This window comes from Hypanus sabinus, chromosome 4, assembly GCF_030144855.1.
Source record: "Hypanus sabinus isolate sHypSab1 chromosome 4, sHypSab1.hap1, whole genome shotgun sequence".
NCBI classification, from domain to species: domain Eukaryota; kingdom Metazoa; phylum Chordata; class Chondrichthyes; order Myliobatiformes; family Dasyatidae; genus Hypanus; species Hypanus sabinus.
The window spans coordinates 142505023-142577111 of record NC_082709.1 but is presented as its reverse complement, the minus strand read 5'-3'; the positions used below and the strand labels follow the sequence as shown (position 1 = coordinate 142577111).

Sequence of the window (72089 nt, the reverse complement as noted above, 5' to 3'; positions counted from 1 at the left end):
ATGACTGATGAAGATCATCTCTTGTTCTTCTGCAATCCAGTAAGTATTGGGCCAACCTTCCTTTATATGCATATCAACCTCAAACCCATCTTACCTGTTCCTCCAAAACCCTCATCAAAAATGAAGAGTAGAACAATGTGCAATAATACTTTTATGCACCGTTCACTTTCAAAACGGCCATCATTCCTGTTGCTTCCCCAGTAATTCTGAATGCTAGGAACAAGAATCTCTGTACATTAACATTTTGCAATTTAATTCTATTTAAATAAGTTTGCTTTTTAATTGTTCCATGCAAAGTGGAAAAACATTTTCCCACATCATACTTGATCTCCAGCTTCTCTTATCAGCATCCCTTTATAGGCCCCTTGTGTCTTCCAAATAATTTGTTATCCTACTTGATCATATGGATAGTCAGAGGCTTTTCCCCAGGGCTGAAATGGCTGCCACAAGAGGGCACAGGTTTAAGGTGCTTGGGAGGAGGTACAGAGGAGATGTCAGGGGTAAGTTTTTTATGCAGAGAATGGTGAGTGTGTGGAATGGGCTGCCGTCAGTGGTGGTGGAGGCGGATACAATAGGGTCTTTTGGACAGGTACACGGAGCTTAGAAAAATAGAGGGCTATGGGTAACCCTAGTAATTTCTAAGGTAGCGACATGTTTGGCACAACTTTGTGGGCTGAAGGGTCTGTATTGTGCTGTAGATTTCTATTACCTTTGTACCATCACGAAACGTGGCTACAGAACATTCAGTTCCTCATTGAAGTTTTGTGTTATTTCGGAGGCTCCTAAATTGATCTGACTATCACTGCTTAGTTATTGAGTAATAATGCAAACAAAAATTCCATGTTTCTTTTCTATAAATTAGCTACTCTGTGCTAATGAATTTCTCAGTATCCCATGATCATCTTGCTCAATAATTTTTTATGCAGCACCTTATCAAATGTAGTCTGGAATCCAAAAATAAAAGTTATGATTCCATGTATAGCACATTTGTCAAACATGATTTCTCCTTTCATAAAACTATGTAGTTTTAGTTTAATGGTTGTATGATTTTTTCCTAAATATCCTGCCTACACTCCTGAATAAATTCCAACATTTTCCCAGTGATGGATTTTAAACTAATGGTCCTATCTTCCCCCATTCTTGTAAAGTGGCATTACACTTGTAGTTCTAGTCCTCTCGGGCCTCTCCAGAATTTGGGGAACTTCCGGTAGATTACAAGTAATCCATTTGCTATAACTGTGCCCTGTAGGAATCTCCATCTGGGGAGAATAAAATTGTATTAGTGTAGGACTAGTGTAAATGGGTGCTCTATGGTTAGTGCAAATTGGTGAGTTGAAGAGTCAGACTTCATGAATTTTGATGAAACATCATTCCTGAAATGTTAACTTTTCTCTTTGACTCTTACTAATCAGTTATGCAGCTCCACTTTTGCTGTTTCAGATTTCTAACATCTTATTGCACATTTTATTTCAAGGTTAACTACACAGTATGTTACAAGTTTATAATTTTATTTTTGTAGAGGATCATATTGGAGAGAAGTTAGTGAGTATAGTTGAGATAATATAAGATCTTTCAGTAAGTATATCCAAAACATTTAACTCTTTCATAGGGGAATACAGCTTTATTCCTTAACCTATCTACATAGTCTTCTAAATGTTGTGGATTATAAATGGTTTACATTGCTGAAATAACAGGGATTTATCTATTAAATTTGACTGTTGATAGGTAAATAATTGTTCTTATTCCAATCATGTAAACAGCTGAAGTCTGTTCCAGGAAAAAATTAACAGGAAGTGGTTAAATGTGTGACAGTACCTGTATAATATCAGAAAAACGGAAACTTGTTAAAACACCTCCAAAAATTAATTTCCTTAAATTAGTTCTATTTTTCCAGTAATTGTGGATAATTACTTCATGCAACTTTTGTTCATTGTTACTTCACAATATGACCAAAGTGAAATTAGAATAGTAAATATAGTTAGTTCATAATGGCTAATTTGATTTTCCTATGTTCCATTTTATTTATTCAACACCTATCCCAAGTACTCCTTCCATACCCAGGATATAGGTACAGTAAATAAACAGAAAATGCAGGGACTAGTGAGGTGGAATGGTGTTATATTTTGGAGCCTCCACTACACTCTTCTTGGCAGCCCACCATGTATGTGCTGACTGTGAACTACCTAATTATACTCATCCAGCCCTCAAACCATAGCCTTCTGTGCACTGGTATTTTAGATGCTAGTCTAAATACTTACTAAATATTGTAAGAGTACCTGCCCTCATCCCTTCAGGGAAGTTGTTCAAGATTACAAAAAAAATACATGAAACCTCTAAAATTTACAATCATTTACCTTGAACTCATTATCAGAAAATGGCAATCCTTTTTTGAATGTCTCTTGCCGAATGCCTGTAGAGCTAACTGCAAGTGAATGCTCCAAGCTCCCTCTTGCTGAGTCTTGTTTTATTTTACTGAAAACAGCATTTCAGGGCCCTGATTCAAGGCCTTCATTTTCAGTCTGTCCTTGATCTTCTCCATATTGACAACAAAACTTGAAGTGTATGCTCAGGCTCCCTTCATTTGCCTACTTGTCCAAAGGTTAGATCCCAGTACTGCCCCTTCCCTAGTAGGACCATTTCCAGACTGGTTTAAATAAATCTTTCCTACATGTTTCTGTCACCTGTAAGTTTTTTCCACTAAGGCAGTCCCAGTTAATATTGGGAAAATTAAAACACTTATTATCATATTATTTTTAAACTCATCAACTGAAATATTTATTATAAGTGAAGGGCAATCTATAAAATTGTGTGTATCAGCATCTGAGAGTGGATTGTGAACTCTTAAACACTTCAGGAAGAAAGTACAGGAGCCTCAGGACTCTCACCAGCAGGTTCAGGAACAGTCATTACTTCTCAACCACCATGTTCTTGAACCAAACAGAACAACTTCACTTAACCCATTGTTAAAATGTTCCCACAACCTATGGACTCACTTTCAAGGGCTCTTCATCTGTTGTTTTTTAAAAAATATTATTATTATTGTTTCTTTCTTTTTGTATTTGCACAGTTTGTTGTCTTTTGCACACTGGTTGAATGCTCAAGTTGGTGCAGTCATTCATTGATTCTATTATGGATTATTGAGTATGCCTGCAAGAAAACGAATTTCATGGTTGTACATAGTGACATTTAGGTATTTAGATAATTACTTTGAAATATAAAGTTGCAGTTTATCAGAGGACTAGTAGTGAACACTAATTATGTACCTGTTTGAAAATTGTCTTGTTTTAAGGGGGTTCATTAGAAAGTTCCAAGTACTTGCAGTATAATGGTTTTTAAGTGAAAAATAAAATAGTTTCTGTAAGTTACATTATGATATCTTACAAAGTAAGCTTTGCCTTTTGAAAACAACAATGATGTTTAATGGATCATCAAAAGATTACACATCTCCATACATTATGCAGGTGAGGAGGGATCACTTTAGCCAGAGAGTGCTGAACCAACGGAGTTCATTGTCACAGGTGTTGTGGTGGCTAAGTCGTTGGGTGTATTAAAAACAGGTTGATAGTTTCTTGATTAGTAAGGGTGTCAAAGGTTACAGGCAGAAGGCAGGAAGATGGGATTTAAAGAGATGATAAATGGTGGAGCAAACTTGATGGGACAAGTGACCTAAGTCTGCTCCTATGTCTTAACAAGGTAAGTGTTGCAGTTATTGAAAGAAATGCATGACTTCACTATTTGTGTAACACTTAGCGGATTGTAAGCATCTGCTAATGTGGACAGATTCTTCTCCAATGTAATCTACAGGTTTTAAGCTGTTACCACATAGTGAGCCATGTCTCAAGTAACAATGAATTGGAATACAAGAAGGACCATGAGATGGCATACAGAGAGGAGGTAGAGTGCTGGTATAGTGGAGCGAGCACAACAACTTGAGTCTCACTGTGGACAGGAGTAAAGGAATGATTGTAGATTTTAGGCAGCGACTGGATTTCTGGGAGTGCACAGATGGTGCACTGGGATGGTTTCACCTGGTCCCTCAACAACATCTCTTTAGACAGGAAAGCACAGAAGCTTGTCCACCTCCCTCCCCCCACCCACACATTCTAAGCAATTTTTACAGGAGCACCATTGAGAGTATCACAATGCATCTCCATCTGGTATGAGAATAAAACCATAGGACTACAAGGCATAGTAGTAGAGCTACTAGGACTTGATGTTTCAATCCCAGTGATAAAGTCGGCACTCTTGATGTTGGCAGTGGCTTGGAGTGGTGACGAGGAGGGTAGCTACGTCATCGGGGTCATCAGGTGGGCACCCTCCTTCATTGATAAGCCCACGACGTCTTCAGAGGGCTCAACAGTGCTACCTGGTGTCCCAGATACACCCCCATCATTTCCGTACTCTCCTGTCTTCATCTCGCAGCCCAGTTGTTGTCTTTCCTTTTAATCCAAATCCAATTGCTGCTTTCTTCTGCTGTATTTGACAAGGATTTGATTGCTTATTGGAGGGAGACACCCCTCACCCCCACCTTCTTCAATAGACTGGTTGTAGATGTAGCAACGAATCCCCTGCATCCCACTTCTACTGGGAAAATCTTGGTCTTCCAGCCGTTTTGAGCAGCTTCAGTTGATAGTTCAGAGTACTTGGTCTTTTTCCTCTCATAAGCTTCTTCAACACCATCTTCCCATGGTACTATTAATTCCACGACATATGCCAGCTTGGCTGTTGTGGACCACAGGACTATGTCTGGCTGGAGTGTTGTAGCTGCAATGTCTGGGGGAAACACAAGCTTTTTCTCCAAGTCCACGTCCATTTTCCAATCCTGAGCAACATGCAGAATGCTTATATCCTTTGATGTTACTTGGTGCTCTGGAGGTTGGCCTGCTGGTACAAATCGTGTAATGTGGATATTTCTTGCCGAAATTTGTAGGAGAGCATTTGCCTCTGTTCCAAGATTGATGCCAGCTGTCTGAGAACTTGGTTATGCCGCCAAGTATACCACTCCTGGCTGAGGCTCATGGTGCATCCTGTTAAAATGTGCCTTAGTGATCCAGTTGCTTGACAAAGAGAGTGAGTGGGGTCTTCTCCCCACCACGGGTTCAGGTTTTGAAGTGTTGGTAGGAGATCATAAGTGGCTCTGATGACAAAACTTAGCTGAGATCCCTCCATCTCCCAGATGTCACGCCAGCTGAGTTTCCTCTTTTCCAGGCTCTCCCAACTAGTCCATTGGCCCTGCTTGGCCATTGAAACGGCTCTGGCATGTTGCTTTTCCTCCTCCTGTCTCCTCACCTCCTCCACCACGAGCTGTCTCTTCTGCACTGATTTTGCCTTGTGCCATTGAGGAGTCTTTGGGACAAGCCTGAGACCAGCTCTCCCATGTTGGACTTGGCCAACCACATCCCTGAAGTGAAGAGCAGACCTAGCACTCTGAACGGCTTCAGATGGGGTCCACTTCCTCCCCGTTGCCACATGGGGGGCCGCTGTTCAAATAACAGTATCTTCAGATTCAGTGAGGGTAATGACCTACCTTGCTTTGGTGCATTTGTATTCTTCCACAAGACTTGTAATTGGTAATTCCAATTTGCCATTCCCATACAGTCCAACAGGAGTTAAGCATCGTGGAAGTCCAAGCCACTGTTTCACATGTGCGTGCTGATCATTCTTTTGAGCTTTTCCTCCTTGTTGATGGGGATTTCATACGCTGTTAAAGGTCACATGAGTCTTGGGAGTATGCTGAACTGGAAGCACCACAGCTTGAGTTTTCCTGGCAGCAAGGTCTTGTTGATGAGAGCTATGTATGTGATGGTATACTTTTTGAGTTGTTTAAACTGCTCGGTGACCTTGAGCTTAGCATCATACCATCGACCCAAGCTCTTCACTGGCAATGCTGAAACAGTTGGGACAGGTGTTCCATCAATATGAAATCTTTGATCCATGACTTTACCTTTGACAATGGAGATGCTTCTGCACTTGCTGGGCTTGATCTTCATCCTCGCCCATGTGATGTTTTGATGAAGCTTTTGCATAAATCTCTTGGTCCAGGGGACAGTTGTTGTCCGTATTGTTATATCGTCTATATAGGCTTGTATTGGTGGTAACCTTTGACCAAACTGTAGCCGTTTTCAACCACAACCCATTTTGAGGCTCTGATAATGAGCTCCATTGCCATAGTGAAGACCTACTTCCGGTGGTTACCAAGCTGTGGTGAAGTCTGATATTGTGAGCAGAATTAGACCATTTGGCCCATCAAGTCTGCTCCACAATTTCATCATGGCTGATGCTTTTTCCTTCTCAGCCCCAATCTCCTGCCTTCTCCCCATAACCCTTCATGCCCTGACCAATCAAGAATCTATCAACCTCTGCTTGAATATACATAAAGACTTGGCATCCACAGCTGCAAGTGGGAATGAATTCCATAGATTCACCACTCACTGGTTGAAGAAATTCCTCCTTATCCTAGTTCTAAAAGGATGCCCCTCTATTCTGAGGCTATGTCCTCTGGTCTTAGACTCTCCAGCCATGGGAAACATCCTCCCCACATCCATTCTATCAAGGCCTTTCACCATTTGATAAGTTTCAATGGGGTCACCTTAATTCCTCTGAATTCCAGTGAATACAGGCCCAGAGCCATCAAATACTCTTCATACGATAAGCCTTCAAGCAGGAATCATTTTCCTGATCCTCCTTTCAACCCTCTTTAGTTGCAGCATGTCCTTTCTAAGATAAAAGGCCCAAAACTGCTCTCAATACTCTAAGTAAGGCCTCACCAGTGGTTTATAAAGTCTCAATATTATATCCTTGCTTTTATATTCTAGTCCTCTCGAAATGAATGCTAACATTGTATTTACCTTCCTCACCACAGACTGAGCCCGCAAATTAACCTTATGGGAATTCTGCACAAGGACTCCTGAGACCCTTTGCAACTCAGTATTTTGTGTTTTCTCTCCATTTAGAAAATAGTCAACCCTTTCATTTCCACCAAATTGCATGACCACACACATAACAACATTGTACTCCATCTGTACTTCGCCCATTCTCCTAATCTATCTAAGCCTTTCTACTTCCTCAAAACTACCTGGCCCTCTGCCTATCTTCATATTGTCTTACAACTTTGCATCAAAACCATCAATTCTATTACCCAAATCATCAACATATAACGTAAAAAGGATCGGTCCCAACACAGACCCCTGTGAAACACCACTAACTACAGGCAGCCAACTAGAAAAGGCTCCCTTTATTCATATTCTTTGCCTCCTGCCAGTCAGCCACTGCTTTATCCATACTAGAATCTTCCCTGTAATACCATGGGCTCTTAACTTGTTAAGCAACCTCATGTGTGGCACCTTGTCAAAGGCCTTCTGAAAATCCAAGTACACAACATTAACCATTCTCCTTTGTCTACCCTGTTTATTATTTCTTCAAGGGATTCCAACAGAATTGTCAGGCAAGATTTTTCCTTGAAAAAACCCTGCTGACTATTTTATCATATGCCTCCCAGTACTCCAAAACTACATCCTTAACATTCGACTTCAACATCTTCCTAGCCACTGAGATCAGAGTAACTAATTTCTTTTCTTCTGCTCCTCTCTGTTCATGAAGAGTAAAATGTCATTTGTAATTTTCTGGTCTTCCAGAACCATTCCAGAATCTAGTGATTCTTGAAAGATTATTACTAATGCCCCCACAACCTCTTCAGCCACCTCTTTTAGCACACTGAGGTGTACGCAATCTGATTTAGATGATTTATCTACCTTTAGACCTTTCATTTTCCCAAGAAACCTCTCCCTGGTAATGGCAACTTAATACACTTCTGCCCGCTGACACTCTTGAACTTCCACCATACTGCTGGAGTCTTCCACAGTGAAGACTGATGCAAAATACTTATCAGTTAATCCATTTCCTTGTCCCCCATTACTACTGCTGCAACGTCGTTTTCCAGCAGTCTGATATTGACTCTTACCTCTCTTTTACACTTTATATATCTGAAGAAGCTTTTGGTATGCTCTTTAATATTAATGGCTAACTTACTTTAATACTCCATCTTTACCTTTATTTTAGTTGACCTGTTGGTTTTAAAAGCTTCCCAATCCTCCAACTTCCCACTAACTTTTGCTCTATTTTATGCCCTCTTTGAATTTTATATTGGTTTTGACTTCTCTTGTTGGCCATGGTTGTGCCACACTTCCTCTTTGCAATGAGGAAATTCAGCACCCTCTGAATTGCTTCCAAAATTCCATCCATTGCTGATGGGTTTAGGTGTAACCCCTTATTGTCTACCTGAACTGCACTTTCTCTGTTCTGCAATCTGTTATGGTTTTAACTTGGAGCTCAGTACATGTGGTAATAATGACCCAGTTTACCAATTTGTAAAACAAAGCTTAATGGGGGAGAGATACAGAGATCAGAAGGAAAGATATTTGCTGATAAAGCCAGAGAGAGATGAGATAGAGCAAGTGATAAGCGATTACTATCAAGATGGCACTCCCACAGATGACATCTTGTGGATTGACCACAGAACTATTTGTTGCACTTCTTTTATGTTTTTTATGTCTATTTTGCATCTTGAAGGTGATTCTGTAAGTGTTGGAGCCTATGATTTGCAGTTTGGAGATTGGGTGATCCAGCACTCTGCGGTTTCTGAGAGGAATCCAGGAGACAGAGGCAGCGAGCATGAAGCTGTGGGGAGGGGGGGTGGGGGGGCACAAGCCAATGTTCATCTCAGCTTTGCCGATTAAAGCAACAAGTAAGACTGAAACATTGAGGCAAATGCAGTGGATGAGCGCCAGGTGCTTGCCTTTTGTTTGCTGGTGGGATCACTCTGCTACTGGAGAGGGGACACTGTGTGGCCTGCCATTGTGCCCGAGGTTTCTTTTTTCTGTGTTTTGGATTTGGATATGAACATGGACTATGGAAATTGCACTTTCTCTCAGTCTCAATTTTTTAATATTCTCTGTTTTTCGACCAATCTTTCTCATTTATTTTGTGTGGGGAAGGGGGATTGGGGGTCAATGTGCCAGTTCCATTTTATTTGTTTTTTTGTGTGTGGGGGAGGTGGAATTTGGGTGCCAATGATCGTGTTGCTATTCTTTTTCCTTCTTGGTTTTTTGGCTATCTGGAGAAGAATTTCAGATTTATACTTTTATAACAAATGAACCTTTAAAGTGATAATGAGTGAGAGACAGGACTGAAAGATTGAAGCCAAGTCAAAAAATAAGAGAAAATTGTATCAAAGAAGGAAGGTAAGGATAGAGATGTAAGTAGAGAGTGTCTTGTTGAGTGTGAGACAGGCTGCAACATAAGGGAGTGTCAAGAAAAGATGAACAATCATACTGGTGTGGTTATGAAGGTGTCAGTACAGAGCTGTGTTGGCACGTGGCCAAGTGGTTAAGGCATTCGTCTGGTGATATGAAGGTCGCTAGTTTGAGCCTTGACTGAGGCTGTGTATGTGTCCTTGAACAAGCACTTAACCACACATTGCTCTGTGACGACACCAGTGCCAAGCTGTATGGGTCCTAATGCCCTTCCCTTGGACAACATCAGTGGTGTGGAGAGGGGAGTTTTGCAGCTTGGGCAACTGCCGGTCTTCAATAAAAAAAACACCTTGCCCGGGCTTGTACCCTGGAAACTTTCCAGGGCGCAAATCCATGGTCTATCGAGACAAACGGAAGCCTACACTACTACAGAGCTATACTGGCAATCATCAAGCAAAACTCTGTTGAGTAGGAACATAAGAAGAATAAATAAAAGAGCATGAGTTATCCATAAAACTTTTGGTCCTGCTCCTCTGTTCAATAGGGTCATAGCTGATGTGATTTTAAATTAGCTCAATCTTCTTGTTTGATTCCCCTGACTTCAACTTCTCTACACATCAGAAGTCTATCTCAGCCTTGAATATGTTCAAAGGCTCACCCTCCTCAGCTCTTGGGATAGCAATTTCCAAAGACTCACAAATATATCAGAGACGGTATTTCTCTTCACATTCAGTTTTGGGATAGCAGGAGCTATTACTTGCTGTGAGAAGCAGGAGATTTTTGAAAAACCTGTATCCATCAGGATTTTCTGCTTAGTTTCAGATTGATTGGGTAATTAGGCATCAATAAAAATAAGGCAGGGTTTCGGCCCGAAACGTCGTCACTACCTCCTCCCATAGATGCTGTCTGGCCTGCTGAGTTCTGCCAGCATTTTGTGTTTTTAATCAATAAAAATAAGTTTAAGTAAAGTGGCCATAATGTGACTGGCCCATTATGTGAATGGGGAAACTGAGGTTTTGGCTCAAGTGGTTTGACAAAAAGAGGCAGAGACTAGGTTGAGGTTTCTGTTGTGTTTCTCTTTCTTTATAATTGCATAGGTCTAACAGTGAGAATGTGCTCACCTTGTATGATGTGGGAAGTCTGGGAGATCCCTAGTGCCCCTGGTGAGAGGTAAATTGGCTGCAGCTCCTTGTAGACTGTGCTATGGAACTAGAACTGAATATACTTCGGTTCATTTGAGAGGCTGATAGTGACTCCTAAGTTGCAGGAGGCAGGTAGCTGGGTGACTAATAGGAGAAGTATAGACAAACAGCAGAATACCCTTGTGGCTGTTCACCTCAATAACGAGAATACTTTGGTGGTGGTGTGGGCGGGGGGTGGTCAACCTACTAGCGAAGAGCACAGTGAACAGGTTTCTGGCACTGTCTGGCTCTGTCCCTAACTCAGAAGGAAAGGGGAAGAAGGGGAGTGGTGGCGATAGGGGATTCAATAGTTAGAACAGGCAGGAGATTCTGTGGATGATATGATGCCACCCAAGTGCCATAGTCAGGAATGTCTCAGATAAACTCACAACTTTCTTAAATGGGAGGGTGAGCTGCCTGAAGCTGTGGCACATATTAGTGCCAATGATATAGCTGGGAAAGGGACTGAGGTCCTAAATAACAAATATAGGGAACTAGGAAGGAAGCTAAACAGTAGGACCTCAATGGTAGTAATCTCTGGATTCTTGCCTATGAGGGCAAGAATAGAATGATATAGCTGATGAATGTGTGGCTGAAGAATTGGGGCAGGGTTCAGATTTGTGAATCACTGGGACATCTTCTAGAGAAGGTATAACCTGCACAAAAGGGACATGTTATACCTGAACTTGAGAGCAACTAACGCCTTTGCAGAGAGGTTTTGTAGAGCTCGTGTAGTCAGTGTAAAGGTAGATGCAGTGTGCAGAGAGACTGTGGAGAAGGATAAGCAATAGATAGGACATAAATCCAGTCAGTTGTTTAGTTGAAATGTACTTACTTTAATGCAAGAAGCATTAGGAACAAGGGAGAACATAGTTTCACCTTGTGGAATAAAACTTGCATCATAGTTCCATGTACAGATCCATGAATACTTGCATGGGGTTTTGGATATTTTTATTCCACAAGATGGAACTAAGTTCTACCTTATTCCACAAGGAGGGAGGGAGAGAGGTGAAAGAGACAGTATTGTTAATCAAAGTTAGCATCACACATCCATAAGCTGCAGAAAGGGAGAATGTCTTGGAGGCATTGTCTTTTGAGTCAGGGGAAGTCAGAAACAGGAAGGGAGCAATCACTCTATTGGGAGTATTCTATAGGCCCATCAATAGCAACAGTCTGAGGAGGAGATTAGTAGGCAGATTTTGGAAAGTTGCAAAAATATCAGGGTTGTCACGGTTGACTTCAATTTTCCTGATACTGTATGTCACCTCTGTAGTGCAAGACGTTTAGACTGGGCAGAATTTGTTGGATGTGTCCAGGAAGGATTCCTGACCCAAAATGTGGACAGGCTGACCAGAGGAGAGGCCATATTGGATTTAGTACTAGGTAATGAACCTGATCTGGTGTCAGATCTCTTGGTGGGTGAGCATTTCAGAGGTGGTGATGACAGCCTCCTGATCTTTAGCATAGCTATGGACAAGGATAGGAGCAGATGGTATTTAATAGAGGTAGGACAGACTATTATGCTATTGAGATAGAATTTGGAAGCATAAGTTGAGAGCAGCTTTTCTCAGGAAAACGTACAACAGATATGTGAAGGTGGTTTAGGAAATAATTTTATCGAGTTCTGGATTTTTTGTCCCATTCAAGGCAGTTAAAGGATGATAAGGTGAAGGAACTATAGTTGGCAAGAGGGACTTGGAAGAACTAAAACGGGGCATAAGAATACCTTTGCAAGTAGAATTAAGGAAAACCCTAAGGAATTCTGTATGAGGAACAGGAGGATGTGAAGTGGGACCAATTAGAAATAAAAGAGGGAATGCTTGCCTGGAATTGGAGGAGATAGGAAAGCTCCTTAAAGAATACTTTGCTTCAGTGTTCATGAATATGAGGTCAATGTAAAACAGGCTAATGTGCTGGAACATGTTCAGATTAAGGAAGAAGATGTACTGAACTTCTGAAAAACATTACCATAAATGTACTTTGAATGTTTGATAGACAAGTGGCAGGGTATGGATGGTATATACCCTAGATTACAATGGCAAGCAAGAGAAGAGATGAATGCTTTTGGTGACGATCTTTGCGGCCTCACTGGTAAGAGGAGCAATACCTGAAGATTGGAGTTCAGGAAAGATTATAGGGATAATCCTGGGAATTATAATCAAGTGAGTGGGAAATCTTTTGGAGGGAATTCTTAGAAGACAGAATTTAGGACCATTTGGAGAGACATAATCTGCTAGACTTTGTGAGGGTCAGGTCATACTTCACATGCCTTATTTACATTTTTGAGGACAAAACAAATTGAAGAAGATACAGCAGTGGATGTGGTGTGTATGGATTCTAGTAAGGCTTTCGACAAGGATCCCCATGGCAGGCTCATTGAGAAAGGCAGGAGGCATGGGATCAATGGATGGTAGTAGATGGAGTGTATTCTGCCTGGAAATGGGGTGCTAATTACTAAATCACCAAGTTTTCACTATGATGTTATTTGCATTAATGCATTTCTCAATGGAACTTTCTTCCTTGATATTAATATTGAAAAGCTGGTCATTTTCCCTCAGCTACATGTATTAAATATGTTGAAATTACTGTCAATTTGACTCATGGTATAATGCAATGTGAAAAGATAACTTTGCTTGCAGGAAACTTGACAATCAATAGCCACTTTCACATCTTTCCATAGCAAATTAAATATTGGTTGACAGTAATTGTGTCATTTTATATTAAATTACTTTTAAAGGATAGAAAATGAAGTGAGCATTATTATAAATCAATTGTAAAATCTACAATCACTTTTCATTGTTCACAAAGTAGAACATTTTAGCTTCACTGTCAAACATGTTTTTAGCTGTGTGTTATTAAGAAAAAAAATTGAATGAGTGCAAACCCTATTCTTAAGTGGCAGCTGTGCAGATAAGAAGATAATCTTTCCAGAATCAGGTTTATTGTCCCTGACATTAGTTGTTAAATTTGTTGTTTTGTTGCAGCAGTACAATACAGGAGTAACAAATTACTGTAAGTTCCAACAACAAAAAAAATAACACAAAAGAAGATTAGGGAGGTAGTGTTCATGGATGTTCAAAATATGATTGCAGAGGCAGAAGCTGGGGGCCTTCAGGCTCCTGTACCTCCACCCTGATGGTAGTAATGAGCAGAGTGCACGCCCGGGACAGCGAGGGCCCTTAACGGTGAACATGGTAGTAATGAGCAGAGTGCACGCCCGGGACAGCGAGGGCCCTTAACGGTGAACACGGTAGTAACGAGCAGAGTGCACGCCCGGGACAGCGAGGGCCCTTAACGGTGAACACGGTAGTAACGAGCAGAGTGCACGCCCGGGACAGTGAGGGCCCTTAACGGTGAACACGGTAGTAACGAGCAGAGTGCACGCCCAGGACAGCGAGGGCCCTTAACGGTGAATACGGTAGTAACGAGCAGAGTGCACGCCCGGGACAGTGAGGGCCCTTAACGGTGAATACGGTAGTAACGAGCAGAGTGCACGCCCAGGACAGCGAGGGCCCTTAACGGTGAACATGGTAGTAACGAGCAGAGTGCACGCCCAGGACAGTGAGGGCCCTTAACGGTGAACACGGTAGTAATGAGCAGAGTGCACGCCCAGGACAGCGAGGGCCCTTAACGGTGAACATGGTAGTAACGAGCAGAGTGCACGCCCGGGACAGTGAGGGCCCTTAACGGTGAACACGGTAGTAACGAGCAGAGTGCACGCCCGGGACAGTGAGGGCCCTTAACGGTGAACACGGTAGTAACGAGCAGAGTGCACGCCCGGGACAGTGAGGGCCCTTAACGGTGAACACGGTAGTAACGAGCAGAGTGCACGCCCGGGACAGTGAGGGCCCTTAACGGTGAATACGGTAGTAACGAGCAGAGTGCACGCCCAGGACAGTGAGGGCCCTTAACGGTGAACATGGTAGTAACGAGCAGAGTGCACGCCCGGGACAGTGAGGGCCCTTAACGGTGAACACGGTAGTAACGAGCAGAGTGCACGCCCAGGACAGCGAGGGCCCTTAACGGTGAATACGGTAGTAACGAGCAGAGTGCACGCCCAGGACAGTGAGGGCCCTTAACGGTGAATACGGTAGTAACGAGCAGAGTGCACGCCCGGGACAGTGAGGGCCCTTAACGGTGAATACGGTAGTAACGAGCAGAGTGCACGCCCAGGACAGCGAGGGCCCTTAACGGTGAACACGGTAGTAACGAGCAGAGTGCACGCCCGGGACAGTGAGGGCCCTTAACGGTGAACACGGTAGTAACGAGCAGAGTGCACGCCCGGGACAGTGAGGGCCCTTAACGGTGAACACGGTAGTAACGAGCAGAGTGCACGCCCAGGACAGCGAGGGCCCTTAACGGTGAATACGGTAGTAACGAGCAGAGTGCACGCCCAGGACAGCGAGGGCCCTTAACGGTGAATACGGTAGTAACGAGCAGAGTGCACGCCCGGGACAGCGAGGGCCCTTAACGGTGAATACGGTGGTAACGAGCAGAGTGCACGCCCGGGACAGTGAGGGTCCTTAACGGTGAACACGGTGGTAACGAGCAGAGTGCACGCTCGGGACAGTGAGGGCCCTTAACGGTGAACACGGTAGTAACGAGCAGAGTGCACGCCCGGGACAGCGAGGGCCCTTAACGGTGAACACGGTAGTAACGAGCAGAGTGCACGCCCGGGACAGTGAGGGCCCTTAACGGTGAACACGGTAGTAACGAGCAGAGTGCACGCCCGGGACAGCGAGGGCCCTTAACGGTGAACACGGTAGTAACGAGCAGAGTGCACGCCCAGGACAGCGAGGGCCCTTAACGGTGAACACGGTAGTAACGAGCAGAGTGCACGCCCAGGACAGTGAGGGCCCTTAACGGTGAACACGGTAGTAACGAGCAGAGTGCACGCCCAGGACAGCGAGGGCCCTTAATGGTGAACACGGTGGTAATGAGCAGAGTGCACGCCCGGGACAGTGAGGGCCCTTAACGGTGAACACGGTAGTAACGAGCAGAGTGCACGCCCGGGACAGTGAGGGCCCTTAACGGTGAACACGGTAGTAACGAGCAGAGTGCACGCCCGGGACAGTGAGGGCCCTTAACGGTGAACACGGTAGTAACGAGCAGAGTGCACGCCCGGGACAGCGAGGGCCCTTAACGGTGAACACGGTAGTAACGAGCAGAGTGCACGCCCAGGACAGCGAGGGCCCTTAACGGTGAACAGGGTAGTAACGAGCAGAGTGCACGCCCAGGACAGCGAGGGCCCTTAACGGTGAACACGGTAGTAATGAGCAGAGTGCACGCCCAGGACAGCGAGGGCCCTTAACGGTGAACACGGTAGTAACGAGCAGAGTGCACGCCCGGGACAGGGAGGGCCCTTAACGGTGAACACGGTAGTAATGAGCAGAGTGCACGCCCAGGACAGCGAGGGCCCTTAACGGTGAACACGGTAGTAATGAGCAGAGTGCACGCCCAGGACAGTGAGGGCCCTTAACGGTGAACACGGTAGTAACGAGCAGAGTGCACGCCCAGGACAGCGAGGGCCCTTAACGGTGAACACGGTAGTAACGAGCAGAGTGCACGCCCAGGACAGTGAGGGCCCTTAATGGTGAACACGGTGGTAATGAGCAGAGTGCACGCCCAGGACAGTGAGGGCCCTTAACGGTGAACACGGTAGTAATGAGCAGAGTGCACGCCCGGGACAGCGAGGGCCCTTAACGGTGAACATGGTAGTAATGAGCAGAGTGCACGCCCGGGACAGCGAGGGCCCTTAACGGTGAACATGGTAGTAATGAGCAGAGTGCACGCCCGGGACAGCGAGGGCCCTTAACGGTGAATACGGTAGTAACGAGCAGAGTGCACGCCCGGGACAGTGAGGGCCCTTAACGGTGAACACGGTAGTAACGAGCAGAGTGCACGCCCGGGACAGTGAGGGCCCTTAACGGTGAACACGGTAGTAACGAGCAGAGTGCACGCCCGGGACAGTGAGGGCCCTTAACGGTGAACACGGTAGTAACGAGCAGAGTGCACGCCCGGGACAGTGAGGGCCCTTAACGGTGAACACGGTGGTAATGAGCAGAGTGCACGCCCAGGACAGCGAGGGCCCTTAACGGTGAACACGGTAGTAACGAGCAGAGTGCACGCCCAGGACAGCGAGGGCCCTTAACGGTGAACACGGTAGTAACGAGCAGAGTGCACGCCCAGGACAGTGAGGGCCCTTAACGGTGAACACGGTAGTAACGAGCAGAGTGCACGCCCGGGACAGCGAGGGCCCTTAACGGTGAACACGGTAGTAATGAGCAGAGTGCACGCCCAGGACAGCGAGGGCCCTTAACGGTGAACACGGTAGTAACGAGCAGAGTGCACGCCCAGGACAGTGAGGGCCCTTAACGGTGAACACGGTAGTAACGAGCAGAGTGCACGCCCAGGACAGCGAGGGCCCTTAACGGTGAACACGGTGGTAATGAGCAGAGTGCACGCCCGGGACAGTGAGGGCCCTTAACGGTGAACACGGTAGTAACGAGCAGAGTGCACGCCCGGGACAGTGAGGGCCCTTAACGGTGAACACGGTAGTAACGAGCAGAGTGCACGCCCGGGACAGTGAGGGCCCTTAACGGTGAACACGGTAGTAACGAGCAGAGTGCACGCCCGGGACAGCGAGGGCCCTTAACGGTGAACACGGTAGTAACGAGCAGAGTGCACGCCCAGGACAGCGAGGGCCCTTAACGGTGAACAGGGTAGTAACGAGCAGAGTGCACGCCCAGGACAGCGAGGGCCCTTAACGGTGAACACGGTAGTAATGAGCAGAGTGCACGCCCAGGACAGCGAGGGCCCTTAACGGTGAACACGGTAGTAACGAGCAGAGTGCACGCCCGGGACAGGGAGGGCCCTTAACGGTGAACACGGTAGTAATGAGCAGAGTGCACGCCCAGGACAGCGAGGGCCCTTAACAGTGAACACGGTAGTAATGAGCAGAGTGCACGCCCAGGACAGTGAGGGCCCTTAACGGTGAACACGGTAGTAACGAGCAGAGTGCACGCCCAGGACAGCGAGGGCCCTTAACGGTGAACACGGTAGTAACGAGCAGAGTGCACGCCCAGGACAGTGAGGGCCCTTAATGGTGAACACGGTGGTAATGAGCAGAGTGCACGCCCAGGACAGTGAGGGCCCTTAACGGTGAACACGGTAGTAATGAGCAGAGTGCACGCCCGGGACAGCGAGGGCCCTTAACGGTGAACATGGTAGTAATGAGCAGAGTGCACGCCCGGGACAGCGAGGGCCCTTAACGGTGAACATGGTAGTAATGAGCAGAGTGCACGCCCGGGACAGCGAGGGCCCTTAACGGTGAATACGGTAGTAACGAGCAGAGTGCACGCCCGGGACAGTGAGGGCCCTTAACGGTGAACACAGTAGTAACGAGCAGAGTGCACGCCCGGGACAGTGAGGGCCCTTAACGGTGAACACGGTGGTAATGAGCAGAGTGCACGCCCGGGACAGCGAGGGCCCTTAACGGTGAACACGGTAGTAACGAGCAGAGTGCACGCCCGGGACAGTGAGGGCCCTTAACGGTGAACACGGTAGTAACGAGCAGAGTGCACGCCCGGGACAGTGAGGGCCCTTAACGGTGAACACGGTAGTAACGAGCAGAGTGCACGCCCGGGACAGTGAGGGCCCTTAACGGTGAACACGGTAGTAACGAGCAGAGTGCACGCCCGGGACAGTGAGGGCCCTTAACGGTGAACACGGTAGTAACGAGCAGAGTGCACGCCCGGGACAGTGAGGGCCCTTAACGGTGAACACGGTAGTAACGAGCAGAGTGCACGCCCAGGACAGTGAGGGCCCTTAACGGTGAACACGGTAGTAACGAGCAGAGTGCACGCCCAGGACAGTGAGGGCCCTTAACGGTGAACACGGTAGTAACGAGCAGAGTGCACGCCCAGGACAGTGAGGGCCCTTAACGGTGAACACGGTGGTAATGAGCAGAGTGCACGCCCGGGACAGCGAGGGCCCTTAACGGTGAACACGGTAGTAATGAGCAGAGTGCACGCCCGGGACAGCGAGGGCCCTTAATGGTGAACACGGTAGTAACGAGCAGAGTGCACGCCCGGGACAGCGAGGGCCCTTAACGGTGAACACGGTAGTAACGAGCAGAGTGCACGCCCGGGACAGTGAGGGCCCTTAACGGTGAACACGGTAGTAACGAGCAGAGTGCACGCCCGGGACAGTGAGGGCCCTTAACGGTGAACACGGTGGTAATGAGCAGAGTGCACGCCCAGGACAGCGAGGGCCCTTAACGGTGAACACGGTAGTAACGAGCAGAGTGCACGCCCAGGACAGCGAGGGCCCTTAACGGTGAACACGGTAGTAACGAGCAGAGTGCACGCCCAGGACAGTGAGGGCCCTTAACGGTGAACACGGTAGTAACGAGCAGAGTGCACGCCCAGGACAGCGAGGGCCCTTAATGATGAATACCACCTTCTCGAGGCACCATGTTTTGAAGATGTACTCAGTGGTGGTGAGGCTCCTGCCTGTGATGGAGCGGGCCGACTCTGTAACCCTCAGAGGTCCCTTCTGATCCTGTGCGTAGGAGTCTACACACCAGATGGTGAAGGAACCATTCAAAATGTTCCCAACAGTATACCTGTAGAAATTTACTGGAGTCTTTGGTGACATACCAAATCTCCTCAAAATCCTAATGAAATAAGCACTGACATGCCTTCATCATGATTGCATCAATGCATCAGGCCTAGGATAGATCCTTGGGTGTGGAGAGAAGTGGGAGGAGCCAAAGGAGAAATTGTTGAGGGTGAGAACCAGTTTAGCCAGATGGAGGAGGAACTGGTTGGGTCTGTTGTCGAAAGAAGCAGCGAGCTTTAAAGCTCTAGATGGGGCTTAAAGTGTATAGGGACTGGACATCCATGGTGAAAATGAGGCAACCAGAGCTAGGGAATTAAAAGTTGTTTAAGAGGTCAAGAGCACGTGCAGTGTCGTTGATGTAAATATACGTGGAAGGGAGTGTTACACTTGGCCAAACACATCCTCCCTCACCTCCATTCAGGGCCCCAAACAATACTTCCAGGTGAGGCAACAGTACATCTGCAAGTCTGTCAGGGTCATCTACATGCTCCCCATGTGGTCTCCTCTACATTTGTGAGACTGATGTAGACTGAGGGACTGCTTTGTCAAGCATCTTCACTCCATCTGCATTTTAATTCCAATAGGCGTTCCCATTGCAACATGTCATTTATTTTTTTCAGCCCTTTACCTTTTCCACTTATCACCTCCCAGCTTCTTACTTCATTCTCCCTCTCCCGCCCACTTAGCTTCCCCCTCACCTGGTATCACCCATCACCTTATAGCTTATAGTCCTTTTCCTCCCTCACCTTCTGAATGAACGAATGAATGATCTTTATTGCCAATATACATAGATACAATGAAACTCTGTTTGGCTTCCTCTCAGGCAATTAAACAAAGCGGTAGATAAAAACAAGACAGTAATAGAAAAACAGTATTAAATAGATAAGTAGCAGAAAATAAGTTGCAGCAGCACCAGAAATCACTAAGGCCCAAAGTGCCGTTAGTGCGAGTATTTGAGTCCTTGTGTGTGCTCATGGTTTCAGTCATTGTTCTGTGGGAGTGGTGTGATGGAGGCCACAGCTCTGGGTAGAAGCTGTCCCTCCGTTTATTTGTTCTGGCTTTTAGTGTCCTGAACCTTTTGCTGGACGGTAGCGGGTCAGACAGGGAATGGCGGGGGTGTGTGGTGTCTCTGGTTATGCTGATTGCTCTCCCCCTGAGTCTGCTGGATTAGATGGTGTCTCTGGTTATGCTGATTGCTCTCCTCCTGAGTCTGCTGGATTAGATGGTGTCTCTGGTTATGCTGATTGCTCTCCTCCTGAGTCTGCTGGATTAGATGGTGTCTCTGGTTATGCTGATTGCTCTCCTCCTGAGTCTGCTGGATTAGATGGTGTCTCTGGTTATGCTGATTGCTCTCCTCCTGAGTCTGCTGGATTAGATGGTGTCTCTGGTTATGCTGATTGCTTTCCTCCTGAGTCTGCTGGATTAGATGGTGTCTCTGGTTATGCTGATTGCTTTCCTCCTGAGTCTGCTGGATTAGATGGTGTCTCTGGTTATGCTGATTGCTCTCCCCCTGAGTCTGCTGGATTAGATGGTGTCTCTGGTTATGCTGATTGCTCTCCTCCTGAGTCTGCTGGATTAGATGGTGTCTCTGGTTATGCTGATTGCTCTCCTCCTGAGTCTGCTGGATTAGATGGTGTCTCTGGTTATGCTGATTGCTCTCCCCCTGAGTCTGCTGGATTAGGTAGTGAATAGAATAGATGGAATAGATTCTTATTCTGGCTTCTTAGACCATAAGATATCGGAGCAGAATGAGGCCATTTGGCCCATCGAGTCTGCTTTGCCATTTCATCATGGCTGATCCAGTTTTCCCCTCAACCCAATTTCCCTGCCTTCCGCCAGTATCCCTTCATACCCCCACCAATCAAGAATCTAACAATATCTGCCTTAAAACGTACATAAAAAATTGGTCTCTACAGATGCCTGTGGCAACATATTCCACAAGTTCACCATTCTTTGGCTAAAGAAATTCCTCCTCATCTTTGTTCTAAAATGACACTCCTCTATTTTGAGGCTGTGTCCTCTGGTCTTAGACACTCCCACAATAGGATACATCCTCTCCAATCCACTCTATCAAGGCTTTTCACTGTTCAATAGGTTTCAATTAGGTCACCTCTCATTCTTATAAATTCCAGTGAATACAGGCCCACAGCCATCAAACACTCTTCACATGACAAGCTGTTTAATCCTGGAATCATTTTTGTGAACCTCCTTTGAACCCTCTCCAGTTTCAGCACCTCCTTTCTAAGATAAGGGGCCCAAAACTACTCTCAATACTCCAAATGAGGCCTCACCAGTGCTTTATGAAGTCTCAATATTACATCCTTGCCCTGATATTCTAGTCCTCTTGAAATGAATGCTAACATCGCATTTGCCTTCCTTACTATTGACTCAACCTACAAGTTAACCTTCAAGGAATCCTGCACAAGGATCTCAGTATTTTCCCTTTGCATCTCAGTATTTTGTATTTTCTCTCCATTTAGAAGAATCTCCCATTTTATTTTTTCTACCAAAGTGCACGAACATACAATTCTTGACACTGTATTCCATTGGCCACATCTTTGCCCATTCTCCTAATCTGTATGTCCTCTGTAGCCCCCCCATTTCCTCAAACTACCTGCCCCTCCACCTATCTTTGTATTGTTTGCAAACTTTGCAACAAAAGCCGTCAATTCCATCATCCAAATAATTGACATATAACATAAAAAGAATCGGTCCCAACACAGACCCCCGTGGAACACTACTAGTCACCAGCAGCCAACTAGAAAAGGCTTCCTTTATTCCCAGTCTTTGCCTCCTGCCTATCAGCCATTGCTTTATCCATGCTAAAATCCTTCCTGTAATACCATGGGCTCATAGGTTGATAAGCAGCCTCATGTGTGGCACCTTGTCAAAGGCCTTCTGAAAATCCAAGTACATAACATCAACCAATTCTCCTTCATCTATCCTGCTTGTTATTTCTTCAAGAATTCCAACAGATTTGTCAGGCAAGATTTTCCCTTGAGGAAACCATGTTGAATGTGGCCTATTTTATCATGTGACTCCAAGTACCCCCAAACCATATCCTTAACTATTGACTCCAACATCTTCCCAACCACTGAGGTCAAACTGACTGTCCTATAATTTTCCTTCTGCCTCTCTCCCTTCTTGAAGAGTGGAGTGACATTTGCAATGTTCCAGTCTTCTGGAACCATTCCAGACTCTAGTGATTCTCGAAGGATCATTACTAATGTCTCCATGATCTCTTCAGCCATCTCTATCAGAACCCTAGGGTGCATACCATCTGGTCCAAGAGACTCATCTAGTTTCAGACGCTTCCATTTTCCAAGAACCTTCTCTTTAGGAAAGGTCACTTCACACATTTCATGACCCCAACGCCTGGAACCTCCACTGTGAATACTGATAGAAAATACTTATTCAGTTCATCCACCATTTCCTTGTCCCCATTACTACCTCTCCAGCATCATTTTCCAACAGTCTGATATCTACTCGTGCCTCTCTTTTACAATACTGATGCATCTGACCTTAGCTTCTTCCTCTCAAATTTCAGGGTGAATTAAATCCTACTAAGATCACTTTCCCCTAAGGATTCTTTTCTCTTAAGCTCTTTGATCAATATCTGGTTCATTGCACAACACCAGAATAGCTGATCGTCTAGTCGACTTAACCACCAGGTGCTCTAAAATGCCATCTCACAGGCATTCTAGACATTTTCCCTTTGGATTCCTGTACCAACTTGATTTTTCCCAATCTACTTGCATATTGAAACTCCTCATGACTATTGTAATATTGCCCTTCTGGCATGCGTTTTCTATCTTCCATTGTAACTTGTAGACCACATCGTTACTACCGTTTGGGGGTTTGTATAGTACTCCCATCTTGGTCTTTTTATCCTTGCTGTTTCTTAACTCTATCCACAACAATACAACATCTTCCAGCCCTATGTCACATCTTTCTAATGATTTAATTTCATTTACCACTGATAGAACCACGCCACCCCTCTGCCTTCCTGCTTGTCCTTTCAATACATTGTGTATCATTGTACATTAAGCTCTCAGCTGTAATCTTTTTTCAGCAATGATTTGGTGATGCCTACAATGTTATACTTGCCAATCTCTACCTGAGCTACAGGTTCATCAACCTTATTCCGTAGACTTTGCAGTTTCAAATATAACACTTCAGTCCTGTATTTGCCTTTTTCGATATTGTCCACCTTTTGCATTGCAACTCATCCTGTTGACTGCTGTTTTGCCCTATCATCAGCCTCTGCTTGCTGGGAATCTCTCTACACATAGCCTGTTTGTAATCCAATTACCTCATCTTCAGCACTGTCACCCCACTTCCCATCCCCCTGCCAGATTAGTTTAAACCCACCCAAACAACACCAACTAATGACCCCCTTGGGTCCAGGTGCAACATGTCCTCTTTGGACAGGTCATTCCTTCCCCAGAAGAGATCCCAATGATCCATAAATCTGAACCCCTGTCCTGAACAGTTCCTCAGCCATTCATTCACCTGCCAAATCATCCTGTTCTTACCCTCACTCACACATGGCACAGGCAGCAACCCAGTGTATAGACCAAGAAAGTCATTTCATTAAAATCTCTGTAGAAACCTTTAGCATGAATCTTTGTTCCATTTGTTCTGTGATTCCAAGGGAGAGGGTTATGGAGCTGACAATGGGCGTAATACAAGCTCAGGATTCTCTGTTGATTCTGCAAATATTTAAAATAAAAAATGCTTTGAAAATCATACTTGAAATTCAGATTTGCAGACTGGTAATTAGACGGTAAGTGAGAGTCCTGTCAACTTCAATACATCAGAAGAGCATTAAAAACTTACCCTGAACATAATTATTTCAATTCGACTAATTAAGTGGAATTAACTCCAATGACCAATCTTGACATCACATTAATGCATTTCCATCACAGCAAATCTGTGTTAATTTTGATGAATCAGTTGAGATTATAGATTTAAATGCATATTGAATGATTTGTGTTAAGAAAATATCTCATAGTAGTTCCCTTGAGTATTTTTTCTGCTCTTTCCTTGAATCTGTTAACTTTGCCAGGGGACAATTCCAAGAATAGTAGAGGCCCTCGATTACCTTGGTCAAGTAACTTAAATTATAGACAAATTGCCTTTCAAAGTAAAGATTTCTGCCTGAATATTATCAGTTTGACATCAGTTGATCATCTTAGCTGATACCCATCTAAATAACCTTCATTTCTGTTCTGATCTTGTCAGCTTTCTCTTCTTGAAAGATAAGTTTGCTATGACATTGCTCCACAGTGCCGCTGTGCGATAGTGATATCAGGAGACTGCAGGGTTAATCAACTGAAATTAACGGGTGACTGACTAAAGCAAATTAACAAACATAGAGGTTCATTCGTGAAATGTAAGAGAGATTTTTTAGACCATTAAGTCGAGGAATCATCGAGGGAAGAGGTTAGCTTAGATTGGTATTGTGCATTGAGAAAGGGTTCATTAATAACCCTACTGCATGGTCCTTTAAGAAAGAGTAACTATAACATGATAGGAATCTTCATTAAGACAGAAAGTGAAGTAGTTCAGGCCAAAACTAGGACAAAGGAAATATAAACGTATGAAGGATAAATCGGGAAGCTTCATTGGGTTGCTTGACTGTGGATAGGCACCCTCTAATACTTAAAATAAACAAATGTAGGAAATGAATCAGAATCAGGTCCAATATCACTGGCATGTGTCATGAAGTTTGTTCTGTGGCAGCAGTACATTGCATTACACAATTTTAAAAACAATAAATTACATTAAGAAATACATATATAAAGTTAAATTAAGTTAGTACAGTAAGAGAGCAAAAGAGAAATGGTGAGGTAGTGTTCATGGGGTCATTGTTCATTCAAAAATCTTGATGGCAGAGGAGAAGCTGTTCATGATACGTTGAACGTGTTTCTTCAGGCTCCTGCGCCTCATCCTTGATGGATGCAATGAGAAAAGGGCATTTTCTGGATGATGATGGTCCTTAATGATAGAATACACCTTGAGGCATCACCTTTTGAAGATGTCCTGAATGCTGGGGAGGCTAGCGCCCATGATAGAGCAGGCCGAGCTTATAGCATCTTGGAACGGTTTCTTATTCTGTGCAATAGCACTTCTATACCAGATGGTGGCGCAACCAGTCAGAATGCATTCCATGGTACACCTGTAGAAATTTGCGAGAGTTCTTGGTGATACACCAAGTCTCCCCAAATTCCCGATTAAACGTAGCTACTGTCGTGCCTTCTTTGTAGCTGCATCAATATGTTGGACCCAGGATAGATCTCCAGAAATATTGACACCCAGGAACTTGAAACAGTTCACCCTTTCCAGTGCTGATCTCTCGGTGAGAACTGATAAGCGTTCCTCTGACTTCGCCTTCCTGAAGCCCACAATCAACTCCTTGGTCTTACTGACATTGTGCAAAGTTCAAAGTAAAATTTATTATCAGAGTACATACATGTCACCACATACAATTCAGATTATTTTTCCTGTGGGCATACTTAGCAAATCTATAGAACAGGATCAATGAACAACAAACTGGGCAAACACAAAAATAGGTAAATAGCAATAAATAACGAGAACATGAAATAGTAAGATAAAGAATCCTTAAAGTGAGATCATTGGTTGTGGGTACGCCTGAATGGAATATGTGTAGCTATCCCCTTTTATTCAAGAGCCTGATGGTTGAGGGACAGTAACTGTTCTTGATCCTGGTGGTGCGAGTCCTGAGACTCATATGTTCTACCTGATGGCAGCAGCGAGAAAAGAGCAAGGTCTGGGTGGTAAGGATCTTTGACAATGGCTGCTGCTTTTCTACAACAAAATTTCAAGTAGATGTACTCAATGGTTGGGATGGCTTTATCGAAGATGTACTAGGCTGAATCCATTACCTTTTATAGGATTTTCTGCTCAAAGGCACTAGTGTTCCTATACCAGGCTGTAAAGTAGCCAGTCGTTACACTTTCCACTACACATCTATAAAAGTTCGCCAATGTTTTTGATGACATGCAGAATCCTCGAAGGCTCCTAAGGAAGTTGAGATGCTGTTGTGCTTTCTTTGCAATTATATTTATATGACGAGTCCAGGACACTCCGAGATTGTGTCACCTAGGAATTTAAAGTTGCTGACCCTCTGATGAGGACTGGCCCATGGACCTCTCATTTCCTTCTCCTGAAGTCTACAATCAGTTTCTTGGTCTTGCTGATATTGAGTGAGAGGTTGTTGTTACGACACCACTCAGCCAAATTTTCAATCTCCCTCCTGTATGCTGATTCATCACCACCTTTGATATAGCCCATGACAGTGGTGTCATCAGCAAACTTGAATAAGGTGTTGGGGCTGTACTTAGCCACACAGTCATCAGTGTAAAGTGAGCAGAGCAGGGCTCTAAGCACCCATCTCTACTATGCACCTGTGCTGATGGAGATTATGGAGGAAATGTTTTTGCCAAACTGAAGTGATTGGGGTCTGCAAGTGAAGAAATCCAGGATCCAATTGCGCAAGGTGATGATGGCAAGTGCCACTGGGCAATAGTCACTGAGGCATGTTGCCATGCTCTTCTTGGTCACCTATATGATAGAAGCCTGCTTGAAGCAGACGGGTACCACACACCACCAGAGTAACTCTTTGAAGATATCTGTGAACACTCCAGCCAGTCGGTCAGCACAGGTCTTTAGTACTCAGCCAGGTACTCCATATGGTTCAGATGCTTTACTTAGACTCGCTCTCTGGAAGGCAGCCTGCATGTCATCTTCAGAAACTGGAGACATGGAGTTTCCTCCCCGTTCTGGTGGTCAAAATGGTATAGAAGGCATTGAGCTCATCTGGAAGCAAGACTCTGCTGGATTTAATTTTGTAAGAGTTTATGGCATTTAAACCGTGCCACAGTGTTGAGCAGCCCTCATCGGTTCCATTCTAATCCAGAATCCCCACTTCACCTGTGAGATGGTTTTCTGGAGATACCTGCACCTCTTGTAGCATTCTTGATCCCTAGACTTAAATGCCTCTGATCTGGTCTTCAGCAAATTCCAGGTTTCATGATTCATCCAGGACTTTGATTGACATACACCCTGAACAACTTTGTGGGGATGCGTTCATCTGCAGCTGTTTAATAAAGTCTGTTACAACCCTAGTGTAGTCATTCAGATCTTCAGATTAGTGCTTGAACAGGGCCCAGTCCTCTGACTCAAGACAATCCTGAAACTGCACGTCTGCCTCCCGATTAGTTGTCTTGATCTCTGGAGCCTTGAATTTTAGGCTCAGCCTGTATGCAGGAAGCAGAAGTACAGCCAAATGGTCCGATTTGACAAAATGTGGTCTTGGAAAAGAACATAGGCATTCTTCATTGTAGTGTAGGTTGTTTTTGTGACACCGTTCAACCAGGTGATCTATGTAGCTCCTTGTTACCATCTGAAATCCTGCCAACAATAATTATGTCGTCAGTAAATTTATAAATGGTGTTTGACCTGTGCCTAGTCACACAGTTATGGGTGTAGAGAGAGTAGATCAGTGCACACACCCCTGATGTGCACCAGTGCTGACTGACAGTAAGTCAGTGATCTGCATTGACTGTGGTCTCCCAGTGAGGAAGAAAGGAGCCTAGGTTTTGGAGCTTGATGATTGGAACTGAGGGTATGATTGTGTTGAACGCTGAGCTGTAATCAATAAACAGCAGCTTGAGGTAAGAATTGGTATGTCCAGGTGATCCAAGGCTGAGTGGAGAGTCAGCAAGTTTAACATTTCTTTATGGAGCAAACCCACAAAAGTAGTAACAACACAGTCATGGCTGCCTGGATGAACAAATTGTGTTATCATTGTGGCAGGGGCTCAATACACCAGATCAATGCAGGTTTAAAGATAAAACTTGCAGAAAATGCAACAAAGTAGGTCACATACAAAGAGTATGTTGGGACAAAAATAGACTGCATGGAGAAGAGAGAAAGCTGAAAGTCAAGTTGTAGTTTCAAAAAGAGCACTGATCTGCATGCTGTTGATAAAAAACCTGAGACTGATACAGGACTGTGCAGCGTTGAGATTTACAGTGTGAACATCAACAATAGACAACCAGTATGGCTTACGAGAAGTGAACAGCAAATTAATTAAAATGGAGTTAGACACTGTTTCAGTAATTCCACAAGGTGAATTTGAAAGGCATTTCAAAGATACTAAACTGAAGCTTGCAGATATTTAAGTAAGAACATACTGGAGAAAATATAACTCCTGTGAGAATGACATTCGTAATCGTGAAATACGATAACCAGCAAACCACGTTGAGCTCGTGTTTGGAAGAAAAGGGAGGACCAGCATTGTGGGGGTGTGACAACTACAACTAGATTGGAAGTTCATCCACAATTTGCATGTCACATCCCCTACAATGAGGCCAAATGAAAGTGAATTAAGGAATGCATAGAATAATGCTACAACTGTCTCCATGCCAAATACCATGAACCATTGCCCAAGAGGACAAACAGGTGGATTGTGGCAACCTTTGTGGCTGGAAAGCATATTGGACCAAGGAAGGACCATGTGTCATAAGGTGGGCATTGGGAACGGACCCAAATGCAAGACATAGACACTGAAATACTAGGGAGAGGACTAGGTGTATCAGGAAAGTAAGGGAAGTGGGGAAGAAATGACACTGGACAAAACACAGGTCCTAGATAAGACTATGAGACAGGGCATAGGCTAGGACTAGAGTAGGAAAGTGTGACCTGGACGAGGAACTAGGAACCTGGACAAGGACTCCGAGCCAGAGACTGGACAGGGACCCAGAACCTGGGTCTTGACTGGGGCTCAGACTCTGGATCCAGGTGAGGACTGGACATGGGGGCAGGACGTGGGACTCCAGGACTGGACAAGGACATGAAGCTCAGACTTGGTCTTGATTGAGGGAGAGCAGGAACGCAGAGCCTAGGTCAAGGGAAAGCAGAGAGTCATAGCTGGACATGGACACTAGCCCTGGATGAGACCAGGACTCAGGGCCTAGGCTGCAACTTGGACTTGGACATGGACTGGACCCCCCTTGGAGCCTTGGACATGGACTGGACCCTCCTCGGAGCCTTGGACACGGACTGGATCCTCCTCGGAGCCTTGGACATGGACTGGAACCTCATCAGAGCCTTGGACATGGACCGGACCCTCCTCGGTGCCTTGGACATGGACCGGACCCTCCTCGGAGCCTTGGACATGGACTGGACCCTCCTCGGAGCCTTGGACATGGACTGGACCCTCCTCGGAGCCTTGGACATGGACTGGATCCTCCTCGGAGCCTTGGACATGGACTGGACCCTCCTCGGAGCCTTGGACATGGACTGGACCCTCCTCGGAGCCTTGGACTGGACCCTCCTCGGAGCCTTGGACACGGACTGGACCCCCCTTGGAGCCTTGGACACGGACTGGATCCTCCTCGGAGCCTTGGACATGGACTGGACCCTCCTCGGTGCCTTGGACATGGACTGGACCCTCCTCTGAGCCTTGGACATGGACCGGACCCTCCTCGGAGCCTTGGACACGGACTGGACCCTCCTCGGAGCCTTGGACATGGACTGGACCCCCCTTGGAGCCTTGGACATGGACTGGACCCTCCTCGGAGCCTTGGACACGGACTGGACCCTCCTTGGAGCCTTGGACACGGACTGGATCCTCCTCGGAGCCTTGGACACGGACTGGATCCTCCTCGGAGCCTTGGACACGGACTGGACCCTCCTCGGAGCCTTGGACATGGACTGGATCCCCCTTGGAGCCTTGGACATGGACTGGACCCTCCTTGGAGCCTTGGACATGGACTGGACCCTCCTCGGAGCCTTGGACACAGACTGGACCCTCCTCAGAGCCTTGGACGGACTGGACCCTCCTTGGAGCCTTGGACACGGACTGGACCCTCCTCGGAGCCTTGGACACGGAATGGACCCTCCTCTGAGCCTTGGACATGGACTGGACCCCCCTTGGAGCCTTGGACATGGACTGGACCCTCCTCGGAGCCTTGGACATGGACTGGACCCTCCTCGGAGCCTTGGACATGGACTGGAACCCCTCGGAGCCTTGGACATGGACTGGACCCCCCTTGGAGCCTTGGACACGGACTGGACCCTCCTCGGAGCCTTGGACACGGACTGGACCCTCCTCGGAGCCTTGGACACGGAATGGACCCTCCTCAGAGCCTTGGACTTGAGCAGAGGAACACAGAACACAGAGCTGGGACCCCACTTTGGGAACAGGATGTAGGGCCAGGACTCATTCAAGGATACTAAATACAGGGACACAAAGAGACAGTTCCAAGCTCAACAATAGATAGTTCCTTCTGTAGGCATGGCAAGGCTCCAGTCCTACTCTGGCAGCTGAACTTGATGGCGATACAGGTGAGGACACAGACGTGTGTAGTCGTCAGGGCTTCAGAGGGAAGGAAGGGAACAGTCCAGCCTCAGGGCAACAGCAAAGACAGCCTGACTTACCCAACAGAGGCAAGGACAGATCCCACCATAGGGTAATGGCAAGAATGGCCTGACTTACCCCACAGAGGCAAGGACAGGATACCAACAAGACAAACCAGCAACCACACTTGAACCCAGGGCCACTTAGATTCCAGCCCCAATATGAGAATCAGGTGCCTGTGATTATGCCCAACTGAAACAACAGACTGCCAGAAAACCCGGAGTACAGAGTCCACGGACCGGACCATGAATCGGAACGCGATCTACATGGACCGGACCGTGACACCGTGATGCTGAGTGAAAGCCTAAAAGTGACAAAAGCAGTGGTCCAACTACAACAGTGTTTGAAGGCAACATATCTGAGAGAGCTTCTGATAAGTTAATTGGGCAGTTACTTGCGAAATGTGTCTTAAGCTGGAAGGGAGTTCAAGGAGTTTCAGGGAAGTTGCAAGCATTCGACTTTTGTGAGTATAAAGTACCAGAATCTGCTCTGTGAGTATTAAGGTTATTACATGAACTTCAAGATGGAGACAAACGCTTCTTCTAAAAGTAGATGCAAATACCAAAGCCCAGCTGGAGAAATAGAAGGCCAAAAAAAAAGTCAATGGAGATATAAAAACAGAGGATTTGTCAGATGATGATATAGATATGGATGTGAATGATGTGGAAAAGAAGAGGTCAAATCGTAAAGGGAGCAATAGAAGGATATATAAGAGAATATTCCAGTGAACTAAATGCACCTTCCCAAGATCAAGATGCACAAACTAAAAGGAGAGAAAGGAAAGAGAAGAAGGGTGTCCAGAGCTGTCAGAACCACTTCCTGCAGTCTCAAGGTCAACTCCCAGAATGTGGGATTGTTTTCACAACCACAGGTCTCACCTGCCAAGTAGAGTGATTCCCCCTTGTCAGGAAAGACAGAAGTAAGAAATCCCCAACAATGGTTAAATCTTTATGTCTGAATGCAAGAATTTAGAATTTACAGTGCTGTGGATGTTCATATATAGCAGTTATATTATAGAATATACCATGTATATACAAACATTTGTAGTTGAGATGCATTCTGCATTGAGTTAGAGTTCACAGCTAACCAGGGAGGAGTGTTGTGTATTTAACGTTTCAGGAATAATTTAATAATCTTGTATATAATTTAATAATCTCGCGCCTTGCTTAAAGTAAACACAAAGTCATACTCCCATTTTCGTTCTCCTGTGTCTTCCTTTAAATACGCAGAGTATTCATAAGGGAAAGAGAGGGGTGGGAAATTAAGGTAAGATTAATTCACTTTTCAAGAGCAGTAAATGGTAATGTCAGGGGAGTAGTCTGAGAAGAACATTCCATGTGCCTGGAAGGAATGACTACAATTACCGGCCGCTGTAGCACTGTAAGAAATCATAAGCAATTCACTTCCCTATTTTAGACTTGTTCATCAGTAACAATAATAATAGCATTTTGGAAAACTTTATTTCCATATTTCTTAAGTTCTATTCATTGAAACAACACGGTGACGACTCCTGCTAAATTAAACAAAATTGTTCTTTAATTCTCAAAGCTGAAATTTCATTACTGAAATTATTTAAACAATTATTATCAAATATGTAAAGATTAATATAATTTGTTCAATCAAGTTATATGACATTGTATCAGCCTATACATTGTGAAATATTAATTCAAAAAGGAAGTTTGAGCAAATAACACAGATTTTAGACAGTTATTTTGTCTGTTAAATCGAACTCTTGTACTTGAAATATCTGATCTTTTGTCAGATATGATATAAAGTGGAACTTCATGTACATTGCCACCACCTGAAATAATGTCCCTTTTGAAGTAAAGCTCAGGTTTGACTGAATATTAGATGAATATCAGGACTAGTTTATTATGGTACCTGCTTAAAGTGTGTGAACTCTGCCATGGACAGTCCCAAGTCCAGCTGCAAAGTGAGGAGGATTGAGCAGGGGGCATGGGGCTAGCAACTCCATTTTGCTAGAAAAAAACAGAGCTACAGAGGCTCCAAGGCCTTCATCCCTCGAAGATGGGCTACACCTGGGGACAATTTGAAAGACTGGCTCTGGACAGTGGACTCTTTATGAGCTGTTGTGGGCAGCCTCTGCCCCAGCATGGGTGATGGGCTTAAGTAAGTTGAAGTGTGTGAGGAGAGGCCAGAATGAATTGTCGAGATGAAACATATCTGCATAATCCTAGTGATCTGTGGGAGCTCTTCATCTTCCTTTCACCAACTTTCAAGGCCTCCCAATATCTATTTCCCATCAGGTATATGTGCACTTAAAATCTTCAGAAACATACTGTTTCCTTAGGCTTCGAAACCCCTGTGTATCCAATTAAATGTTAGTTTTTTAACCATTTTTATTATTGTACAGTCTGAAAATCTAATTTATTACTTTTGTGTTGTTTTGTGATACTCAGTATTGGAAGATTACCTTCTGCAAAGCAACATAAACAAAAGTAACCTATTTACTGGGACTCGGTGCTGGGCTTAGATAGATTTTGCTGCAGTCAGATGGTTTTCAAGTTACTGGTTCTTAACTGCAACAAGGTTGTTAGTCTGACTGAGGAAGAGCATATTTTTATTGTGAATTTCACCCTATGTTACCTAAAAGTCAAGGAAAAGACACGGTTACTGTGAAAGTGTCATCATATGGCTACTTGTTAGAAAGGTAGTTCTTGTATTTAGTACAGGGTTGGTGATAAGCTTCTACATTATTCTTCAAACTGAAGTGGCGATGAGGGGAAGTGAATGAAAACAAACAGGTACTCAGAGGGGTGTGTGCAACACGGGATAATGACAGAAGTTTCCAAATGCCTGGCAACTAGGTTGTGTTATTTGAGGATGATTGATACTGTATTGGTAATGGGCTTGTTAAACATGATATGATGGATTTATTATTCTGCCCTTGTGATTGATCTGCCGCACAAAATGACAAGAAGAGTCAGAAACAAGCACCCAGGAGAACCAAGAACATGTGATTCCTGTCCAGGTTGAGTTGATCTAAATATCCACAAGCTTCTACAGACATGGAAAGCCTGAGTAAATATACAGCAAACCGACAAAAAGTAATCATGTTGAATTCGATTATCTCACACAATAATGCACAGGACTGTGAATCCAGCTTTATGACACAGACATGATTAGACAAGTATCCTAAATTGTGTCTTTTTTACACGTAGTTTACATCAATACAATGCTAATTCTGGAACAATGATGCCAAAACCTTTGGGACAGGATACAACCCAAGCATAAAACAAACAAAGGATTAGTTATGAGCTATTGTAAGAAACTAATAAAAAAAACTTGTCAATATACAGCAGATGTGTGATCTTCGTGTCTTGCTGTTTGGTGAGGTTCACTGCTAAAAGCTAAAACCTACTGTGGATTCAGAAGTTAAGTTTTGGTGCCAGAACTTAAAAATTTTCCTTGTTGAAGATAAAATGTACTCCTCTTGGATCACCTGATGAATGAGCACTGCTCATCTTATTTAGAGTTTTGGCCAGAGATGCTGGCCCACAGAGGAAGACTCCCACATTGGTGCTGTAAAATAAAGATAACATTTTACTGATTTCCTTTCTAAAAAATCCTTTCTTTTCTAATTAGATCATTACCTCTGCATTTCATTCAATTCTAACAGTTTTTCTGGGATATTTTCTCAACACAGTATCAAAGTATTCAAGTACTCCTGCTGTTTATAGCTTTATAGAGGGTGTTGAAATACATATGAAATGAAAATTTTGGAGATATTCAGTAGAGTAGATAGATTCTGTGAGAGAAGAAAAGTGCTAACATCTCAGGTTGATGACCTATCAGGAGAAAAGTATCCTCTCGAGATGTAACAGGTATAAAGCAAATATAGGGACGGGGGAAGGAGAGTAGAGGGAAGAACTGTAGGAAAGGTCTGTAATAAGGTGGAAGGCAGAAGAGGGTAAAGGACAAGGGAAATAGTGATATAAGGTGAACAATAAATAAAGAATGGAGAACATTGAACAGTACAACAAGGTACATGCCTTCAGCCCACGATCTATCCCAAGCTCCCTCCCACATACCACTCCATTTGCATTTCACCCATGTGCCTATCAAAGAGTTTCTTAAATGTCCCTAATGTATCTGCCTCTACCACCGTCCTTGGTGGCACGTTCCACACACCAGCCACTCTCTGTGTGAAAATCCTGCCTCTGGAATCACCCCTATACTTTCCTACAGACTCCTTAATGTTTTGCCCTCTTTTATTAACCAATTATGCCCAGGGAACATGACTCTGGCTGTCCACTCTATCTATGCCTCTTCTGAGGCGCCATTCAAGTGGATTGTGTTGTCCCTTCCTCAAGCTTCTTGAAGATTGTTGCCAAATTTCCTTGTTTATAGCCAGTAAGTATTCTTTAATATGAGTGTTTAATTGGCCTATCTGATAACATCACTGCTGCAAGACAGTGAAGAACAGGTTAGGCTGGCGCCTGATAACTGATCAACACACACAAAATGCTGGAGGAACTTAGCAGGCCAGGCAGCATCTCTGGAAAAGAATATGGTCATTGTTTTGAGCCAAAATCCTTTGGCAGGACTGGAGAAAAAGTTATAAGGTGGTGGGGGGTGGGGGGGGGGAAGAGAAACACTAAGTGATAGGTGAAACTTGAAGGGGGAAGATGAAGTAAGGAGCTGGGAAGTTGATTGGTGAAAGAGACAGAAAGCCATGGAAGAAAGAAAAAGGAGGCGGCAGGGGGAGCACCAGAGGGAAGCAAGGAGATAGGGAAAGGGGGACGGGAAATGGTGAACAAGCTGGGTGGGGTGGGGTTATTACTGGAAGTTCCAGAAATCGATGATCATGCCATCAGGTTGGAGGCTCCCCATACAGAATAGAAGGTGGTTTTCCTCCAGTCTAAGTGTGGCCTCATCATGACAGTGATGGAGGCCATGGCTAGACATACTGGAATGGGACTGGGAAGTGGAATTAAAATGGGTGGCCACTGGGAGATCCCGCTTTTTCAGGCGGACAGAGCCTAGGTGCTTGGTGAAGCGGTCTCCCAATCTACGTTGGGTCTCACCGATATACAGGAGGGCACACTGGGAGCACCAGACACAGTATACGACACCAAAAGCCTCACAGGTGAAGGGCCTTATCACCTTGTGTTTCTCTCTCCCCTTCCCCCACCTTTTAAATCTACTCCTCAGCTTTTTTTTTCTCCAGTCCTGCCAAAGGGTTTCGGGCTGAAACGTCAACTGTACTCTTTTCCATCGACGCTGCCTGGCCTACTGAGTTCCTGCAGCATTTTGCGAGTGTTGCTCAGATTTCTAGCATTTGCAGATTTTCTCCTGTTTGTGAACTGACTTCTGATACTGTGCAAGGGAAGGAAACCCATTGCCTTTGAGATCGCACAGATGCTGACTTTAAAATCCAGGCCAATAAATTCAGCATTTTCTATATTAGTGACATCCAAACATCCTCAACACTGCCTGGAATCCAAAATAGTATTAAATATATGACAATTATTATTATTCTTTTATCAGTTAGATATCACCATGTTGTTAATTATCAGCTTTTATTTTCCCTTACAAGCGAATAAAGACTGTACACACTTTAAAGGAATTTTAAAACATTGTGGTTTTATCTAATGCAGTTTGCCATTTTCTAACATAAGCTTTCCCCAAGGTTCAAATGGAAGTCATGTCCATGGCCTCTCAGCTGCCTTTCATGCAGCTATATCCCAGAGCAGTGAGATTTCACATCCAGCTAGCGAAAAGGAGATCCAACCTGGTTAGTTAGAAGGAGAATCAGCAAGTTCTCACATTAATCAGCGCAGCAGTAAAAAAGATATTGTGTCACCAACCCATTTCACAGAGGATCTCTAATTTTGCATTGTCTCAAAATTTAAAGATATGTTTAAAATTGTGTAACATACTCAGCAACTCTGCCCACCACTCCTACCTTGGATGTTTGGTTGCAATGTTTTTGAATTCGATCTCCCAGTTTGGCCTTCCGTACAATGTCTTTTGTTTGAGTCCTGTGATGACATCGGTTTGGGCTTCATGGTGCATGGCAAAGTGAGTTGCCTAAGAGTAGTAGATTTGTCATCTGGATTAGTGAGTGCCACTGAATCAAGCAGGAGCAGAGTTATCCAACAATACACACTTGCTTAACATTAGTGTCGTAATGCACACCAATCAGTAAATTAACAGAGATACGAGCATGGATCTTTTGATCAGTGCTACAATTCAATAAGGCATGAAAAATATAATATTCTACTTTATTTGGTTAAAATAGCAAGGAATAGATTCATTCATGTACTGACATTAACATTAATTGTCACTATTTGAATCTCTACTGGACTAAAACTTGGCAACTAATCTAAAATTAAAGCTGATGAGCATCATACCTGATGTTCCAATCTATTTTATTTTTCACTTCCAGATCTGGATTAACTCTAGTGCATTTTTAACACATTTACAATTGTAACATAGTACTTGTCAGCACTCAGATCTGCCTCTTGATGGTTATGAAGGTTTGTAAAGGCAGAAACACTGGACCAGCCTTTTCATTCTAGACCACTCTGAGAATAATCTGCGAGGTTCCTAAAAGGTAATACATTCTAAAAGATCCACAAAGACACATCATGAGATCAATGAAAGATTCAGCAATTGACAGAAAGGTAACTTGTTTTCTTGTAACGTGAATGGGTGCAGTCTTCCATGTTGCGAGGAAAGGAACAGCAGGCATAATAATGGAAGCCAATATTGCAGCCAATGTCATACGTACGGAAAAAAAAACAGAGGTGCAGCAAGCCTCCAAGTAAGAAGCTGGATAAAGTATGAAGTACAGGACCCCAAAGCTGCTGATCTCTGGATTACTCAAACAGGAAGTTAGTGCAAGTGATTACATCAAAGGAGGAGTGGCACAGGAGGGATTGCTTTATATTCCCCGGGCGTTGGGATCATTTCAAAACCGGGAAAGACCTTCCAACCAGGTGGGATGCAACTGATCAGTTCCAAATTCAATGTCACTCTTGGGTAAAGCTGTGCTTTGAAGGAAACTTTTAGTTTGTCGGGAGAACGGTAGTCATAAATGCAGAAAGAAAGCTTTGTAGATTGAAGAAGCAAAGTGTAGAAAGTAGAGGAATTGAAGGAAAATAAAGAAAAGCACAGGTCTGTGCATCAATGTTGGAATTTAGGCACAAATTATAATATTAATTGCATTACTGGGCTTAAACCTAGGAAGGGGTGTAAAACACATTGCTGGCGACAATGTTTTCAAGTTTTGTTACAGGAAAGGAGTAAAGGTAGGGAGCAATGGGATAGTTCAATAATAAAATATTTCAGAAAGACAACATACTAAAGGGTTTATGTGCTGAATCATTCTGTTTGATATAAGAAATTGAAAATGATCTGGTTTAGCTAGTTCTGTAAAATACAGTAGAAATCTGAGAAGCATACAAAATGTGCAAAAGAGCAGCTGAAGGAGGCTGTAATGTGGGCAAGTGGACCGTAAGAGAACAGCTATAGCCGGTAACATAAAAAGGAAGCTAAAGATCCCTTTTCAAGTTAAAAGAAAAGTTCCAAATCCTGCCAACAACTTACTAATAATTAAAAGCCAAAATTGTGAAGCTAAAAAGGTATTACTATGCTAGCTTTTCTCAGTGCGATATATAATAGAAAGAAAAACATTGTTAAAGTAACTTCAGGGAGAAGTTAAAGGTCTGATTAGGATTAAAAGAAAAACCCTTGTGAGAGCAGAGGTGACCAATGACAATGGCAATCAAATTAATTCTCACTTTGGGATGTGTAGATTAATGAGGCTTTCTTCTCAAATCTTTTAAAGTAACATAACTGTAACAAATGGTATCTGATTAATCCAATTCCATTCTTTGATGAAGTATAAGAGATACTGTGGTAGACGTTAACATGGAATTTTGAAAGGCACTTGATTGTTATAAATAACAGAATTATTGGGAAAACAATTACACATGGTATTAACAATAATTGTCTGAGGGAGAGCAAAGGTGTAACATTTGGATAATTTTCTGGCTTAACAGAAGTTTGAAGTTCTCCAGGCACCAGTATAAAAAGCTATGTTTCTTTTTTTTAAAATGAAATGGATATGTGTAGGGAATTTAATTTTGAAGTGAACAGATGGGGTGGCATGGTAGCATAGTGGTTAGCACAATGCTTTACAGCACCAGTGACCCGGGTTCAATTCCTGCCACTTTCTGTAAGGAGTTTATACATTCTCCCTGTGACCATGTGTGTTTCCTCCAGGTGTTCCGGTTTCCTCCAACAGTCCAAAGATGTACCAGTTGGTAGTTTAATTGGTCATTGTAAATTGTCCTGTGGTTAGGCTGGGGTTAAATCAAGGGTTGCTGGGTGGTGCCGCTTGATGGGTCCGGAAGGGCCTATTTCAATAACAAATTATATAAAAATAAAACTTAGCAAAATGACAACTGGTGAAGCAAATAGGAACATATTTCAGTAAGAAGAAAACACTCTGAGAAACTGTCAATATGTGGCAGATGCAATTTAATGCATGGAGATTGGAAGGGATGTACATTTGGAGGAACAACATGGAGGGGCAGTGTGACTTTGTTTTAAAAACATAGAAGGTTAACAGTACCTGGAGGTGGACATCCACAATCTTTCAAATGTGGTGAGGCAATCTGACAATATGCTTAAGTAGAAGAATGGGATACTGACCATGTTGGAGGGTGTGGTGAAAACACAGTTTTTTTGTTTCCTGCGGGACTTGGGATGAAATCTGTATTATATTCTAAACCACACAAAAGGAAGGTCCTTAAAAATTTATTGGGGAATTTACCAAGAAAGGTTGACTTTGTTTAAGATGAGGCATGAGATGTAGGATTATTCACAACAGAACAAAAATTAAATAATTAAAGGAGTCATTTTAACTGAGAGAGTGAAAAAAGTACTTCCAGGAAACGGTTTGCTAACCAGGGTTCACTGATTTAAAATGAGTGGTGAAAGAATTGGATTAGAAATTTGATTTTTCTTTCAACAACATTGTTGTTGTTAAGATCAAAACCCTGGCACTGAAATCCAATCAAATCTAGTTTAATTTTCATTCAAACCATACATGGATACAGCTAAAGGAAACAACATTCCTCATGGTGAAAAAAAAACATGCACATTCAAAATAATGAGAAGGGAAAAAAAGAACACAGTCATGTAAGAAAACACATTTTTAGCCCAAGAACCTGAGCAACAAGTCCCGCAAATTGATGGTTCCCAGCTGTCTAGCCTGTAATTCCACCGATCCAACATTAGAATGCAGTACTGATGGGAGAGGCCATCCCCAACTGAACCTGGACGTCAGGCTACAGTGCAAGTCTGAGGCTTGAGGCCTAGTCCTCGCTACAACTGAGGCAACACTGCTGCCTCACTGCTGGGCTCACCACCAAACAAGGGAAGCAGTCTTGCAGCAATCAATCTCCAACAGAGCCTTGTGATCGCAAAAGAAGCACAAGAAAGAATGCTGGAAGCAGAATTTTCAGATGGTAATTGGGCATACACTCAGAGAGGTCTGATTTTCTGACTTTGGGGAGAAAAGTGTAAGTCGAGGGACCAAACCTGGCACAGATGATGGACTTAATGATTTTTTTCTCCAGGGCCATTGTGGCATCCAAGGAGATCTTTTGGCCACTGAATGCACCCACTTTCCCGGAGACAAATCTAGTCAAATGTTTTTCTTGCTGAACTCATATGGGTCTGTGAGTTTATTTCTGTTGTGGATCTCTCCAATTTTGATCTGAAATAATTCTATGGTTGTTCATAATGTGTCCTGCATATGTGATGCAATCAAAGCATTTCTCATCTATAACCAAGTTTTCTCAAATCTACGTGTGTGTTTTTATATGTGGTTTAACACTTAACAGATTTTGACATCTGATTGAATGACCAGAAAGTTTCAATTCTGTAAAATTTGGGGGAAGTTTAATATTGCAGATGTCTGATGAAGATCAGAACAAAATTTATTCAAATCTACAGATCAGATCTGAGTCAATTTTGACATTGTTCATTCAACTTCTGGGTTTTTAAAAATATAAATCTATGTGATTCCTCGCATGGAAAGAACATTGCAGCACAAACTTCATCCAACAATAAAAATGCTAAACAATTAAAATTTAAAGTTTATTATGATGAATTATACATAGGCTTAATATCATATTGGAAGAAAAAAATTATAATTTAGGTATTTGCCAGGTTAGTACATAGATCACAGCAGGAGTGCTGATGAAAGGTCTCCATCCAAAATATCAACTTGTGGCGACCCACTTCCCAGCGCACTCGAACCGGCTTACAAATCGGCGCGTGCCAGCATTGAGGCCAGTCCCAAAAAGGGTGCCAAGTCTGCTTCACCAGCAAGGGGAAAAGCCCGCACACGCGGGATGGGACTGTGAATACACGTCCCCTACAGCATTCCCACCCGGGGAGGGCGGGATTAGGAAGACTTTAAAGCGAGGCCACGAAGTTCGAATAAATCTCTTTTGCAACTGCAGCTCATCGACTACGTGTCGTTATTTCAGCGCTGTGTGTAGCGCACTGCTACAATTGGTGACCCCGATGGCCCAAACGATATTTGAGCCAGAGATGAACGACGCCGCATCTGTTCATGCAGTTTCGTTAAAACTGCCAAGCTTCTGTACGCTGCGACCTCACCTATGGTTCCAGCAAGCAGAAGCCCAATTCCACATTCGGCAGATAACCTCGGAGGACACACGTTACTACTACGTGGTCAGCTCCCTCAACCAGGACACAGCGGCCCAGGTTGAGGAGTTCATACAGTCTCCCCCAGTGGACGGCAAATACACAGAATTCAAAGCCTTGCTCATAAGGACTTTCGGAATCTCATGGCGCGAGCGAGCTGTCCGCTTACTGCACCTGGATGGTTTGGGAGAAAGACCGCCATCGACTTTGATGAACGAGATGCTGTCCCTGGCCGGAGGGCACAAGCCCTGCCTCATGTTTGAGCAGGCTGCCCAAGGACATACGCCTGCTGCTGTCCGACGCAGATTTCAGCAACCCCGGAAAGTGGTGGCCTGGGCGGACTTGCTGTGGAATGCCAAGAAGGAGAGTGGGGCGTCCGTCGCACAGATCACCACGCTACCAGCAGCAGACCAGACCAGGCCTGGGAGCAGAGCCCACTAACCCCAGAGGGAGGGGCGAGGAGACCAACGAACAATGGTGCTTCTACCACCAGTGGTGGGGCGCAGAAGCCCGCCGCTGTAGCCCGCCCTGCAAGTTCCCGGGAAACGCCAAGGCCAGCCGCCGTAGATGGCTATGGTGGCTGGCCATCGGGATAGCCTCCTCTATTTGTGGGACAAGTGGTCGGGACGCCGTTTTTTGGTCGACACCGGAGCTGAGATCAGCGTCTTACCTCCGACGAGTTACGAGCAACAAGGCACCGGGTCCCACCCTGAGGGCTGATAACGGCTGCACAGTAAGGACTTATGGCACCCATATGGTGCGGCTACAGTTCAGCTCCAGCCAGTTCACGTGGGACTTCACACTGGCCGCCGTATCCCAACCGCTCCTGGGCGCGGATTTTTTGCGGGCTCACAGCCTACTGGTCGACCTGCCAAGGAAGAGACTGGTCCACGCCGAGACCTTTCAAACGTTCTCCCTGGGTGAAGCCCAGTTGTCAACCCCATACCTGGACTCCATCACCTTGTCCGACAATGACTACACCAGAGTCCTGGCGGATTTCCCATCGGTTCTGGCACCGCTACAGCGGCCCTAGAGGGGCCATTTACGGTGATCAGAAACAACGGGTCCACATTCGTGCTGGACATTGGGGGGAGAGAGGAGGTTTTCACGGTGGACCGAGATTCACGGTCGAGATTCCGGCACCGCGGCGCAGAGGCAGACCTCCCAAACAGAGTCCGACCCAGACTGTGGGCATTGGGGGGTGTATCGCCAGTTCTGGGGGGGGGGGGTTATGTGGCAACCCACTTCCCAGCGCACTCGAATCGGCTCACAAATCGGCGCGTGCCAGCATTGAGGCCAGTCCCAAAAAGGGCGCCAAGTCTGCTTCACCAGCAAGGGGAAAAGCCCGCGCGCGGGATGGGACTGTGAATACACGCCCCCTACAGCATTCCCGCCCGGGGAGGGCGGGATCAGGAAGGCTTTAAAGCAAGGCCGCAAAGTTCGAATAAATCTCTTTTGCAAGTGCAGCTCATCGACTATGTGTCGTTATTTCAGCGCTGCGTGTAGCACACTGCTACAAACTGTTTATTTCCCTCCATAGATGTTGTGTGATCTGTGGAGTTCCTGCATCATTGTGTGTTGCTCAGGATTTCCAGTGTCTGCAAGCTCTCCTGTGCCTTAGCTGTTCTTTACTTAGGTCTGAAGTGTTCAGGGTGTGGAAGTGTTTCTAATGCTGTTCAGAATGATAAGGGTCTGTTCCTGTTACTTGGCCTTCGCCATGCAGTAAAGTAAATCTTTTAAGGCCACTCCAGGCCCGATTCATTAGAACATAGAACATAGTGAAATGGAGTATTGCACAGGCCATTTAACCCATGATGTACCAATCTTAATACCAGCTTATACTAAATATCTTCTTCCTGCATACCATCCATATCCTCCATTCCATTCATAAAAGCCTCTTAAGTACCACCAAGCTGCCTGCTTCTAATACTACCCCTGATAATTCATTCCAGGCACCCACGACTCTGTGTGTGAATATCTTGCCCCTCATTATCACCACATCCCCTCATGTTCTCTCCAGATTGATTGTTGCATTACCATAGGAAGAGATAAACTAGATACCAGATTTGAGTTTATTTTTATCTAGATTTCTAGGATAATGTCTGCTGAATGAACGTGGTAAAATTAATAAATGGTTACCTGGTTTTCATCCCATCCTGTGAGGTAAATGTTATAGCTCAAGAAATTGGAATTGCCTCTTTCAAGCATTTGAGACTCAAGGGATTGAAGGAGGTCAGCAAACCATTCGAAAGCACTGGTTTCTCGGCAGAGCCAGTAGAAATAGATCTAAAAAAATAACACTAAAATTACTTTGTGTCTGTGATGCAATTTGTCATCTGCTGCATTGCAATAATATTTATATTATAATTCAATAAATAGAATAAATTATTTGTATTTACTGCACACCTTTATATTTATTCCTACAGCATTAGCTATCAATTATTGGAGATGAAAGTGCAGATGGATACACCACAGAAACTTCCAATGAATCTGCTGTGCTCTACCAGCTTCAATTCTACTTCCACCAAAATACAATTGCTTTCTTCATCAGCGTTGCTTCCCCCCTCCTGTTTCCTGTTACTTGGCTGAGTTTAAGTGAACTAAAAACATCTTCTTATTACTTTGCACTTATTTTAATGGTGCTTTCATTTACTGTTGACTAAATAAATGTTATTAGTTAAAAAGGTAACGATATTTCTGGCAGGACCTCATTTCATCATTAACAAGAACAGTAATAATCCATTTGTGTGAAGTGTATTGCCCCAGGCATTGAGAAAGTAAACAAGGGTTTTCAGCACACTTGGAAGATAAATTGATTTAATTTCAGTTACGTGTTTATAGTTGGAAGGAAATATAATCAATATTTTTTTCTGAATCTGGTTCTAAAAGCTTTGAGAGGAACTGCAGAAAAAGCAGAATGTGACAGTACATTGATTTTACATTTTGTACTTCCAAATCTAGCTAGGAATATGGCTTATGAGATATTGTATCAGAACCTAATTAAAATTTGAATTGATGAGCTGGTAGAGGTATAGTAAAAAGGCAGCATGGGTAAAATGCTAAAATGACTGGAGACCCAGGGATTTGAGGCAGAAATATAAATTTAATAAGCTTCAAAATCCAAGAGATGAACATCTCCTTGGAGAGGCTTGGAGAAAGTCTGCCCATTTTGTAAATATCTTAAATGTTTTCCACCTATTTCCATTCACGGACTTCCCTGGTATAAAACAAAGCACACACCAGCATAATATTTAAGCATTGTACATTACCAAGGAGAAGAAAGCTATTTCTTTCCATTACTGGCTCGTCTGGATGGTAATATTATATTTCCCATTGAAAATAAAGCTGTTTGCTGTATGCTAATCAAATATTCCATTGTAATTAGTAAAGTTCCATTTTACCGCTTTTGCTTATCAAGTTATTGGCTATTTTAGTCTTTTAGTCAAGCAGTGGTTAACAGAAATTTTCCTTAAACTGAAAACCTTTTTTATCACGTTAATATAGGATATCAGTTGAACTTAATCAGAAATAAAATAGATGGTCAAATTTGTGCCCCCTCACGTGTTCAATTTGGGGTTGTGGTGTCAATGAGCCCCGAATGCCAGTGCTGCGACTGACTTGGTTAAAAAAATTCTGCAATTCAGCATCTAATATGTGACCACTTCAAGTAATGAAGTTCCTTTAGTGTGAAACTTAAGCAAGAAACAGGTCATCACTTCTCATTTAATGTGGGAACTAGTATGAATAGCTGGGCTTTTGGGCAGGGGAGTGGTGGAAGGGAGAATTCTTGAAGTAAATCATACTTGGGTCTGTAAAAGGCGATTGAGCAAGGCTGAGAAAGTGAAATCAGCCTGGACAGGCAAACTTTAGCTGATGTGAAAGTGATGAGCTGATTGCTTTCTTCTTGGCTATACACCCTTACGAGATTAAAATTCCAGGTCCCAGAGAATAGAATTTCTGATCATTTCAAGTTCACTGTGTTATTTTTTGTAACTCCAAAACATAAAACTAATTGAAAGAAAGAACACAGAGCTGGGAATTAACTCGTATATGTTCGCTTTTACATTTAGCGAGACATGCACATATGACATGGTGGCATAATGACGTAAGCCATTCACATACTTTTACATATAACCTGTAATGAATCATTTAAACAAGCAAAGAATGCTTAATGAAACAATAGGTGTACAATGTTACTTAAATATTAAATACATAGCACTCCTCCTTGCTTAGCTGTAAACTCCAACTTGATATAGAATGCATCTCAACTTATATACCTATATACAGTATATTACTGTATATAATAAAACTACTAAATAAACATCTACAGCATAGTACATTTTAAATTGCCCCATTCAGGCCTAAAGATTTAATCGCTGTGGAAGATTTCTTACTCTTGTTGGATAATGTTTTTCCTGACAAGGGGGATCACTCTGCTTGGCAGGTGTGACTTTTGAATATGAAATGATCACAGGTTTTGGGGCCTGTGAAACAATCTGTGGTGGTTGTAGAAGATGACTTTGGGACTGCAGGAAGTGGTTCTGTCAGCTCTGGACACATTTCTTCTCTAACAATTGACTCTGCTCTCCTCAACTGATTGATGTGTTGTCTCCAGATGACATCAGGTGCAATCTCCACTGTGCACAAGCGTGGTCCATTTCTTTCCTTAATCTTGCCAAGTATCCACTTTTGAGCACATCTGTAGTCGCTCACCAGGAGTGAAACATCGCACTTACTTCATTAAGAATTCTTCAGTTTGTCTCAGCTGTTTGTCCTGCATCCTCCTTCTGAGATTGGGATTGAGGGGATCCAAACATGAGCACAAGGGAAGACCCAGGAACAGCACGGCTGGTGAGTTATTGATTATGGAGTGTGCTGCATTGCGATACGCAAGGCGTTTCTGGTTCACTGTCAGTGTAGTGTGATTTACTGACATTGCTTGCAGTGTGTTCTTTAGACTCTGGACAAACCTTTACACCACATCATTTGCACCTGGGTAGTATGGTGCATTTCCAGGAATGACTGAAATTGATCACAACAAGCTGTCGTCCATGTCACTGCTGAAGTGTTCTGGAGCACCAGACCTTGTGAAGAGGCTTCTCAAATCAGCAGTGTGCAAGGCTGTAGTGGGGGCTACTGAGAACACATCTAGCCACTTGGTAGCTGCATCCAAGAAATTTGTGCCCATGAATGGTCCAACAAAATTAACATGACAGGGCAATGCAAACCATTCCTAGGGACGGAGAGGTGCTGCTCTTGGCATCTTCTGAACGTGTAGGCATCCCAAACAGTGCATAGAAAGCTGCTTGATCTGCCCAGGCCACCAAACAAATCTGCGAGCCAAACATTTCATTTTGACCACGCCTAAATGACCAGCATGTATGTCCTCCAACACTTCAACTCTCAGCTTTAATGACACAATAACTCACAATACTCACATAATGCAATCCCCCCACCCCCCCCGCCCCCGTCATGGGGGAATTCATCCCGGTGCTTCTATACGTGGGGGGACTGGAATTCCTGCTGCACATTCCAACTATTTTGGGTGGCCAGTTTGACCTGAGACAGTGTGGGGTCTTTTCTGGTTTCTCTTTGGGTCATCTCTGCCATAATAGGGAGACTTCTGATTTGCATTAGGGAAAATACATCAAGAGGAGTGTCCTCTTTTGTACATTTTTTAGGTATTTCTTATTCCAAGGGCAAACAGGACATGATTAGTCATCCTCTTGAATTTGATTTAGTAATTGTGTCCTCCAAGAAACAGAGCCCATCTCTGCATTTGTGCCGGGCTGTTAGTGGAACACCCGTCTGTGGATTGAAAATGGACACCAGCAGCTGATGATCAGTAATGAGGGTAAACTCTCTCCTATACATACTGGTCGAATCATTTTACACCCAAACCAGACTCAAGGCCTCTCTGTCAATCTGTCCATTTTTTTTCTCTGCAGCAGTAAGAGAATATGATGCAAAGGCTATTTTCATCACTCCCATCTCTCATAACCTGTGACATGACTACATCTATACAGTACCATAATGCAAGGCATCACAAACACGTTTCACTGGATGATCTGGATCACGATGTGTGAGTACAGTGCCTGACGTCACTAGTTCCTGCACCTTTTGGAAAGCCACCTCACACTGCTTTGTCCATTACCATTTCATTCCGATCTATAGTAATGAATGCAAGGGATGGATCACAGTAGCCAGATTTGGCAGATACCTGTTATAGTAATTGATAAATCTTGTAAAGGACCACAACTGTGCAACATTCTCGAATTTTCACCACTGCTTGAATTTTCTCAGCACACTTGTGTTATCTTGTGTGTCAATGGTGTGACTACAGTAAGTGATAGTTGATTTAAAGAATTCACACTTGTTGCACTGTGCTCAGAGCCCATAATCTTCCAATCTTTTTAACACTTTTTTGAGATTTTGGAGATGTTCCTTGCTCCTCCCCGCTTTTCTTTCTTCCATGGCATTCTGTCGTCTGCTGTCAGACTCCCCCTTCTCCAGCCCTGTATCCCTTTCATCAATCAACTTCCCAGCTCTTTACTTCATCTCTCCCACTTCTGTTTCACCTATCACCTTGTGTTTCTCTCTCCCCTCCCCCACCTTTTAAACCTACTCCTCATCTTTTCTTTCTCCAGTCCTGCTGAAGGGTTTTGGCCTGACTTAACCATCAACTGTACTTTTTTCCATAGATGCTGCCTGGCCTGCTGAGTTCCTCCAGCAGTTATGTGTTTACTTGGATTTCCAGCAACTGCAGATTTTCTTTTTTATATAACTTGTGTAAGTTCATTTTTACTTTTAGCAAGACATGCACACATGACATGCTGGCGTAATGATGTAAGCCATTCACATACTTTTACATACAACCTGTAATGAATTATTTAAACAACAAAGAAAGTTTAATCAAACAATAAATTTAGTGTTACTCAAATATACTGAAATATTAGAAACACAACACACAGTGGATAGAACAAGAACAGTTGGCCAGAATAACACTTTATTGCATTTTTTTACACCAGCCGTGCATCAAACTGTCAAATACTTGTTTTTTATTAATTTATAAATCACTGGATCAAATAAGCATTAGATAAATTCTGATAACCAGCTCTTGCAAACAAAGGAAATTTTCCCAAAGCAATGTGTGTAATGTGCATTACCTTTTTCAGTTTCAGATTTGGATCAGAGTGAGTGTACTTGTACCAGACAGATTTGAGAACAGATGCAAAGGGGGTTACTCCAATCCCTGCTCCAACTAGAACAGCAGTTTCATACAGAAAGACGTCTTCACTGGCAGTGCCAAAAGGGCCATCAACCGCAATACTGAAGCAAAAAAAAAAGGTAGATTATTGAACAGCTATAGGAGAAGGACCTAAGTCTCCCTATTAGCAACACCTACATGGTACAGCATGTGACTTTTAAAGACGAGACTAAAGTATCTGCAGAGTGAATGATCGACATCAGATTCTTGTTACAGATCCAACTCAGCATAATAAGAAACTGTAATGGATCTAACTAAGGCTCTAAAACCTGAAAAGATCTCTACTCCTAAAATTGATGTGCCTTTTCACAACCTCTTCCAGTAAATTATACTAATAAGGAATTATTTCACAATATCCATCAATAAAAAGCGAGACAAATTCAGTCCCATTAGTCTGCTATCAATCATCACCACAGTGATGGAATGTGGAACTTTAACACCAGTAACTTGCTTAGTCATGCTTTACTTTTAGATAGGACTACTCATCTGCTGACCTCATCACAGTCTTGATTCAAACATACTTAGAATTCTAGACGGATGTCCTACCCTCCAGAGCCCATGCACCGTATGCCTTCTTAACCACAAAGTCAACCTGCACAGCAGCTTTATGTGTCCTATTGACTCAAACCACAAGATCCCTCTGATCCTCCACACTGTCAAGAGTTTTACCATGAATACTATATTCTGCCATCATATTTGACCTACCAAAATTAACCACCTCACACTTATCTGGGTTGAATCCATGTTAACATTCATTTCAAGAGGTCTAGAATACAAGAGCAAGGATGTGATGCTGAGGCTTTATAAGGCACTGGTGAGGCCTCACCTTGATTATTGTGAACAGTTTTGGGCCCTTCATCTGAGAAAAGATGTTCTGACATTGGAGAGGGTCCAGAGGATGTTCACAAGGATGATTCCAGGAATGAAAGGGTTATCATAAGAGGAACGTTTGATGGCTCTGGGTCTGTACTTGCTGGAATTCAGAAGGATGAGGGGTGATCTCATCGAAACCTTTCGAATGTCGAAAGGCCTAGACAGAGTACATGTGGAAAGGATGTTTTCCATGGTGGGAGAGTCTAGGACAAGAGGGCATAGCCTCAGATTAGAGGGGTGCCCTTCCAAAGCTGAGATACGAAGAAATTTCTTTAGCCAAAGGGTAGTGAATTTGTGGACTTTATTACCACATGCAGCTGTGGAGGTCAGGTCGTTGGGTATATTTAAGGCAGAGATTGATAGGTTCTTGATTGGACATGGCATCAAAGGTTATGGGGAGAAGGCTGGGAACTGGGGTTGAGGAGAGAGAAAAAAAGGATCAGCCGTGATTAAATGCCAGAGCAGACTCAAAGGGCCGGATGGCCTAATTCTGCTCCTATGTCTTATGGTTTTATTGTCTTATAAGGCTACACAGATTGGGGGGCCAACTCATCATATTTCATCTGGGTAGCCTTGAACCTGACGGCAAGATCATCAATTTCTCTAAATTCTGGTAATTTCTCCCCCATTCCTTTCTTTCTTTTTCCAGTCGCCATTCTGGCTCCCCTCTTAACCTTTCTTTTCTCCTCATCTGCTTGTCACTTCCGTCTGGTGCCCCTCTTCCTTCACTCTCTCCCTCTCTTATCAGCTTCGTTCTTCTTCTTCTGCCCTTTACCTTTCCACCTATCGTCCTCCAACTTCTCACTTCATTCCTCCTCCCCCAGCCACCCACCTTCTCCTACACCTGGTTTCACCTATTTCCTGCCAGCTTGTACTTCTTCCCCTCCCGCCACCTTCTAATTCTGGCCTCTTCCCTCTTCTATTCCAATCCTGATGGACTTTGGCCCACAACATTGACAGTTTATCCACTCCTTAGACACTGTCTGACCTGCTGAGTTGTTCCAGCATTCTGCATGTGTTGGTCTGGATTTCCTGTAATTGCAGAATCTCTTGTGTTTATAACTCCACTTATACCATTTCATGACATAGGCTGTGTGATTTAAAATCACATTTGACTGTTAATTGGAGTTAAAGTTAATCTACACTAATTGCATTGGACCTCAAAGGACTGATTCTGTTAATCAAGTGGCTTAAGTAGTATATTTTTTGGAAAAGTCTGAATTTTAACAGTGATGTGTTTCCTGTTAGTATGTATGAGGGGTGATTGATAAGGTTTTGGCCTTGGGTAGAAGGAGTCAATTTTAGAAAATCTAGCACATTTATTTTTCAACATAGCCCCTCCTACATTTACACATTTAGTCCAGCGGTCGTGGAGCATATGGATCTTGGACCTCCAGAAAGTGTCCACAGCATGGGTGATTGATAAGTTTGTGGCCTAAGGTAGGCAATGAGTTATACAGCTCTCGTTACATGCACATGCAGTTCAACTCTTTGAGTGATTATGCAGAAAGTTTGAAGTTAATAACTCCTCAGTTAATAACTCATTAGGGGTGATCAACAAGTTCGTGGCCTAAGGTAGAAGGAGATGAGTTATTAACTTCAAACTTTCTGCATAATCACTCAGAGTTGAACTGCATGTGCTTGTAATGACAGCTGTATAACTCATCTCCTTCTACCTTAGATCATGAACTAATCAATCACCCCTGCTGTGGACACTTTTTGAGGTCCAAGATCCGTATGCTCCACGACCGCTGGACTAAGTGTGTAAATGCAGGAAGAGACGATGTTGAAAAATAAATGTGCTAGTCTTATTGTGATGGACAGTCTGAGAAAATACCATCTCAAACAATTGATGGAATTTTGTCATTAAGTTGATTTCCAAAATGTAATACAGCTGCCAGAGATAGCTTTAAGTACATATTGCACCCACCTTGGAAGTTTCCACGCCTCTTGAAATTCCTTTTGATTTCCACCACACACTTTGAACAGATTGTCAGTCCAGTCTCCCACTTGTCTCACGTGAATGCTGAAGTGATCTTCCTCCGGGGATGAGGTCAGTGTGAAGGGATGCCACTCCAGGCTTGAAATCTTGGAGCATTGGACAAAAATATACTGGCCAACCTCCATCTTAAAGCCTCGCTTTTTCATCTGTAGCTCCAGAACTTTGGAGGGATGAGTAACAACCTGTGGATAGATATACAGAGGCATTAGCAAACAATCCTGTGTTTAAGTACAAAAGCAGTCAATGCCTGATTACTTCCTTATATAAAGCCCTATTTAAGATAGCTATTGTAGTAAAGAATTTGTTTCAGTTTATAAATAATATTAGATAATAACTAATTGTATATACAATGAACTGTTTCAATGTCCAGTTTTGTTCCCTTTCCTTTTTGAAAAGGTACCTTTCATTCATTGTTCTCAAGTATTGTAGCTTCCCAGTTTGCAGTGGAGATTGTCCAACTGCTTTTAGATCCCTTCAAGTTCCACTCTAAAACTATCGAGGCGGAAGAGGCAATCCGCCAGAAATTCTGCCTGCTTTCCCCTGTGCTTTACGGGAAGAAGCACTGAAGTGGTTCACTCAGGACTTCGTTTATTAGTGCAGCCAGTGGGAGGAGGAGTCAAATTTAACGGCTAAACAACATAATGCATGGGGCAGTTCAGAGCACAACCTTCCTGGTAGAGGTTTTTACTTTAGAAATAATAACAAGAGCTCTACCTCAGGAACTCTCATATGCTTTTCACACGCACACTAAAAATAGTTTTCTATAACAAGGAGACGTACTGTTGTAAACTTCATATAAAGAAATATTTACCTTAGTAACGACAACCTTCTGCTGAGATCTCCAAAACCGTACAAATCTCTCGCAGACATACAGAGCCATTGGACCAACCACCCATTTCCACGTCTGTAAAAGCATCAATTAGGCTTTGTAGGAAAGTGTATAATAGATTGAAGTAATTAAATTATCTTAAAGAAATAGTATTATAATAAAAGTAAACAAATATTTACATACCATTGGTGGATTCCCTGAAAACTTAGGCCAAGGGCATTTTGGATCAGACCCCCACTGTGAGTACTTGTCCTTGCAGAAGGTGGCATTATGCTCCTTCAAACTTTCATTTGTTTGACCACGAACAATTTGCCTGGAAGGAAAAGTAGCTTGTCAGAAAGTTTCAAAGAAGCATCGGGTGTGACTTTTGATTAAGAGCAGGTGCATGACAAAGCATTACTTATTGTCTACTGTTTTAAAAAAGCTTTGTTATTGCCATTTGTCAATTTAAAATGAGAAAAGGGAGTCTTAGTTTTTGGAGGGTCACCAGAACCCTGAAAGGATTTTAACCATATTTAATGTAAAAAAAATATAAACATCATTTTCCCTACTTTCTTTTTAATTCTGTCAAATAGATTTCAAATTTTAGGGTCATGAATCAGATCTTTTTTCTATGTATTTCTTTATTTGTGGGGTTTGACCAGTACTCATTGCCCCGAGCAACTTGCCTCTGAGCTTAGTGGAATGGTTAAAGCACTTCAGAAAGAAGTAAGAATCGATTATAGGCCAGATAAGAACAGCAGATGCACATAAACCTGATGATTCGCACATTACATTTCCACCATTTTATTTCAGATTTAAAAAAAGTTCTTGAATTTTTATTTTCAAATTACTGTTCAACCCATTGAATTGATGCCATCTCATGCAGTCTCATATCTTCATTTATTTCCCCTAATCTATTCTCTCCCACGTGCCCATCAGCATTCTCCTGCCTCCTGACATTTGGGGTCATTTACAACATCCAATTAACCTACTATCACGTCTTTTGAATGTAGGAGGAAAAGGAAAAAGAAAACGTGGAAAGCCACCAGAAGAACTTGCAGATTCCACGCAGGCAGAATCAATGTCTACTGCTTCAACTATTGCACAGAGTCTTGCCATTTTCAGAAGTTTTCTGATGACTCTGCCATAGTTGAATGCATCAGCAAGGGAGATGAGGCGGAGTACAGGGCTACGGTGGGAAACTTTGTCACATAGTGCGAGCAGAATCATCTGCAGCTTAATGTGAAAAAAACTAAGGAGCTGGTGATGGACCTGAGGAGGGCTAAGGCACCGGTGACCCCTGTTTCCATCCAAAGGGTCAGTGTGGACATGGTGGAGGATTACAAATACCTGGGGATACGAATTGACAATAAACTGGACTGGTCAAAGAACACTGAGACTGTCTACAAGAAGGGTCAGAGCCATCTCTACTTCCTGAGGAGACTGAGGTCCTTTAACATCTGCCGGACGATGCTGAGGATGTTCTACGAGTCTGTGGTGGCTATTGCTATCATGTTTGCTGTTGTGTGCTGGGGCAGCAGGCTGAGGGTAGCAGACACCAACAGAATCAATAAACTCATTCGTAAGGCCAGTAATGTTGTGGGGGTGGAACTGGACTCTATGATGGTGGTGTCTGAAAAGAGGATGCCGTCCAAGTTACATGCCATCTTGGACAATGTCTCCCATTCACTCCATAATGTACTGGTTAGACACAGGAATACATTCAGCCAGAGACTCATTCCACCGAGATGCAACACTGAGCGTCATAGGAAGTCATTCCTGCCTGTGGCCATCAAACTTTACAACTCCTCCCTCGGAGTGTCAGACACCCTGAGCCAATAGGCTGGTCCTGGACTTATTTCCACTTGGCATAATTTACGTATTATTTAATTATTTATGGTTTTATATTGCTATATTTCTACACTATTCTTGGTTGGTGTGACTGTAACGAAACCCAATTTCCCTCAGGATCAATAAAGTATGTCTGTCTGTCTGCCTGCCTGCCAGGATTGAACCTGTGTTGCTGGTGCTGTTTAGCACATTAACAGCTGCACCTCTGTATCAGTGAGAGTCAGTCTCTTGCTTTCAGATCAATAACTTAGGCCTTTGGATTCAAGTTCTAACATGACTGTTGTTCTACTATGCTCTAGTGATTCACCTTAGAACAACTGTTCACAATCTAAAGGTTAAATGTGTATGGCCCATTTCAAGTTCCATGCACATAATGCAAACTGACACTGCAGTAATTTGCTGATGGAATGTAATACTGGCAAATTAAATAAGGCCTGCTCTCTTTCTGAAATCTCTCTTGAATAAATACATTAGACCTTTATTAAATAAAATCATTTTCAGCCTTGTATCATCTTTCATGCCAGGTTCCATATTCCTTGATTCCCTTGTTGACCAAAAACAAATCAGTCTCATATTTGAATTTGTTTAAGTATTCAGTACCTTCAGCCTTCCAACTTCACAGATTCATAATTCATAAAAAAAACCCCATCTCAGTATTGAGCAACATAACAAGCTTCTTTCCATATCTGTCTGCCATTTTCTGAGAATCTTGTGTTTCAGTGAGACCTTACAGTATTTTAAACTCAATGCACTAACTGACATTCCTTTGTCAAATGTCTTGAATAGCATGTTATTGAACCTACAAGAGAATATGCTATCTTGGATCTAGTCCTGAGCATGAGATAGGCAAAATATATTATGTATTATGCTTAAACAAGGGAGACTATTCACGACGAGAGAAGTGTTGGCCAGTGTCAACTGGGAATACAAGCTATATGGTGGGGCAGTTGAAAAGCAGAAGACTTACAAAGAGATTTTTCAGTGCTTAAAAGCAGTAAAATTCCAGTTTAAAGCAAGGGCAGGAAAAATGGGAAAGCCAGCCTTTGCTAACTAAGGAAATAAACAAAGGTATCAAACTACAAAGCTTGTGCATGCAAGGGTGGCAAGAGTAGTGGGAAACTGGAAGATTGGTAAAACTTAAAAAATAACACTAAGTAAACCATAGGAAAAAGGAAGATAAGTTATGAAAGTAAACTGGCCCAAAATATAAAAACAAGAGTAAATAATTGTAATTATATCAAGTGGAAAAAGTCTCAGGCAGCTCATAAAATGAATGTTGGTCCCTTGGAAGATGAGAAGGGGAATTAATATTATGTAATGTGGCAATAGCTGAAGCTTTGAATGATGATTTCATGCTGATCTTCATGCTGGAGGACACATCTAACATGCCAAACAGAGATATTATGGTTGTGATTGGAGGTGAATACCTCAATACCATTGTCAATACTAAAGAGGAAATGTTGAGCAAACTAGGTAGACAAGTTCCCTGGTCCATATAGATGGTGTTTCTGGGTACAGAAGGAAATGACGGAAGATATAGTAGAAGCATTTATGATAATTTACCAACACTTTCTGCACTCTGAGCAGGTCCCAGTGGATTGGAAATCAGTGAAAGTCACACCATTGTCTAAAAATAGAATGGGAGCAAAAGGCAGGTGACTCTAGTTAGTTTAACATCTGGGTTCAGGAAGATGCTTGAAGCATTCATTAAGGAAGAAATAGTGAGACATCTGGAGAGAAGTGGTTCCATCAGGCAGACACAACATGGATTCAGGAAGGGTAGTCCTCTTTGGAGTTCTTTGATGAGCTTAGTGGATTCAAGGGGACAGGTGGATGCTGTATACTTGGATTTGCAGAAGGCACTTGATAAGGTACCACATAAAAGACTTATCCATAAGACAAGGATGCCTGGAGATGAAGTATTGCATTAGCAAAGATAGAAGATAGCTCAACCAATAGAAGGCAGAGAGTTGGGATAAATATATGCTTCGCTAGTTGCAGACAGTGGTGAAAGGGGTGATGGGCTGCAACTATTCACAATACACATTTGTGATTTGAAGAGAGGACTGAGTGTAGCATTTCTAAGCTTGCTGAGGACACTAATTTGAGTGGAAAAGCAAATTTTACAGAGGTTGCAGAGAGTGCAGAGAAAAAATCGACAGGTTAGGTAAGTAAGAAGGGGTCTGTCAGATACACTGCACTATTGGTACATGTAATGCCATCCATTTGAAAGGGAAAATGGAAGGTCAGATTATTATTTAAATAGTGAAAGATTGCAGCTTGTTGTTGTGCTTGGGGGTGCTTATCATGAATCATGGAAGGTTGGTATGTAAGTGCAACAGGATATCAAGCTGGCAAATGGAATGTTGGCGCTTGTTGCTACAGGGATTGTTTTTAAGTGTAGGGAGTTTATGCTGCAGCTCTAAAGGGAATTGATGAGCCTGCTCTCGGAGTATTGTGTGCAATTCTAGTCTCCTTGGGAAAAGATAAACTGGCTTTGGAGGAGGTTCACCTGGTTGATTCTGAAGATGAAGGGGTTTAGCCTGTGAGGAGAGTCTGAGCTGCCTTGGACTATGATTGTTGCAATTCGGAAGATTGAGAGAGGACCTTATAGAAACATAGAATTCTGTGAAGGATAATAAGAGAGAGTTAGAAAAGTTGTTTCCATTTGCAGATGAGACAAGAAATAAGGGACATAGCTTCAAGATTTTGGATAGCAGATTAGAATGGAGATAAGGAGGAAATGCTATTCCCAGAGGGTAGTGTATCTATGGAATTCTCTGCCTAGGGCTACCTGAATAAATATACTTAAGACTAATTAGATAGATTTTTGCATAGTAGAGGAAGTAAAGGGTATGGGTAAAAGGCAGGCAGGTGGAGTTTAATCTACAGCCAGATCAGCCATGATCTTATTGAATGGTGTTGTAGGTGCGATGGGCCAGATGGCCTATTCCTGCTTCTATTTCTTATGTTCTTATTTTTCAGCAACAAAACAGATGCTTCAGCCTTCATTTTTGCTGTTTATGGTATCCAGTTATGAACAATTTGTTTCCTTTATTATCAATAGTGCTGTAAATTCCATGATTTTGACAATGTCTTCCCAGACAATGACATAATTATCTTTTAATTATAATTGTTAATGAAATCAGTATCTCTCATCTATCAGGATTTGTGTTTCTCAGTACAATAACCGCCATGACAGTGACCCTATTTGTAAATGATGCTGTGGTATAACTGGGGTAGAGAATTCCGTAACCTCTCTAAGGCTACTATTTTCTTTTCACACATGGCATGAGAATTCAGATTGTTAATGATAAAAATTGTTGGATCCTGATCTGCCAATTCTCCTCAGCAAAGAAATCTTTAGCACTTGTTAGTACAAATGTGCTTCAATAAATATGTTACTTTAAAGAGATTTACAGCAATATACGCGGCACATGAGTTGTTATAAAAGCTATTCATTCTCCACATATATATATGTATATGTGTATGCTACATACCCAATTCCATGGATCACGAGCCCAACAAAAAAGACCACGAACAGGTGGTGGGTGTACCAGAAGACCTCAAAGTATGATCGCCTGATAATCTCTGTGGAAGATGTTATCATAAGGATCAAAGCCAGAGTGATGGCTACTCCACTCAGGCCTGCCAGGGTTACGAACGCCACCTCAGTAGGATTCTGGAGAAGAAAGACTGTCATGTTGACCAGTCATTGGAATAAAAGATAGCAAAAGCAAAACAGAAGGGAAAACTCAGCATGTGAGGGCAGAAATAACAAAAAAAAAACAATGTTTCCTCTGGATTCAATCTAATTCATCCTGGCAAGGCAAAGCAGGATGAGGGTAGGAACTGGATGACATGCTACCAGTAGTACTGGGGGCCTTCCCAGTAGTGATTTTTTTTTTTTGTTTTGGCGTCCCTGTTAGCTATCTATAGGAGCCATTGGGCTTCTTATATATGTGAATGGTGGGCCTTAAAGGCCTAGTATTGCACAGCAAAATTCCTTGTTAAAATGTTTAAAACTTATCATAGAAGTTAGCTCACTCCTGCTCCCCAGAATGTATTTCTGGACAGGTACCAAGGAGCAAGCATTTTCATTCTGATCCCCTTCAATGTGACAAGCTGTCAATGAATATCAGTGATCTGGCCTTTTTTAGTGAGTATTAAGATGCACATTGCGGCCACATCTCTGCTTTCACAAGTGGAATCAAGTGCTGCACATTTGTTCCTACAGTTCTGTAAATCACCTCATCTGCCCAAGTAAAGCAAGGTGAATTCTGGCCAGTCTCACGATAGATGTGTGAAATTTGACATAAATCAGAACTGAAGCAGGATACTGAAATATACACTTATCTGGCCCTCTGAAAAGGTGCTTCCACCCAAATGTATGTGCAAAGTCTTGAGAAGAAAGTAATGGTATATTGCAGTCCAATAAACCCCTATTATTCTGTACATTTTCTGCTGAATTGACTTCAGGAGCTACTTCCTTTAGTTTATTTTCCTTTTGTCCAGCATATACACTGATTTTTTTCCCCCTGATTTTGTTAAGGTATCAAAAGACAATTGAAGACTACCGTATTGTTGGATCGAATTGGATTCAGGTAACCTTCGTTTCCTCCCATTTTTGACAAGATTGTGTTGAGTTGTCCATGTTCACCCAGCTGGCTATCCATAAACCGCTCGAAGTTGAATAAATGAGCGATGATATGAATGGCTGTGAAGGAAAAATGCATAATCTGATCTAAACCCTGTATAATATTGAATTATGTAAATGATCATCAAAAGTAATGTGTCTGTCTATTGGCAGTGTGAACTAAACAGATAATAATGGGCAATAAACAATCAATGAATTCAGCTCATATACAGTTCTGAACTTAATGTTCCTATCATTTATTTACCAAAGTCTCAAACACAGTCAATTATAACAGTACAATCCGACTCAAGTTAGTCCAGTGTATGTTCACTACAGCAACTAAAATTCGCCTGTGATGGAGTCTGACCAATCCTTACAGTTTCTTGGAGGACATGAAACTATTCGAACTTCTTTGAACAGAGCACCCTGCGTCATTATGGCAATGGACTGAGCTTCCATAATAAAGGTCTGAAAATCTATTGTAGCACCCAGATGTTGCATTACTTCTCTTTGTGTTGCTATGGAAGTTGAGATATCAAACATCAAATGTTGAATGAAGGTAGTTCTACGAGTCAATCGTCCTATCATATGCATTAATAAACACTTGCGGCCTTGTATGGAGGAGGAATCTCCCAAAACATCCCCATCCTCAAAGATGGAGGAGATCAGTTGTGAGTTCAAAAGACATGGCTAAGGTGATTAGAATCACCCTCAGCCAGAAAGTAAGTGATGTATCTTGGTCTTCTCCTGTGATCCTCACTCTCATATTATCCAGACATCGGTCAATTTAGTTTTCTGCAACTGATGTCAGTGAAAGACTGCATTCATGTGATCCTGACAGAAAGCAAGACAGAATTCTAATGCAGATACAATGCTGGAGGCTACCCAACTTGCTTTGTGTCCAAAAGCGAAGGAAGTACGGATTGGCTAATTATCTCCCCAGTTCTACGAGTGCAGTTGGGGGGTTGGGGGGGGTGCATTGACAACAGAGCTATCAAGTGGAACTGTTCTTTAAACTAGGTTTAACTACTAATATATTATCGTAATTATGTGGATGATAATTAACAGCAAATGACCCCCAGAAAGCATACAGAATTCTTACAATCTCCTTCCTTCCCACCCTCCAAGGAGCCGAACATTCCCTCCAGTGATTCAATCTGAAGGACTAATGGACAAAAGTATTGACGTCCAGAGCAACCTTGATAGAGAAACAGCAGATAACTGTGTCTGGTGTCAGGGAATTCTACTACAACTGAGGTCACAGCTTTCTTCGTCAGTGTTCAAAGGTTTAGATCTCAGACCTGAACACCTTATTATCTGAAGTGAGGGACCAGAATTACTCATCTTAATATTGTCAATCCTTCACCATAACATATAGAGCTATAGTTTCTGACTTCAAGATTCAAACACATGACAGACCCACCAAAACTGCATTCACGGTTTAGGATTCTTCCCCATTATAGGTATGGAATATTAATGTTGACAAAGATAATCACAATCCACAGCAATGTTCAGACAAGACTGATCTTTCCATTGACCTGAATTATTGCTCATGACGTGGCAGTTGCATTTCTTTTACATTTCTCACACTTCTTTTATTCTTAATGGAAAATATTTTTATTAATCCCTGCCAATGTTCTTTAATTGATTTAATCAAAAATGTTCTAATTAAGTACATTCTATTTAAAGTTTGACCAGAAAATATACATAACCTTTGAAACTGTTTAATTTGATTTCTTGACTTTAATTCCATAAAAAAGTAAAACTCAAACATAATAAGGGTTTGGCAATGCTATAACTGACGTGCAGTGTTCTATAACTTACCTGTATGCAAAGCAATCATGTAAGCTACCAGTTTATGAAAGGTGATGTTTTTGTCCAGTTGTCTTCTGAGAGTGTGTCTGCAGCACTAAAGTAGAAGAGAGGTTACCAAGCACTTTGCATCTTGTAGCACTTTCCCGCAACACACGCCCTTTAACCTCTACCCTTCCCACCATCCAGGGACCCAAGAATTCTTTCTCGGTGAAGCAGCAATACAGTTGCACTTGAAATGTTAACTCTGTTTCTCTTTCCACAGATGCTGTCTGGCCTGCTGAGTGTTTATGGACTTCTCTGTTTTTGTTTCAGATTTCCAGCATCTGGGATATTTTGTGATGTTCATTGAGTGGTGCAGCATAGTGTTGTCTTATGTTCTGTGCTTTAAGAGCAAACGGAGCATCTTAACTGTAATTTCCAAATTTCATGCATTACGTTGTTACAGAATCCAGCCTTGATTTTATGGGGTAACTGATTTACTACCTGCATAACAGTTATACAATTAAAGGTTGAAATAAATCCCGCAGAGCTTATTTTTTTTTTACTGTTTTCAATCAAAAATACTACTGTCAGAGTCCCTAAAGCCCAACTTCTCAAAATGTGACATAAAACCCGAGGAAACTCAGTAAGATAGTGGAAGTAGGATATTTTTGTACAATCTTGAGGATGTCGTTTAGCCTCTTACCCCACAGGATCCTCTTATGAATGACAGCAGATTTCGACAGACCGGTAGCAAAATCAGCATGCAGTTAAAATTCAAACATGCAGCAGGTGCACGAGCCCACGCCAGAGCAGACTAAGTGGATTGAAAGAAAGATGCATGAGTTCCGGTGAATCTATGGGAAATAAACCACAGCCCAAGACTATAGCTTCCAAAGGCATATCAACTCACCCCAACCAGCTCTCGTGTGTAATAAAACTTCTGTCCATCTTCATAGACAAAAAAGTAATTAACGAAGAGAAATGCATTTATTCCAAGCCACACCAGCTGCAAAAGAAAAAAAAGGGGATTGTGTAATGAATCAGATTTGATTAGGGAACTTAATGTGTACCAACTCTTAAGAGGCAGTGATCATAATATGATAGAATTCACCTGGCAATTTGAGAGGGAGAAGGTAAAGTCGGATGTATCAGTATTACAGTGGAGTAAAGGGAATTACAGAGGCATGAGAGAAGAGCTGGTGAAAGTTGATTGGAAGGGGATCCTAGTGGGGATGACAGCAGAAAAGCAGTGGTTGAAGTTTCTGGGAGCAATGCAGAAGGCACAGGATAGATACATCCCAAAGATGGAAAAGTATGCTAAAGAGAAAATGATGTGACCGTGGCCAATGGGGGAAGTCAAAGACAGCTTAAAAGCAAAAGAGAGCCCATCTAATGCAGCAAAAAATTGTGGGAAGTTAGACAATTGAGAAGCTATTAAAAACCCACTGAAGACAACGAGAAAAGCAATAAGAAGAGAAAAGGTGAAATAGGAATGTAAGCTAGCCAATTATATAAAAGGGGGATACCAAAAGATGTGTCAGATATATATGGAGTAAACGAAATGCGAGAGTGGCTATCAGACTGCTGGAAAGTGATGCTGGAGAGGTAGTAATGGGGGGCAAAGAAATGGTGGATGAACTTAATATTTTCTGTCAGTCTTCACTGTGGAAAACACTAGCAGTATGCTGGAAATTTGTGAGTGTCAGGGGGCATAAGTAGGTATAGTTGCTATTAGTAAGGAGAAGGTTCAAATTTCAAAGTATGTTTATTATCTAAGTATGTATATGCTTTATATACATGTATATATATCCTTCAGATTCATCTTCTTGCAAGCAGCCACAAAACCAAGAAACATAATAGAAACCATTAAAAAAAAACTCCACACAACGAAGACCGCCGAACACCCCTTGTATGGAAAAAAAGAACAAATGGTGCAACAATAAAAAAAGTAAACAAGTAGCACACAAAACATGAACCACAGAGTCCGCAGCCATGAAGCTATTTCAGCAGGGAGGTGAGCTAACCTCACAGAATGGTTAGCTGAACACCAGTTCACACTTTGCCCTCCACAGACTGACGCAAAATACTCATTTAGTTCATCTGCCATCTCCTTGTCCCCTGCTATTATTGCTCTGGCCTCATTTTCAAGTGGTCCTACATCTGTTATTATACCTCTTTTATTTTTTTTACATACTTGAAAAAGCTTTTACTATCCATTTTGATGTTGTTTGCTAGCTTGCTTTCATATGTTATCCCTTCCCTCCTAATGATTCTTTTAGTTGCTCTCTGTAGTTTTTTAAAAGCTTCTCAATCCTCTACCTTCTTGCTAATTTTTATTTTGTTGTATGCCCTCTCTTTTGCTTTTACATTAGCTTTGGCTTCCCTTGTCAGTCATGGTTGTAGTACTTTGCCTTTTGAGTATTTCTTCATTTTTGGAATACATCTATCCTACATCTTCCTCATTTTTCTCAGAAACTCACACCGTTGCTGCTCTGCTCTCATCCCAGCCAGCATCTCCCTCCAACTTACTTTGGCCAACTCCTCTCTCATACCATTGTAATTTCCTTTTCTCCACTGAAATATTCCTATGTCAGACTTTACTTTGTCCCTATCAAATTTCAAGTTGAACTCAATCACCGGCTCCTAAGTATTCTTCTACCTTACGCTCCCTAATTGTCTCCAGTTCATTACATAACACCCAATCCAGTATAGCTGATCCACTAGTAGGCTCTACGACAAACTGTTCTAAAAAGCCATCTCATTGGCATTCAACAAACTTACTCTCTTGAGATCCATTACCAACCAGATTTTCCAAATCAACCTGCATGTTGAAATCTCCCAAGACTATCATAACATTGCCCTTTTGGCATGTCTTTTTTATTTCCCATTGTAATCTGAGCTTTCTGCCTAGCCCTCTAAATTCTCTTTTCAGGACCTCTTTGCTTTTCCTCCCTATGTCATTGGTACCAATGTGTGCCAAGACAACTGGCTGCTCTCCCTTCCCCTCCAAAGTGTTGTGGATGTGATCTGTGATGTACCTGACCCCGGCACCTGAGAGGCATCATACCATTTGAGTGTCCCATTCACGTCCACGGAATCTCCTGTCTGTTCTCCTCACTATTGAGTCCCCTATCACTACCGCTCCCGTCTTCTCTTTTCCTTTTGCACTGTGAATCCATGCCCAGTGCCAGTAACCTGGTCTCTGTGCCATTCCCCTGGGAGATCATCCCCCACAGCAGTATCCAAAATGGTGTGCTTATTTTTGAGGGGAATGGCCATGGGGGTGCTCTGTTTTAACTGCCTGTTCACATTTCCATTTCTCCTGACAGCCACCCAGATACTCGCCTCCTGCAACTCTGGGGTGACTACTTCCCTGTAACTCTGATCGATGATGTCCTCACTTTCCCGTACAAGCTGAAGGTCATCCAGCTGCTGCTCCAGATCCCTAACACGATCTTCAAGGAGCTGCAGCTGGATGCACTTCACACAGATGTAGTCCTCTGGGAAACTCTGGGTCTCCCAGGGCTCCAACATCCTGCATGAAGAACACACAATGGCCATTTGCTGTACTAGGTAGAGTAAGAGAAAAGAAGGGAAGCTTAATAGAAATTACCCAGAGCCAATGCCTCTTGTGAGTCGAAGCCTCCTTTGAGCCAAAGCCTGACACTCCTACTCTCATCAATGGCCTATTCCCAACAATGGCCTCCCCAATTGTCCCTTCTGTACCTTTAAACAAGCATTGCCGACCTGCGCGAAACCTCACTGTGCACTGCTTCTGTCACTGATTGGGCTTCTGGAGTGAGCCCAAATGCCCACAAGAGAATTTGTTGGTTCATAGTCTCCTCTTGTGCCATGAAGAGACCGAGCAACATCTTATACTCTGTCTGGATAGCCTGCATCCTGATGGCATGAACATTGACTTCTCCTTCCTGTAAAAAAATTCCTCACCAACTCCCCTCTTCTTCTATTCCCCACTCCGGTCTCTTGTCTCTTCTTATCTGCCTATCACTCCTCCGGTATCCTCTTCTCCTTCCCTTTCTCCTAATGTCCACCTTCCTCTCCTATGCGATTCCTTCCTCACCAACCAAGCTTCAACTATCATCTTCCAGCTGCCCTACATCTCCTCCCCCCATCTTTTTATTCTGGCATATTCCCCCTTCCTTTCCAGTCCTGAGGAAGTCTTGGCCCAAGACAGCATCTGTTATTTATTTCCATAGATGCTGCCTAGACAGCTGTGATCCTCCAGCATCTTGAACGTGTTGCTTTGGATCTCCAGCATCTGCAGAATTTCTAGTGTTTATAATGTATCAATCACATAGATTCAATAGACACAACAAAGGCCACTTTTCATCTTAATAAGCAGCAAAACCAAGCAGTGTTACTCAGGAATACAAAACTGGTTAAAAAATGGAGTGAATTTTATTGAGTACTTAGCCAGGCCTGTGCTTGCATTTGGTGTGCATTCTAGTAGCAAATCACACAAGCATTTGTAGAGTTTGTGAAATATTGTGTAAAATCTCAAATCTGTCATGTTTCTTAAAATACATAAATGGATCGATAATCTCCTCTCCACAGGATGTTCATTGTCAAAATGATGAAGTGAGAGACTTCAGAGACTGGATCTTGAATCCTGGTGGCCATATATGGCCAGTGAGTTGAAAATGTATGATCCTTTCTGTAGTCTATCGTTACCAGTCACTAGGACAGCCCCACACCTGTGAAACCATATCCTATGGCGAGGATTAAGTATTAATAGTGCTGATGCAGATGATAGTTGGTAAGAAAATAACTACTGCCAAAATTTGTGATTTTTATTGCAGACTTAGAAAAGTTGCATTAGCCCTGGGAATAACTATGGTTTAATAGTGTGAGAATAGATGTTTGACTGGAAGGCTTTTGTTTCCATTCCAAGTGGCAAGTACACTGTTAACTTTATGCTATGCATGCAATCCTGCTCTAAGAGAACTGTGGGATCGAAGCAAAACATAACATGAGGCGATGTGTCAAAGAAAAATTAATTAAACTTTATTAAAAGAATTCAGATTAAGGAAACAACTTGACATAATCAACCTGCTTAACAGTTACCTAGGATTCAGTACCGTCATATTTTTTTATGGTGAGTGCTCAACCTTCTGACATCGATTTTTGTATTAATTATTTTCCTGTCCCTTTTAGAATTCATTTTCTCAGGATCTAGGCTCTCCTGAGAAGGCTGGCATTCATTATTCACCCTTAATTGCCCTTGATAAAGTAATAATGAGCTGCCTTCCTGAACACTGCTGTCTTCCCACGATGGTATTGCCACTGGCTGTTGAGTGTTCCCACATAGCTGCTGCCCTTGTCCTTCTTGGTGGCAGAGGCTATGTTTTTAGGAGGTGTTTTTGGATAGATCTTGGTACATACAATACACGGTACAATACAGGGTACACGCTGAAGTGTCAATCTGGATGGTGTCAAACCTTTTGAAGTTTCACTCAGTCAGTCAAAAGGGGAGAGAAATAGATCATGCTCCTCAGTTATATCCTGTAGATAGTGGTGAGTCTATGAGAAAGAGAGTCACGCACTAAAGACTCAGAATGAACTACTCAGGAAGCCACAGTGTTTATGTTGCAGATTTCTGGTCAACGACGACCCCCGGGAAGATGATCATAGGAAATACAGCAATGGTAGTGTCAACAAATAGATGGTTAGAGACTCTCTTTTAACACTTCTGTGGGGGAGGTCATCCCTTACCCCTCCTACATTAAACACCTGTGTGAGATGGTCAAGTCATCAGAAACTATTACACAAAAGTTAATTTCAGAAATCGCAAGCAGAATAAAAATAGAAAACTTCCTGTTTCACTTTGTAAATTTCTTCACTCTGCAGTCAGTTATTTTAGTTACACTTGTTATTAACAAAACCAAAGCTTTAGCACTCATTTTAATAAATTTCAAACCTGTCCAATTCAGATGATCACATTAATGGAATAAAGCTCTTAAACACTCCAGTGTGGTATAGTAATAATGCAAATCAAATATAGGAGTTTTTTCAGAACAATAGCTCCCATCTCTGCATTGCTGGTGAGGCTGTTCATTACTGCCTCACTCTAATTACCCTTAAGTGGCATCTTCCTAATACAAAGCAACACATTTCTTGTTTTCTACATAACAATTTTGATAAGAATGGTCCCAGAACCACTTCAAAAATAATTAAGAAATTAGCTTATTTCTCTGAGGCCGTGTGTCTCATATGGACTAGTAAATGCTGATTTCCTTCCCTTAAAATACTTTAGGGAATGGATTATGTTTTGTGGAAATGCAATTTCTTCAGAATTTTTAAAAACCTTTTAACCCAAGTCTGGAGCCACTTCAGTGAATGTCAACTCATTCTCTGCTGTTAGTCTAAGCCTAAGAACTACTATATCAGCTACATAACTGCTATACTAACACATATATTTTTAAAGAAAATATAAATTCTATAAGGTAAGATAATGAAAATAAATACACTAATATAACAACAACTGCAAAGCGTATTCCCCTTACCCAAATAAAGATACTGCAATTACCTTCATTAGAATAATTTTCTGTTTGTTATTCTCCAACAGTTACATTTTATTTCTTATTAAATCAATTTTACTTTGAGCACACTATACATAAAGAAAATATTTTGAATCTATACTTAATATGCATGCAATTAGCTAAAGTAATATTGCAAGGAAATTATTCCTAATTGACAACACCACTCTGACCAATTTTATAACTATTTCTCTATGTGATCATTCGAAATAGGGTAGTTTCTGAAGAATGAACATCTAAATTTATGAGTATCGCTGATAGTTTATCCAGTTTTATATTTATGCTCATTGAAAAATATAGCATTACTTTTAAAGTCATCAAGAATTACAGCTAGAGGTGAAATAGTTTAATCTACCACTGTTAGCTTTGAAAACATTTAAGCAGCAAAATCATCACTCTCATATTTATATTTTGATTGAAAATAAATTGATTCCATAGCCCACAATGTGCTAAACCTAGTAATCAAATAATTTAATCTGAAGAATATATCAGCAAGCAATATACTCAAACACTTTCTCATTGATTTAACAATTGCAATACTTACAATTACAAAGATGGAAACTCCCTCATTCACCAAGCAGTTTCCCATATTCAAAATGAGTGTCAATTCACTGGGTTCAAGTTAATTTAACCAAGTATATAAGGAAGTGAGAGTTCTACTTGTGAGTTACCCAATATTCTTCTATATTCAGTAGAAATTAAATGAGCAAATCTAATTATTTTGTTTAATGCAGATACAAAGCAAAAGAAAAATTGAAGTGAGTAATGTGATGATCTTTTGAGTTCCTTCTGATTTATTATTGCACAAATAGTTTAATATTTGTTAACACTAGATAATTTTGTATGTAGCAGAAAGAAAATCAAATTTCAGGTGCTGGAAACGGAAACAGACACAGAAAATATTAGAAATATTTAGCAGATCAGACTCCATTTGGGGGAAGGAAAATAGTGTTAATCTTTTCAGGTTGAAGCCCCCTCATTAAAATTGGGAAAGTGACAAAAGTTAAATATCGTAAAAGGTTTTGACAAAACTCAATAATGCATAAAATGCACATTTCCCTATACTTACCTTACTCCATTTCTCCAAAAAATTTATTTTTGTGATTTGATAGAAATGTAAAGATTAAAGTGGTAAAAGTGGGAAATGTAAAGACAAAGTGGGAAACTTTGTCACATGGTGTGAGCAGAATCTTCAGCAGCTTAATGTGAAAAAGACTAAGAGCTGGTGGTGGACCTGAGGAGGGCTAAGTCACCGGTGACCCCTGTTTCCATCCAAGGGTTCAGTGTGGAGATGGTGGAGAATTACAAATACCTGGGGATACAAATTGACAATAAACTGGACTGGTCAAAGAACACTGAGGCTGTCTGCAAGAAGGGTCAGAGCCGTCTCTACTTCCTGAGGAGACTGAGGTCCTTTAACATCTGCTGGACGATGCTGAGGATGTTCTACGAGTCTGTGATGGCCAGTGCTATCATGTTTGCTGTTATGTGCTGGGGCAGCAGGCTGAGGGTAGCAGACACCAACAGAATCAACAAACTCATTCATAAGGCCAGTGATGTTGTGGGGGTGGAACTGGACTTTCTGACGGTGGTGTCTGAAAAGAGGATGCTGTCCAAGTTGCATGCCATCTTGGACAATGTCTCCCATCCACTCCATAATGTACTGGTTAGGCACAGGAGTACATTCAGCCAGAGACTCATTCCACCGAGATGCAACACTAAGCATCATAGGAAGTCATTCCTGCCTGTGGCCATCAAACTTTACAACTCCTCCCTCGGAGTGTCAGACACCCTGAGCCAATAGGCTGGTCCTGGACTTATTTCCACTTGGCATAATTTACTTATTATTATTTAATTATTTATGGTTTTATATTGCTATATTTCTACACTATTCTTGGTTGGTGTGACTGTAACGAAACCCAATTTCCCTCGGGATCAATAAAGTATGTCTGTCTGTCTGTCCGATTAGCTTTATTTGTCACATGTACATCAAAACACAGTGAAATGCATTGTCTGTGTCAACAACCAACACATTGCAAAGATGTGCTGGGGGCAGTCCACAACTCTTGCCGTGCTTCCAGCGCCAACACAGCATGCGCACAACTTATTAAACTTAACACATACGTGATTTGGAATGTGGGAAGAACTGGAACACTCAGAGGAAACCCACCAGTCACAACAAGAACATACAAACTCCTTAGAGACAGAGGCGAATTGAACCCGGGTTTCTGGTGCTGTAATGGTGTTATGCTAACTACCATGCTACCGTGCATGGAAATGTTGCAAGTTACAGACATTTAAATATATTGATAGCAATTGACTGCTGATTAAGTTAATAGTACAGCTTGGACAAAGTTTTTACAATGGCTCTATGTACAACCACTGTTCTTGTGTCCACCCATACCCCACATCTCCACACTCCTTTCACTTTTGCAAGTCGTACAGCTGTGTAAGGCTTCCACATCTGGGTTGAAACTATTTCATTAAATAGAGTACATAGGAACCTAGATTTCATAAATAGAAATGAAGAGTGTAAAGGTGAAGAGATGAGTGTAAACCTTCATAAAATGCTAGCCACCGCACTTTAGGAAGAATGTGAAATTCCTGAAGAAGTTACAGGAAACAATGATTCCAAGGATGAGGAACTTCAGTTACAGGATTAAACTGGAAACATTAGATTAACACATACAAACAAACAGGACTGACAAAGGGTCTTGGCCCGAAACGTTGACTGCTCGTTTCAACGGATGCTGCCCGACCTGCTGAGTTCCTCCAGCTTGTTTGTACGTGTTGATTTGACCACAGCATCTGCAGTGTACTTTGTGTAAACATTAGCTGAGTTAGCCAAGGAGAAAGGTCCAAGGACAGAGTTGGACACGATTAAGTCTAAACACGAGAAAGTCTACAAATGCTGGAAATCCAAAGCAACACACACAAAATGCTGGACAAACTCAACAGGTCAGGCAGCATTTATGGAAATGAATAAACTGTTGATGTTTCGGGCCGAGACCTTTATTCAGGACTGAGAAGGAAGGTGAAGGTGGGGGAGGGGAAGGAGGCTAGCTGGAAGGTGATAGGGGAAGCCAGGTGGGTGGAAAATGTCAAAGGCTGGAGAAGAAGGATTTTGATTGTAGAGTAGAGTGGACCAAAGGAGAATGGGAAGAAGGAGGAGACCTAGAGGGAAGTAATAGGCAGGTGAGAAAAGGTAAAAGCCTAAAGCCAATATTCATTGCACATTACACAGTGTTGTATCCTTCCAATAATGTCAAGTATACTGCCCCTACAAAATTTTGTTAGTATTTTAGATCTGGCAAACACATACAAAATAACTTCATCTTCATCCTCATTTCCACTTACTTGTGACTTGGGCAGGCGGCCAAGGTGGAGCCTGTGGAACTTGTCCATTGGACCAGAGAATGCTGCCGCTAATTTTACAATCAATGGCTGCTCAGTGCTGGAAGAGAGGGTACGCACAGTCCTGGCATAATTTCTGAGGTTGCCATGAGTAGGGTTTGAATTGTTGTCCACCATGGCGTTGGTTTGAAGAACAAAATGAATGAACTTTTGAACCTTTGCTGAGATCCAGAAAGCACTGAGGCATCTGACCACCATGAACTTATTGGAGAATAAAACAAATTGTTTGCTGCGTAACCAAAACTATGTAACCAGCCTTGTGCTCATTATTTGCTATGTATGTATCGAATTTAGAAGGAGAATGTAATCTCTGTATTGTTTCTGTACTATTGAACACATCAGTGCCTTAAGAAAGTAGCTAACAGTGAGAAACCAGCCTTATATTTACTATGTATCCAACTTATTAGCCAGAATGAAATCTCTGTAGTGTCTCTGTACTATTGAACACATCAATGCCTTGAGAATGTAGCTAACAGTGAAAGTAAGCAACGTAGAGATAACGGTGGTAGATGGGATCGTGGAATGGTGTGATGGTATGGGGACCAGTCAAAGCCGGGAAGGGGTACACGTGTTCCAGGGAGTAGACTAGAGCAAATATGGGCTACTGAGCAGAAATATTGGAGGCGAACGGAGAAGCTAATGTGCTGGTGATAAGCGTTGCAAGCGGATAGGGTTTGCTAATGTAACTGAGATAGGAGACGGGGTATGCTAATGCGACTAAGGTAAGAAATTACTATAAAGAATACTGTGAACTAGGGTTTGGCGGACAATTAGTGACACGCTCATTAACTGTCTCAGCTTTTGTTTGCAAATAAAGGCTTAAACTTCTTGAAGAATCTTCTGCATCTCCTGGTTTTTTCAAGGAACCATGACAAAAATTGGAGACCGCGACAGGACTGGAAAGAGACCCGCGGAAAGGAAACGGCAGATTGGGGACGCTTCCCGGTCCTCTAGGGACCCCCCACAGGGCTAACAGAATTAAGGGTGCACCCAAACAAAAGGTAAGTGCTTTTTGCGACAATTTGGACTAAGAATTCTGTTGGTTTTGGGGAGGTCCTGGGGACTCAGAAATGCGGAACCACTGCCGAAGGGTCTCTCCGGTCCAAAGAATCTGGCAGAATCGGGGGTTAACAGGAGGCTCAGAGGATTGATCGAGAAAACTGCAGTGGGGGTAAGTATGAATAAGCTAATAAGGAGTTAAGTGAAGAAAAGTTCCACGTGATGTTGGTAAGTCCCTGTGGGTACCGCTTCGTACGAAACGAAGGTTTGAATGGGCAGGGAAAGGAAAATAGAGAAAATCCTCGTGGATAACGCCTTAAGAGATAAGGGTCTGAATAGATGAGGTGCAAAGAGAAAGTTCTGTGGATACCGCTCTGAATAGAGGTCTGTACGGGCAGAACAGAATAGGAAACAAGAACAGTCCGATATATAGTTTAAAGCACTGGTAGATAGATGATAGACTAGGCATAGAATTAGAGTAAATAGTATTATCCAGTAAACGACTTGTGAATCTCTGAAATACCTTAAAAAGAGAGAACAATATGACAGGTAAAGGAATGGCAGTAGAGATTCTGAGCAAAAAATTTCCGGTAAATAAATGTGAGATCACAAAAACTTCAGAAAAATGGGAAAAAAGAACCAAGAACCTGGTCACAAAATGGCCAA

At 42.8% G+C, this 72089-nt stretch overlaps 1 protein-coding gene across 1 annotated transcript; it reads right to left on the bottom strand.

Moving 5' to 3' along the window:
* Window positions 1-32016: 32016 nt before the first annotated feature.
* On the bottom strand, window positions 32017-67599 carry LOC132393234 (cytochrome b-245 heavy chain). Its single transcript, XM_059968232.1, has 13 exons — window positions 67555-67599; window positions 61364-61459; window positions 61157-61267; window positions 60481-60565; window positions 58598-58737; window positions 57521-57702; window positions 52371-52500; window positions 52170-52262; window positions 51287-51540; window positions 48383-48545; window positions 43356-43502; window positions 36433-36557; window positions 32017-34046 (listed from the first exon to the last, which is right to left on the bottom strand). Exons 1-13 carry the CDS (start codon window positions 67597-67599, stop codon window positions 33920-33922), a joined length of 1698 nt encoding a protein of 565 aa, XP_059824215.1. The 3' UTR covers window positions 32017-33919.
* Window positions 67600-72089: the final 4490 nt, after the last annotated feature.

Excerpts from the sequence above, each read along its gene's own strand:
- LOC132393234 (XM_059968232.1), bottom strand. The coding sequence starts at position 67,599 with ATGGGAAACTGCTTGGTGAATGAGGGAGTTTCCATCTTTGTAATT. Across the intron at positions 52,501-57,520 it reads CTCGTGATCCATGGAATTGG|GCAAATTGTTCGTGGTCAAA; the intron begins GTATGTAGCATA and ends TTTTCCTTCCAG. Across the intron at positions 36,558-43,355 it reads CAGGATGGGATGAAAACCAG|GCAACTCACTTTGCCATGCA; the intron begins GTAACCATTTAT and ends TACTACTCTTAG.